Raw genomic sequence first — 72,089 nt, 5'->3', positions numbered from 1 at the left:
GAAGAATAGCCCAAGAAAAAGCTGAAACAGAAAACTGCACAACCTACAATTTAGCATATGCTGTCAGGCATGAATGTCACGACATTCAGCTTGACATCAAGGTCCATATGCTGAGTCTGTTTTTCCAGAAAACAGACTGTACAATTTTGCTGACCTGTACAGGATCAAAATGACCATACTACAGTAACAGCTTACATTAATAAATGTCAAAGTGTCCAACTTAACATTTACACATTTGGCCTTAAGTTAGTTCTGTTATTCTCTTGAAGAACAAACTAAGTTACATGCTGAAGTATAGCAGAACACCACTCTGCCTAATCTTCAGTAGCTGCTGTCAATGATGAATGTCACAACATCCAGTTTGACATTCAGTCAGTAGGCCTTATGCCAGGTCTGGTTCTTCCTTGATAACCAGACTGCAAATGCATACTAAGTTCTAACAGAACTTCTGTTCCTTAGTATCTGTTGACAGGTATGAATGTCACAGCATTCAATAATCCTGTGTTAGCTAGTCCTGCAGTAACTACAATGTAGTCACATATACATGTCATGACATCAGTCAAGACATTAGTGTTTTACCATATAATGCAGCCAATTAAACACCTACAAACTCCCCCTTTGGCAAATTTTTGGCTAAAACACTTTGATCCCCATAACAGAGTTCATGGCAGCGGAATACTACTAGCTAATACACTCAGAGTGGCAGCACACTCACACACATGGAAGTTAAATAAAAACTTCGCATAGCAGCACACACATGTTAGAAGTTGCACCTAAACTTCAACATCAGCTGCAGGGGGGAATCTTCAGATCTGTCATGAGAGTCTGTTGTAGAGACCCACTCTGTTTGTCAGGGGTATTGGTGGTTATTACTCCCCCTTTTTGTCAAAAATGTTGCCAAAGCCAGCAACATAGCCAGAGCACACTGACAGAGTTCCAGACTTGGTTTTACTTCACAGTTTCAACCAAGTTCACATCCACTTGATCTTGCTTCACAGCTTCGATCAAGTAATCACCCACTTTTGCTTTACAGTAGGTACAGCCATATCAGATTCCAAGACTTTGAGTCTGACATCTTGATCCACTCCTGCATGAACACTTTCTTGAACTCCAGCAGGCACATAAGATATCTTATGTTAAGACATCTTGTGAATACTCTGTCCTTTTTGTTAACAAGGCAAACTATCAGCAGTTTAAACCACATAATAGTAGTTTAGTCAGCAGCAGGAGCAAAAACAATTACTAGTTATGGCTACTAGTAATACACACATGCACAAGGGTACTTCTTCTCCCCCTAAATCTGTGCATTCATCAAATAACAGCTGCTGTAACTCCAGCACCTGTACCAGCCAGAATGTCCTACTGGCATATGCTTCCATATTGTCATGACATCCGGTCAGACATTCTTCTGCTCACTCAGCCTTGACACATACCAACTTTATCCCACTATCTAACAGGTTTCCAAACCTTGTTATCTGAGAACACATAGACCACAAGCTTGATGATTACTTGCAGTGCAAGGACAGAACTCCCCCTGTCATGAACAACCCATTCTCCTCTTGAAGCTTGGAGATCACACATGGGCATATCCAACATCCCAAAGTTGGACCTTCACATACTTCCTGATTCAAAGAGACTCCAGACCACTTGATGAATGGAAAACATAAGACGCATCTTCATGTCTTCAAGAGCACACCCTCTGTTCAACCCTCTTAGCTGAACACATTCACACTCTGTGTCAATCTCTCTTCTAACCAGAACAGAAGACCACTTCACAAGATGTTCTAACATCAGCTGGGACATCCTTCATAACAGGACAAGGCACACCATCTGATAGTCTTCAGATATCACTGAGTCACCGGGTTGATCAAGAAGAACCCAGACATACATTGGGACATATACATTTTCATCCCATTACAAGAGATAATCTTCCATAGATAGCTCAGAACTCCTACCACAAGCTCCAAGGGATGAATAGAAAACACCTCCTTTAGTCTTCAACTTACTACTTTTCTGCTCAAAAGTAATTTGTCTCAGACTTTCCTCAAGAATAATCAGCTGCCATATGGATTATCTTGATTCTTCGAACTCACTCCTAAGATAGACCAAATGCCACTGGTTGATTACCTCCTTCATGAATCCTCATATGACAAGGTCAAATGCTGCTTTTTGACCTCCCCAAGTTTATCAGACTTCTCCCAAAGATATTCTGACCTTCCAAGTGAGACTTGAACTTCAAGCTTTTTGAAGTATCCAATCTACAACCCTGTAGACCTTTCTATCTCAAGTTGATGTGCCACTTCACCAACTAAGAATCTGATGTTGAACCAAATGTCACAACATTGTGTTTTGACATCCAGCTGTTGAATTCAGCTCCTTCTTCTGCCACTTGAAAGAACTTCCTCCCTTCACAGAACAAGAGTTCAATGTTCTCATAGACTTGATTGTGGAACCAAGTTTGAGTAAACAACCTCCATCCTGCAGGTTTGCAGTTAAGTCATCCAAGCTCACACCTTGATGAATCCCTGCTTCTTCTCCAAAGACATCAGACACTCTGATGTATGAGTCTTCAGAAGGACCAGTTAGAAACTAACCCTTCAGCTCTACCAAGGATTCCACATCCTAAGGCAAGGCTGTTTCCATGATGTCAAGACTACTGCCACTTGTTCTTGACTTCACAGTGTGCATAAGCTAATGCACTTCCTTACCTAGATCAGAAATAAACTGATCCAAGTAACCACCATCAAGACTATGATGTCTTCTTCTTCTTGTACATACCAAGGCTGAACATGTTTCTTGCCAGGAAACCTTTTCAGAGATCATATGCTTTTGCTGCCACCAAAGAGATAGATCATAAGCCAATGTACTATCCTTCCTGTGATTCTGCACAGGGTCTTGAAGAAGTGATGTTCCAACATCTTTAAGAACATCAGTTATCTTGAGCTCCAAGGATAATCAATTAAACACTTGCACTTGGCACAAGTAGACATTGATCTTAAATCCTTTCCCAATCATCCCTTCAGATACTTCCACCATAAGAATACTTTGAAAATACTCTTCTTGTGTCAACATCTTCTGCTTGCAAGCACCTAGACAATTTTGAAAGTCTTCCCAGATTAAATTCACCCTTAGGAATGAGAGAGATGAATTCTTCCTTGCAAATGTGTCACACAACCACCAGAACCCATGTGACACAGGTCAACAGCCAACCAGACCCTAGGCTGACCAGACTTGAGGAGGTTAACCAAAACTCCCCCTCAACTTAACAATCATGGATACTCCACACCAATATCCATGCATTGTACACATATGTCTCAACATGACATACACTATCCCTACCAGTGGCAACTAACTCCTCCAATCAGACTCCAGCTGACCATAAGTACTAGTGAGACACACAATACCAGTCGATAGTAGTTATGCATTGCCAGGGCATACTACTTCAACCAACCTCTGAATCTTCATATTCTTACTCCTTGACAGAACTGCCACTTCTGCACGTGGTGTTTGAATAACATGATTCATGGTTCCAATCCTCGTAGATGATACAACACTCAGGTTACCCCATTATTGACTGCTAACATCCAGGGGACTTGTCTTCCAACACAGCATAGTACTTCAGGGAACACCTATCCAACCCTGCTCAATCTACAGGAATATGCCAAACAGCAGGAGATTGCACACTGCCACATCTCAACCAGCTCAACTTTTAGAGATCAGACTTCTAAAGGTGACCTTCTTGAGCACACATACAGTTGACCCTTCCCTTGTCAACTTAGCACACACAGATGTCTCCTCTTCCAGGTCAGGAGTAGGTTCCAAACAGAAGTATCCCTTTGTTTGATACCTAAAAACATCTGCTCTTCAACCAGTAGCTGCATACTTGTTGAACATCATGTTCTAACATCGCATAGAACATCAGTTCCACCTCCTTGGAACAAACCTTCCTTGAAGGTCTTCAAGGTCTTCATACACCCTACTCAAGAGAGTAAAAGAATCAGTGATTAAGTGATTCTTACCATCCTGAAGTGAGAACGTCATGATGAGTGGACTTGAGGGGACTCAAGTATCTTTGACATCTTCAGTAGATTATGATGAGATCTTGAATACAGCAGCCTTACATCCACATGAGGGGAAACAACATCAGAGTTTGAGTTTTGCCAGGTATTATGCAGCGGAAATCATAATACAACTCAACCTATGAACACACACTTCACCAGATCAGCCTCCAAGACCATACCACGTTTGAATGTGATTCAATACTGGCACAGCTGTCCCACACACAGGCCAATTGCCACCCTCCAGAGATAGGTACACACCATTCCTGTCATGAACAGTCCATCCACCTACTTCAAGGGACCATTCAGGGAAAGTACAGAACCTTTCACAGGTTCCAACATTAGTACTACCATAACTTCTTGCAAGATACCAGAAAGTATCACCCATGGATCTCATCCAGAGACAGAACAGGATGCCTGCTCTGATACCAATTGAAATTCTGGTGTAGTCAGAATTCAGATGTTATCCACCACGACATGACATCTGATCTAACATTGTAACTAATACAGCAAGATAGTTATTAACCACTGTACTAATATGCACAGGTTCACAGATGTCACGCCATCTCATTCTATGTCGCCCTAGAATGTATGAACCCCTGGTTCTGTGCTTCAGGAAGAAAGACTCAACAGAAGTCAAACCTAGCACTCACTTCAGTTGTTTTCTTCCATAGTTATCAGCATGATGTCTTACTGTTGATTTGAACATCATCTGTTACAGCATTACAGGTTTACCTTATTTTATAACTGGCACAATTATAACATGCAAAAGGTAAAAACACAAGTAATTGTTAACCCAGTTCAGTCCAACATGACCTACATCTGGGGGCTACCAAGCCAGGAAGAAGATCCACTATTAGTAGTATCAATTCAGAGTTAAACTCCCCCGTTTACAACTCATCACTTAATCCCTACCCAATGCAATCTATACCTAGGAACTCCTAGATAGAAACCTCCAGTTTCCATTCCTATCACTACAAATACAATGTAATGTGCAAACACCTTGAACTTGCTTCACAGCTTCATTCAAGAACATAATCACTCTTGCCTACAGGCTTTGAGTGACAAACACTCTCAGGTTTACCACTGAGAGACACATGGTAACCTTCCCACAGATTGGGAGGTTTACCTTACACACACCCCTAAAAATTCATTCTAAGAGGCTTACAAAGACTAGATTACAATCAGCTATTTATAACCTAATCACCCAAGTGGATTTGGGCCTTCAGAAATCGCAGCAAACTTCTCCTTTGCTGTTACAACATCAGCAGAAACTTTCCGCTACAAACAAGGTCTTCAATCTTTTAGTTCCTAAAATATCTCCAAATTTAGTTCCTAAAATATCTCCATATTTAGTTCCTAAAATATCTCCACATTTAGTTCCTAAAATATCTCAAGACCTCCACAAATAATGCCACATAGGATTCTAACTAATTTCCACATATTAGTGTATTAACAAATAGGCTATTTGTTAGGTTCCTTAATTGTAGCTTGGTTGTTGGTTTCCTGGATTTTCTCTAAGCTGTTGACTTCCTGAAGAATAGCCCAAGAAAAAGCTGAAACAGAAAACTGCACAACCTACAATTTAGCATATGCTGTCAGGCATGAATGTCACGACATTCAGCTTGACATCAAGGTCCATATGCTGAGTCTGTTTTTCCAGAAAACAGACTGTACAATTTTGCTGACCTGTACAGGATCAAAATGACCATACTACAGTAACAACTTACATTAATAAATGTCAAAGTGTCCAACTTAACATTTACACATTTGGCCTTAAGTTAGTTCTGTTATTCTCTTGAAGAACAAACTAAGTTACATGCTGAAGTATAGCAGAACACCACTCTGCCTAATCTTCAGTAGCTGCTGTCAATGATGAATGTCACAACATCCAGTTTGACATTCAGTCAGTAGGCCTTATGCCAGGTCTGGTTCTTCCTTGATAACCAGACTGCAAATGCATACTAAGTTCTAACAGAACTTCTGTTCCTTAGTATCTGTTGACAGGTATGAATGTCACAGCATTCAATAATCCTGTGTTAGCTAGTCCTGCAGTAACTACAATGTAGTCACATATACATGTCATGACATCAGTCAAGACATTAGTGTTTTACCATATAATGCAGCCAATTAAACACCTACAGGTTTCATCGTCAGTCAACGAGGAATTGAGGTAGATCCAGACAAGGTTAGGGCAATACAAGAAATGCCTGCTCCACGTACAGAGAAAGAAGTTAGAGGATTCCTGGGACGTTTGAACTACATCTCTAGGTTTATATCTCATATGACTGCTACGTGTGAACCTATATTCAAGTTGCTCAGAAAAGATCAAGCAGTTGAATGGAATTCTGACTGCCAAATGGCTTTTGAGAAAATCGGACAATACCTGCAAGAGCCCCCTATTCTAATTCCACCTGTCCAGGGGAAACCACTCTTTATGTACTTAACTGTGCTTGAAAAATCAATGGGATGTGTGCTGGGACAACATGACGAAACCGGTCGAAAGGAACATGCCATCTATTATCTGAGTAAGAGATTTACCGATTGTGAATCCCTATATTCACTCTTGGAGAAAACTTGTTGTGCTTTAGCATGGGCCGCTCGTCGTCTAAGACAATACATGATTTGCCACACTACTTTGTTGATATCAAAAATGGATCCAATAAAGTACATCTTTGAAAAGCCTGCTTTAACTGGAAGACTCGCCCGTTGGAAGATGTTACTATCCGATTATGACATCCAATATGTATCTCAGAAAGCCATTAAAGGAAGTGTGTTGTCTGATTACCTGGCAAGCCAGCCCGTTGAAGATTACCAGTCGTTGAAGTTTGACTTCCCTGATGAAGACATTATGGTAGTAAAGGATTGTGAAATCCCAGGACTTGATGAAGGACCTGAACCCTGATCTCGGTGGAAGCTCATGTTCGATGGTTCCTCCAATTACATGGGGCATGGCGTAGGAGCTGTCCTGTTGAATCCAAATGGTGGATACACTCCTTTCACAGCAAGGTTGTGTTTTGATTGCACAAATAATATAGCAGAATATGAGGCGTGCATCCTAGGCATCGAAGCAGCAATTGATCTCCGAATCAAAATACTTGAAGTATGTGGAGACTCAGCCTTGGTGATATACCAAGTCAAGGGCGAATGGGAAACTCGTGATACCAAGTTGATCCCATATCGTGCCTATGTCATTGAATTAATAAAATACTTTGACGAAATCACTTTCCGTCATATCCCGAGAACTAAGAATCAAATTGCTGATGCTTTGTCTATGTTGGCTTCAATGTACCAAGTCAGATTCCATAATGAAGCACCTCTCATTCAGATTGAGCGGAAAGTTGAGCCTGCCTACTGCCAGTCGATTGAAGACGAAGACGATGGTAAACCCTAGTTTCATGACATCAAATGCTTTTTGCAAAATCAAGAATATCCAACAGATGCAACAACCCTTGATAAGAAAACATTGAGGAAATTAGCATCCAAATTCTTCTTAAGCAATGGTGTGTTGTACAAGAGAAATCGCGACATGATTCTGCTCAGATGCGTGGATGGACGTGAAATGGACCTGTTGATCAAGGAGATTCATGAAGGATCCTTTGGAACTCATGCCAATGGGCATGCCATGGCCAAGAAGATTTTGAGAGCTGGTTATTATTGGTTGACCATGGAATCCGACTGCTTCAATTATGCTAGAAAATGTCATAAATGCTAAATCTATGCTGACAAGGTACATGTGCCTCCGACCCTACTAAACATTTTGACGTCACCTTGGCCTTTCTCAATGTGGGGCATCGACATGATTGGCGCCATCGAGCCTAAAGCTTCCAATGGTCACCGCTTCATTCTGGTTGCCATTGATTACTTTACCAAATGGGTAGAAGCCGCCTCTTACGCTAATGTGACAAAACAAGTGGTTGCACGATTCCTCAAGAAAGAGATCATTTGCCGTTATGGAATTCCAAGCCGGATCATCACATATAATGGGACGAATCTGAACAATAAGACCATGAAAGAATTATGTGAAAGCTTCAAGATTGAACACCATAACTCTTCACCATATCGTCCAAAGATGAATGGCGCTATTGAAGCCGTTAATAAAAACATCAAGAAAATCCTGCAAAAAATGGTGAAAACCTATAAGGATTGGCACGAAATGCTACCTTTCGCACTGCATGGATACCGGACTTCCGTCCGCACTTCAACAGGGGAAACACCGTTCTCTTTGGTATATGGGATGGAAGCAGTTCTCCCAATTGAGGTGGAGATACGTTCAATGAGAATCTTGATGGAGACCAAGCTAGAAGAGGCTGAGTGGATTCAAAATAGATTTGATCAGTTAAACCTCATAGACGAGAAGCGAATGACTTCTTTGTGCCATGGACAATTATACCAAAAACGACTTAAAAGGGCTTTTGACAAGAAAGTACGTGTTCGGGAATTCAGAGAAGGAGACCTCGTGCTTAAGAAGATCTTGCCAATACACAAGGACTCACGTGGGAAGTGGACTCCCAATTACGAAGGCCCATATGTTGTGAAGAAAGCTTTCTCCGGAGGCGCCTTGATTCTTACAACTATGGATGATGAAGAGCTCTCGCACCCCGTGAACTCTGATGCAGTTAAAAAAATACTATGCCTAATAAAGACCCGCTAAATCGAAAACTTGAAAGGGCGATTTAGGCAAAAAAGGAGCGTCCCGGTGGATTGAAAACCCGAAAGGACGATCCAGGCAAAAGTTAGGGGCAAAAAGGCATAAACTGCATCAGTTGTTACTGATTAACACCGAAGAATTTGAGGCGGAAGATCAATCCAAGTTACTCCCCTTAGAAGCAAGGTTTTAGGAAATCATATCTAGTAGGGATGTTAGTGGTCACTGAATTCAACATAGACCGTTCCTTATTGCCATTTTCAAAAAAAATTGTAACACTCTATGGAGCTACGCCATTTGTGCGCTACCATTCTTGAATAAAATACAAGTTTTCCCAATCGTCGTTAGTTGTGTTCATCTATGCTTTTCTTTGTTATGCAAAATGTCATTTATTTGTTAATAATGAAATTTTGAAACTTGAAAAAGAATTTGAAATTTACCAAAAATAAATAAATTACTTTGACATATGTGAAAATCAAAGGAAAATCATTTGTTTCCCCGAAAGCCTCAAGGTTGCATAAATATTCCTGGATCACCAACAAAAGTCCCCATGGAATATAACTTATTAATCCTCTAGAAGGATGGACCTTTGGTTATTTATAATTGTCAATCATGATAGATTCTCCTCTGGATGCGCTTGTTAATCGCACGGGTATGAGTTATTGGTGTTGAGGAATCAGAATCTCTGTAAACAGTCCCTACAAACTCCCAGTCTGCCAAGTGTCAGCATTCTCATATCATGATCATTCATATATCATGCAAAAAATTCAAATCATGCATAGTCATGTACTTCGTGCTCATTTTGCATTGACCCAGGTCTTGTTGATTGACCCTATGTCCATTGACCTCTAATTCCAGTTTGTCCTTGGTGCCCTTGAACCAACATCCGGTTTTCGCAGTCATTTTCAAGTCCTCTTGTTGATTGGCACCAATCTGTTAAAAGCTGGTGTAGTCCATTGCTTACGGTCAGAGTCCAATTGTTGTTATTCCATTATCAGGTCATATATGAACCTGTTGTTCAAGTGCTATTCAGGTCATATATGAACCTGTTGTTGAACTTTATTCCATTATCAGGTCATATATGAACCTGTTGTTCAATACTATTCAGGTCATATATGAACCTGTTGTTGAGCTTTTATCCATTGTCAGGTCATATATGAACCTGTTGTTCAAGTGCTATTCAGGTCATATATGAACCTGTTATTGAACTTTAATCCATTGATAGGTCATATATGAACCTGTGGTTCAAGTGCTATTCAGGTCATATATGAACCTGTTATTGAACTTTAATCCATTTGTTAGGTCATATATGAACCTGTTGTTCAAGTGCTATTCAGGTCATATATGAACCTGTTATTGAACTTTAATCCATTTGTCAGGTCATATATGAACCTGTTGTTGAGCTTTATTCCAGTGTCAGGTCATATATGAACCTGTTCTGAAGAGTCTTTCTCTATGATTGTTTCAGTGTTGTCAGGTCATATATGAACCTGCTGTTGAACTTTCATTCCAGTATTGTCAGGTCATATATGAACCTGTTGATACACTCTTCTTGATTTTTTCTGAGTTTGTTAGGTCATATCTGAACCTGCTGTCAGAACTTCTTGATATTCCCCCAGCATTGTCAGATCATATATGAACCTGTTTGTTGTGTTTTATTCCAGTATTGCCAGGTCATATCTGAACCTGTTGTGACATTTTCTTTCTTATTCGGGTCTAGTAAGTCATATGTGAACTTACTACCGAAATCTCTTGTACTCTGAATGTTGTTTATCAACTTTCACTTCGATTACTCCCCAGTGTGTGTCTGATTCTCCAGCAGGATTTGTCTTCCCCAGCAAATTTGTTTTTTTACCATTTGTATGTCTCCCTGTGGGTCATCAGCATTCCCCACAGATTTGGTCCGCCTAGTAACATCTCCTGTTAAGGGTCCATCATATCCCTAGCAGATAAAAATTACAAAAAAGAATCATGCATCCATGCATATCATATCATGTCATATCATATCATATCATGTCATAAGGATTCAGGATCAAAATCCGGGTCTTCTTAGTATTTAACCATCTCCCACTATGATCATATGAAGAGTGTCCTGTTTCATGTTCTCTAGTGCAGACGCTTAAATAGGGGCAATTGTCATACCCCGATTTTGGTCCTGAATTTTTTTCATTTTTTCATTTTTTATTTGGCACATGGCCTAAAGTTCATTTGCATGCATTCATGACCAAAGGCAACCATCCAGCCCAAGCTCAATCAAATTTTATATTTGGAGCACCAATTCCAATTGGAGCCGGCCCTTTCCAATTTAGGGGTCAACAAAATATTGCTCCACAGAATCCATCTCCATTTCAGGCTTCTAGTAGTCTAGAATTTAATGCGGGAGGGAGTTTCTCATTGGGCACTAGTGGTATTGATAAGTCTGGTAGAAAGCATATTAAGATTGAACACAGGCAGCGTAAGAAGTAAGACTGTTTATGGAAACAGTTATTAATGGCACCGCACTGCTATAGTCTGCCCGAGTAGTGCAACAAATAAATAAGCTCTAAAAGTGGGTGATTCCCCAATTTTGTTGTTAAGGTTGCACTCTGGACGAGTGCTATTGAAAGCAAATCAACTCGGAATTATACAATGTATTTATCTGTAGAAATGGATACATTTTCGATCATTGCAACGTTACCAGTTATTCATTCATATCAATATTATGGCCATTACAAGTCACAAAACTACAGAGTTACAAAAAATTTAAGTTGTGAGCCACAACATCAACCGGTGCATCCTTCGCCAATAAGGTCTTTCATTCGCAACGAAAAATGATCTTCCTACGAATTCTATGTCATAAACCAAGTTCTTGTACAACAGCAAACACAATGAGTTCCACGGAGTTCACCACCAAACGAACCGGATAGATCACTTCTGTAGTTTTGTTTTGAATACGTGAAGACATCGCGTTCTAGTTGACGTTACGGGGTTACACGATGCTATCATACTTGGGTTGACAGCACGATGGAGCTGTAGGATTGAGAAAAGAAGAATTCGTCATGTTTATACTGAGGGGATTACACCGACAAATTAATGGCTTAAATGTTTCTTACAAAAGGGATACGGAGGAAACATACCTGTCATTAGAAATGGTGTTCAATTTCGCTTTTAGCGAACATTGTGATGCAGCATATACACAAGAGTTGAAATTCTGTCAGCAGCATCCCATTGCCAAACCTACAACCCAGTTTCAGTTTTCGAAAGCAGTAGCTATTCCTCAGTTGAGAACTCCAACTTTGAGTTACCTTGATCCCGACAAGGCATCCTCGCAATAAACGCCAGAAGCCTCTCACTGCTACTTGTTTACAGAAATAGTTGACCATGTCAGACCATCAAAACGGAAGTGCACAAGCTTCCAATGGAAAATCTAATGCAGCTGGTTCGGCCCATGCTATTGATCTGACTACGTTTCAAACCAGACTGAAGTCATTCTATAATCATTGGACTGAAGCCATAGCCTTTTTAACTGGCCAAATCCTGCACGGTATCAAAGACAACAATTCCAGCGTAAATTAATCAATTATATGACACACATGAAAAGCATGAACAAACACCTACTCTTTGTTGTTAAGTCGTCACATCCTGTACGAACATCCATCCAGCTTTGGAACAAATAATTTCACAGTTGCACTCACACTGTTTGAAATTGGGCCTTGTTCATGATTAATTTCATTGTTACCAAGCTCAATTGTCGCCTGTTATGCTTCTTGCTGCAAGGGCTTTCAGGATTGAAAACCAGGATGCCAAAATATCCGCCTCTCCGACCACAACTTAAAGTATCAACAACTGAAATTGTTGAATTTTCATGAATATTATGATGTCATAAGTAGATTAAATAAGAAGTTATTAATCTAAACTTGTGAAGAAAATTACCTCAGCATCCGCATAGGTCGATTGCCTTCTGATACCGCATCGAGGATACTTAACAACTGACTTGGAACAATACCGCTTAAGCTTCAATTGTTTCAATGATATTAGTAAGATTCATAAGAGCAGTGTAAATACAACAAGTTAAGAAGCATATATGAATTGGGGAAGGAAGATACCTCAACTCTATCAAACATGTCATCAACAATCAAAGGCTCTCCCCTGTAATATGCATCTCTTGCCTATTACCAAAGAGCACCATGTTCACAAATGAGAAGCAGTGTTACAGAAAAAAGTGAAGACCGAAATTACCTGAGGAATCAAAAGAAGGAAATGCGGAGACAACCAAGTGTCAGAAAGAAATCACACAGGAAAGAAAATGGAGATTTCTGGAAAATCCATCAACAACATCGTGAGTAAAAGTAGTAGCATGCTTTTGAATCCATGGATACTTCACTATCAGAAACTCGCTCTCGAACTCAAATGCCCTCTCTGCCTGAGCTGGTTCAAGCAACCTATTTTGTCTCCTTGCAACCACTTGGTCTGCAGTTCCTGTATGTCAGATGGTTTGACGATCAGTTCTGAGTATGCTCTCGGTAACACCAAATACGCTCAAATAGATTTAAGGCATGTGATAAATTCAAAGCTTTATGGTGCAAATATAGACTTGATTGAAGTTGCGGTTATCCTGCCAAAACAACAACAAGCAATGTCAAATTGTTACAAAATCATACACAATATAGCATTGGAGGTTGGCATTTCGCCAAATACATTAACTGCAAATATCAATTTGCAGGAAGGTTATATGGCCCCTGATGTGCAACACGAAATAGTCAGTTGGCTAAAAGCCCATGCGTATACTGGGGCATTTCACAAAGGTTACAAGAATTTTCACTGCAGTAAAAAATACAGGTAATTAGCAAGGCTGTAGAAAATTCAGAAAAATACCCAAAATGGAATGGAGACAAAATTCAAAGAAAAAGCACAGGTTCAGATTACCGTTCCAGGAACAAGCATCAAATAGGACAATCCGAATTCTAAACCCCAAAAGGACTTTGCAGAGATGTTTGTTTTAATCTACCATACAACAACAAAACCCTAATCTGCAAGATATAAAAAGAGAGGTGAGGAGAATTAAGAAGGAGGAGGAAAAAATTGAGAGGCGGACAAAACTCCACCAAGAACCCTAATCCCCAAATCAAAAAGAAACTGGTATTTGGAGAGGCGAAGGAAGAGGATTTAAGCATCACCTGAGCCGTTGTCACCGTCGAAGGTGAGATTTTCACTCGACTCTCTTTTGAAACCGTAGATTCGTGTATTTCTTGGGTAGTATCATGTGCGATTGAGAGCGGTGAGCGATTGTGAGAGACGGATGAACGTTTGAGTGAGCGTAAGAGCGATTGAGGGACAGGTTGAGAGCGAGATTGAGGGAGCGCTTGAGAGAAACAGAAGTTGTTGAGAGAGGGAGTGACAAAATCTGTTACTGTTGCTCCCGTTTTTGTTTTTCTTTTATTTATTTTAAGCAAAACAAACCTTTAAGATATTAGAAAACCATTTAAGAATCTAATACGTTTAGTATTCCTCTACTTTATTATTATTATTATTAAATTGTGTATAGTATTTAATTGCTTTTTGATTCCCAATCCATTAGCCTCTAGAACCCAACAGCCAAGCGGCTGGGTTTAATTTCTTGTTTTTTCTTGGTAGTCCAACAGACTATTTTTTATCTTAGTTTTTATTTTTAATTCTAATTTTTAATCTATTTTGATTTACTTATCCGAATTAGCATTAAAATAATAACTAATCATAAATGGCCTAGTAGAGAGAGGGTAGTTTCATGGTCTTTAGTGGAGCGGGTTCGATACTTGGGGATAGCTAATTTTTTGTGTTTATATTTGTTATGTCTATTATTTTATTTAATTTCTTTTTCTATATAGTACCTTGCAATTTATTTTAACTTTAGGTTATTAATACCCATTTCCATACCCTTGTAAGTCGATTGCTTTTTAAGCATCACCATCAACCTCACATAGCTTACTCTTGGGCTTTCTTACAATGAGTCGGTTCTCTTGCACTTACACTCATATATTGCATTATTTTCTGTTTGAGCCCGATTTAATTATTTCATGATTTTGAATCCCCATTTGACAAAATGTACCTCACTCCCCCGATGTGTAATAATTTTGTACTGTTTTATTTCTTTATTTGTTTGACTGTTTAGTTAGATACTAACACAAGAATAAAATCAACCATTTCCAAAAGATCAAAAATAATGACTCGATCCAACGTCGAGTATTTTCTCAATAAACAAATCAATTCATTTCTCCCTCCTATTCTATTCCATTTCTTTCAAACTTTCATCAAACGATTGATTCAACGTCAAGCCAGTTTTCTTAATAAAAACTCAAAAAAATATTAATTCATAGTTAAGACCTTTTCAATAAGATGGAAGTGGAACATGGTGTATACCGCGCACTCCTGAGATTAGGATTCGAGATGTATATCTCGCCAATCCTAGCTCTCGCCATCATCCAAATTTATCCACTTTGTTTTCTCTCAAACACTCATTCAAATTTCTCTTAAACGTCCATCAATACTTGATCTAGTGTCAAGTCATTTTTCACAACAAAACTCAAAATACCTAATTCTTATTTAACACTTTTTCAATAAAGGTGGAAATGGAACATGGTGTATACCGTGCACTCCTGAGATTAAGATTCGAGACGCATGCCTCGTCTATCTTAGCTCTCGCCATCGTCTAAAATTGTCAATACAATTTTTTCAAACCCTTTCTCAATCAAACCTAAAATACCTAATCTTTATTAAACACTTTTGCTAATAAAGATGGAAATGGAACGTGGTGTATACCGCGCACTCCTGAGACTAGGATTCGAGATGTATATCTCGCTCATCCAAGTTCTCGCCATCACTCAAAATACATCCAACCAATCAAATTCTTTTCTCGCCGCCGTGCGATTAATAAAAAAAAACCTTTCTCATAAACGAAAGATATATTGTCTTAAGGTGATGCAAAACAATGTTTCGGCCACGATTGTTGAGTAGGGATAAGTGACGCTTTTCCGAATGTAGATTTATAAATCCGTTCGATGTGTGGTATGCGTCCACTCCTCATATGTTTTGGGTAAAACAATGTTTTTGTCGATTACTACAATATAGCTTTCGCTAAAATCGACCAACAAACAAACATTTTTCTACCCAGAACTACGTAAGCCTTGATTTCTCTTTTGAGATACGTAGGAGCAGGATTCGTATATCTTGTCAGGCCCATTAATAAAAAACTTAGGTTTAGTCTTTCGTCAAAAATCCAAAAACATCCTCCTCTCATCCTTTCTTTCTTTCCCACCTAATAATTTGAAAAACCTAATATTTCAACTAACACTAACGCACACAACTAACCTAATGGTTCCCGTTGAGTACAACGGACGTGAGGGGTGCTAATACCTTCCCCTTGCATAATCGACTCCCGAACCCTGATATTGGTTGCGATGACCATATCTTATCCTTTCTTTTAGGGGTTTTATCGATATTTTCCCTTTCCCATTTTGGGAATAAATAAAGTTCGGTGGCGACTCTGTTCAGTCCATCATTGCGAGCGTGCGATCGCGCTTCGCTTTGAAGTCGTATCCCCATTTTTCGAGGTGTGACACATGTAATCGACAAAATATTATGTAATAAAAGGTACGATGTTAAATATTCTGAGTCACAAAATATACAAATAATACAACTGCAAAATCAAATAATTAAATAGGTCCCCCACGGGCTATGTGTGTTTCCCGCGATAATCCGATAAAAACCTCACCATTTGGGCTTACCAAATCCATGAGGTTATCCATAATAATTGTGATCATCTGAGACGTTTCTAGTCATCGGCATTAGGTGGAGGTGGCGGCAGCGACACGTCATTGGTAGGTACCCTAGCATCGGAAGGAACAACGTCATCCATAGGCTTAACAAGTGGGATGATGCGAGCGTGTGATATAGTGAGGTACCAATCTAGGTAACCATCCTCACACTGTGAGTCATGTTGAACCCTCACTGCGCTATCTATAATGGCACAGGCAGGGCCGATGATGTTAAACCACCGGTCAATGCTCGAAGCTGGTACATCCGAAAATGGTCGTGGGATGCCATTGACATAACCATATTGCCGCAAACACATCTCAAGCAAGTGTCTATCGACTAATGTCTACCACCGCATATAACCAAAAAATAAAGAAGACTCATCAAACTCACGGTAGACTCTATGAGTTGTGTATGGCGTCCAGATAACATCATTTACTATTAGTGCATCAAGCCTCCTCATGTACTCCGCAACACCACCTGGATGTGCTTATCTGGCCTTCCATTTCCTCGTCTATGGGGCGCCCGCAGGAGTCTGCTACACTCTCCTATCATAGATGGTAAAGAAATGCTCGTATATCCAACACTGATATAAGAACACAGACACAACAAATAATAATTAAGAAATTTTATTCGTAACAATTAAATAAGAACTAAACTACAAATAATACTTTCTAATATACCTAAAATAGACTCAAATAACCAGCAAGTTGGTTGGTCTCAAAGACAGTCACAACTCAAAGTGTTGCATATATGATGGTCAATGCAGCGTCATCACATGTCCAACTGATATCGTCAAGGCCACTGAATAGACACATGTGCCAAGCATTAATATAAACATGAGATTTATCCATAAAGAAAGTACATGCTACTAGACGTAGCATGTACACCCTAGCAGCAACCTCATACATTCGTGCCTCCACAAGCTCGTGGTACTTGTTCCGAAACTAAGACATCCGAAGGTGAGCTCCCCTGTAAAAATCAAACTCCTTTAGCACTTCTGCCTTAGTAACTCCCAAATACAGTGTAGCCATGATACATGCAATCTTCTAGTTAATAACATGGGTGGTGGATAATCTATCGACAAGGGGGAGATGGAACAAGGAGGAGACATCATCCAAAGTGATAGTCATCTCCCCAAATAAAATATGAAAGGAATATGTCTCCTTGTGCCATCGTTCAACTAAAGCAGTCATAAGTGAAGTGTTAAGAATGGTGAGTTAGTAGTGGACAAATGATAGGAGACCAAAGTCAATAACAATTCGCCTAACCTGCTCAGACATCAAACTCATATGAAAGGTCTTCATCTTTGACCCGTGGGATGTTACCTTCAGCTTAGGACAATTCTATAACAAACAAAGTTAAAAAAAATTATAAGTTAACTTTCAACACATCATGGAACAATAATAAATAAATTAAAGTTAAACATAAAATGTATATACCTCTCCCTGCCATAATCGATATGCCACATGGTCAACATACTCAGTAAGCATCGATCGGTCATTGGATCCTCCCAAAAACTTTCCATCAGCGTGCACAAATGACTCCGTCGAAGCAAGAGTCGTAACTTTTGTATCATGAGTAACAATAGCCTCATCAGTAATGGGGACCAGATTTATGGCAACCACCTCAATAGCAACAAGGGTATCTGTCTCGACCACGTCATTAACCACCTCATCAAAAACCAATAAAACCGAACTTAATGTTGGGTGAAATTGAGTCCAATTTTTTTCAACCGTGGGTTATAAAATTATTTGAGTTTTTAAAAGGTTATAAAAGTAAATTCATATGGGTGATATGTAAAATTATATTAAATAAAAAAAGTAAATCACTATTAAACTCTAAAGGTTCTATGTTTTCAAAAATGCAAAACAATTCTTAAAAATAAAAAGCTTTTTAAAACCATGATCGCAAGTTCAATTTACAAATTTAACATTCAATTTTAAAGGTTCTATGTTTTCCTTTGCAACAAATGGAGTGGTCAATAAAGCTGTGTTAGAAAAAACAATTAGGAAGGAGTGGCATATTATTAAATTCCTTTGAGCATGTGCAATCTGCCAATATAATTGAAATGCATATAAAAAAAGTGATCTATTAGACACCTAACATGGCGCTCCATTCTATACACTGTAGATTGTTGACCTTTCGAGACCACACATATTTTGACATCAACGACTAAAAATGGCAAAGTTTAGTTCATGTAATGGGAAGGATTTTCTATTTGTTCTTCTTTTATCATCGTATTTGTCCTTTCAAGTTGCAACATGTGGCTCCATAGTCAAGTTTCTTCCTGGATTCAGTGGACCTCTTCCTTTTCTGCTTGAAACCGGGTCAGTTTTATTTACTTAGCTATATAGTTCATTCTATCTAAGTTTTTTTATTAATCTATGGTATTAAAATAATTATTTCATATTGATATATTGTTGATAAGGTATGTGGGAGTTGGTGAAAAAGAGGATGTGCAAGTGTTTTATTACTTCATTGAATCAGAAAACAATCCAAAGGAAGATCCTCTCATGCTTTGGCTCACTGGTGGACCTGGTTGCTCTGCTTTGTCTGGCCTTGTCTTTGAAATTGGTAATTGCAGCTTTGCTTTAGATACTCTTGCAGTAAGTATTTGAAGTTTATGTTAAAGATAAATTGAGTGAAATATAATCAATTGGGTTAGTGAAATGGTGGTCGGTAGAGAGAATGAGAAAAAGAAGAAAAAAGAACAAAACATTCCTTAAATAGTTTATATAAAATATAATAGATGGTGCTAGTGAGATGATTTGAAAGATTTAAGAAAAAACTCAAAAATCATTCCTTAATTGTTTGTATAGGAGGAAAAAATATTATGAAACATTACGGGTGGTAAAATGGGTCTGACTCGTGAGCATGTATGTGTTGTTCGCACTATTTTGTGGGATGAGATTAGGGGTATTTGCAGTGCGGTTTGGTTGATTTTGAAGTCAAAAATCATCCGAATTGTAAAAGAAAAAAATATGTGGTTTAATTTGTTTCGATTGACTTTTAAAAGTAAAATCGAACCAAATCAAATTAATGCAGTTTAGTTTGGTTCGATTGATTCGATTTTTAAAAAAAATTTATTGAGCCAGACATCAACTTAAAATTTTGTAATTTTTAACTTTAATAATACTCTATCCGCGAATAGAGAATAGATTAAAGTTATAGGCTTGCACTATGTCCTCCTATTTTTTTTTAGAGTTTTCGTGGCACAGACTTAGCGGACTCCCTTTCCCAAATGTTTTTCTATCAAATGCTTATCTATCGATAGTTAAATTAATTAGGAAAAATAACATAATTAAGCAAAATAATTAAAATTTGAGATGTTGCATTGTAGGTCCACTTGAATTTAAAAAGGAGGAGTATAATGGGAGTTTGCCTAATCTGATACTGAAACCACATTCATGGACAAAGGTTGGGGTTTAATTCTTTTGTGTAGCCTAATTTTAATATTTTTGGCTTTATTGTATCTATTTCATCTAATCATTTTATTTAAACATTTAGATATTTGTCTTTTAAAAATAAATTATTTTTATGTATAGGTGAGTAGCATTATATTTGTAGATTTGCCTGTTAACACAGGATTCACATATGCCACAACAAATTCTGGTTCACAACGAAGCGATTCGATACTAGTTCATCAAACTCATCAATTTTTCAGAAAGGTATTCAAACAATTTCCATTGTTTTCATTACACAATAATAATTTTTTCTTTATTTTTTAAAACTTATTTATTATAATCAGTAAAAAAAGAGCGAAAGTCATGTTATAAATATTTGCAGTGGTTAGTTGATCATCCAAAATTTCAATCAAATAAAATTTACATTGGCGGTGATTCATACTCTGGCATCCCTCTTCCAGTAATTGCTCAAGAAATTATACAAGGTGCAAAACTCGTTGCTTATTGTAATACTATTATGTTGTTATTCATTTGTTGTATATTGAAAATTTTAATGAAATTATTCACAAATTTCCTTGTTTGCAGCAAATGAAAAAGGTGTCCAGCCTTGGATTAATCTTCAGGTTAATTTTTTTAATTGGTGCATCCTAAATTATGCATTATGTGGAACAAATAATATATCATCGAATGGCTTCTTCAGGGATATTTGTTGGGGAATGCTATGACAACTAGGAAGGAAAACAATTATGCAATCCCTTTTGCTCATGGAATGGGACTCATATCAGATGAATTATATAAAGTAATTTCAAAATTGAATTTTAATTCCTTAATACACATTCAAAACTAACTAATCTGTAATATTTTGTAGTCACTCCAAATAAATTGTAAAGGCGATTATATAAATGAAGAAAGCAGAAGTATCTTATGTTCTAAAGATATCAGATTATTTGAAGAGGCTATATCAGGACTTAATACAGCTCATATTTTAGACCCACGATGTGAATGGCTTGATGATACTCAAAAAATTCAGAGGAGATCTCTAATTAAATATCCCTCCAACTTCCTCACTTCAAATCTCAGATTGCCTTCGTCGAGTTGTCGAGTAATTCTTCTTTTTTATATATATATATTTATGGAATGCAATTTGCAATGATAATCTTAATATATAAATTTCAAAATACTTTGTTTAAGTTGATGTTTGTTTCCTTTCTTTCTACCCTTAGAGTTATCCATATTTTCTTTGCGGTATTTGGGCCAATGATGACAATGTTCGTAAAGCATTGCACATACGTAAGGTATAGAGTTGTTGTCTCCTTTATAATATGTTACAGAATTTCACACTATTGCAGAACATTCTTTACTAGTTATGTTGGTTGCATGTGTTGCAGGGTAGTATGGGAAAATGGTCTCGTTGTACCTTTAATATACCTCATGAGAAAGATATATTTAACAGTTATGATTATCATGTAAATCTCAGTAAAAAGGGCATTCGCTCACTAATTTACAGGTCAGTAGTATTTCTCTATGCTCATATATTTCATAAGATGAACTTTGTAGTATTGATTTCTTGTGGTAATAAATTTTGTATATTTATTATAATAGTGGAGATCATGACCTGTTAGTTCCATTCTTGGGGACACAAGCTTGGATAAGATCTTTAAATTATTCCATTGTTGATGATTGGAGACAGTGGTATGCAAATGACCAAGTTGCAGGGTATTATTCACATAATTCTAATTATGTTTTAAATAATAATTAATCATACATAGTTTATTAATAAGTTGGTTAACATTTTTTTTTTAATTTTCTATGTGTAGATATACACGGACGTACTCTAATCAGATGACATTTGCAACTGTGAAGGTAAGACTATTGTTTCTAAATTTCTATAACTACAATTACATACCCATATTTTCACTTGCGTACACATATTTCACTTGATTAGTCTATGAATATCTTGTGAAATATAATGATATCAATCACCCAAAGAACATTAATGTGTGGAGAAAAGTACAATTACAATCAAAATAAATAGTCATAAGAAATATCAATGTGCACACAAAAGAATGCTAGAAAATCCACGGGAACAAAAATAAGATAAAAGACAAAAGAACATGTAAAATTTGTTTATCTGGTTTGATTAAACTTATATATTCGGGGAAAAGAGCATTTCCTTAATTCATTATATTTTATGAATTATTATAAGAGATTGCCATATGAGTTATAAGAAAATTGTGTTTCAAGTTCTCAAGAACAAATTTTATTTTCTATCCAAATGTTTTCAAATATCTCCAACTCTCAATAGATGAATCACTCAAACCAATGTGTTTAGAAGTGTTTCTCAATCCATTTAGATATCCCAAAAGGTCTATCAAATTCGTAGAACAATGAATCCTATTAATTCTTATTCATGCTTCTCTCTAAATTTTTATAACCTAGATTACCACCTATTTCCTATTTCTTTCATACTAACAAAAGTGACATAGAACCCATATTTATAACTATTGGACCCTCTATATCTAATCCGGGCCCAAAACATGACCCTTTATCGAAACCAAACTGGCATGTCCCACAACTATTGACTAAGTGACTCCAAACACTAGAGGGATGGGTGAATTGTGGTATTTAAAATTCGTGATTAATTAAAAAAATGGTTAACTTAAAATACCAAATTATGTTAGTATTGAAATAGCATAGAGAAAAGCAGCTTAATGAAACAAAATAATAAAGTAAAGAGATAGGGTTAGAGAGATGACACCGATATTGATACAGGTTCGGCCGAATGTTGGTCTACTCTTGTTCCCAAGAGATTTTCTTGAGAGTTTTAATAATAATCTTGAGGTTTTACATATTATGCCCACGAACCTTATTACAAACAAATCGAGAGACTTTGCACATGCTTATCCTCCAAACCAAACAAGAGCTTTTGCATGGGCTGAGCTTACAAACCAAGTAGTCATTTTTTCCGACTAATCTTAATAACTAAACAAAACTTTTACCGGATTGAGTTCTATAAACAAGAGAAGATTTTCATTGGTTTATCTCTAGAAGCAAAATAGGAATTTTCAAGAGAATCACACTCTTGAAATAAAAAATAAAACTACATTAGTACAACACTTTCCTCACAAGTAGTTTTCACTCACAAGACACTAAGACAACTTTGGTGAAAGAAAATATCAATGAGAAAGGAGGAGAGTACTAAAATAGTAAGAAATAGGAAAACTCTAAATTCATGTGTGATTTCAAACGAGGAGAGACCTCCTTCATATATGAGAAAATGAGTCTAAAAAATGAAACAATCCATGGGAAGAATTAATTGAATAATCGGTTAGGCCAGATGATTTTTATCCTTAAATAATTGATTGTTCAAGCCACAAATTGTAAGGTTTTGATATTTAGTCGTTATCAATCATTAAGATATTGTCCCAATCATTAAGATATTGTCTCAATCAATTTTATACTCAACAAGATAAAAATTATTAATTAGATGATTAGGTTTAATTGATCATTTAATTGTAAAAAGTCCTCTAATTGATAAGACAACCCCTTAATCAGTTAGCTAGGACTTCAAAATGTTTTCGGTTGTTTTTAGAAAATAAAGAAAGGTCATAAATATAGAATATACAGAAAGTGTATATTTGTTATATCATTTACGTGAATCATGAATGGAATAAATAGGAGATACAACTTATGGAAATTAATTTGTTGCCAATAATAGTATAACAAATCAGCTAAAACTAAGGCAACAAATCAACACATATAATGGCTAATTTGAATATATAATAACTATACAATATTTCTAAATTAATAGTTGCTGCTATAATTAAGGAAGGTGAGGCAAGGATCAAGGAGCAGTTACATGTGTTGGAGAATTGCCATCCAAGGCACAGCGGAATTTAAAAATTTCTCCATTTAGTGATCCTTACGAATGGGCATGATCAGTGATAGAATCGTTACCTCTTGTGGCGATTCAAACCTTTGGTGCAGATCTCTGATAATGATCAAAACCTTTGATACAGATCCACCGGGCGATCACGAACGTTGAACGATGACAACGTCTCTACTCAGTCCACACGAACGGATTCCTTCAATCGCAGTGCTAGCTGTTATGAATGAAGGCTTTGAGTGAGAGAAAGAGGGAAACAAAATTCCAAGTCTCTACTTGAATTTCTGTCTGAGTGGATTGGAGTGACAATGCTTCTACCCAAGGGGTTCTATTTATAGAACCACTTGTGTGGGCTTCAAGCCAAAAAGCCCACTTAAGTGCATTTTGGCCCATATCTTATAATATGCCCAAAATCACTTAAGTATTTGGTACCTTACCATATTTCGTCTCCCACTTAAGTGCACCGTACCTTACGGTGTTCCTTAGTTATTTTATCTCTCATTAATCCGTCCTTTGTGTGTGACCCTATAGGTTTTCGCGGCGTTGGCAATTATATTAAATCACGCATTTAACATAAACAGTGAGCGGTATCTAGCAACACATCACTGCTACCCAAGTCACGAAAATGTCATGTGATCTGACAAAACCTCCTGTGATAATAATTATGTGTATAATTACCCCTTTGCCCTTATGTCTATATTGAACACAAGGTATAGACCGTGTCACCCTTGTCCAGTTCAATATTGGGCCCATAGACATTTATCTTGTTACGCAGGATTGGCAAATTCCATCTAGGACACTCATGTCCCTCAGCATGCTTCGTGGAGTACCCATCAACTGTCTTTATGGTTATCCAGTTACGGACAATGTTGGATCAGCAATAAAGCACTCGACTCTACATCTAGGATCCATAGTGGTTTCAGGTCGAAGAGTGGTATACACTATTATCACCATGAGAATAACTTATGACACTTTGCATAACTTTCTATATAGTATTCTTATAGCGGGTCAATCCGGTATAAATATTACTCCTAATATTCATACCTATGTTTAAGACTTGATAACTCTTTATCCATGATCCATGAGATGTGATAATCAGTCTACAAACATAATAGTCTTAATGCTTTAATGTTATCCCACTTCATATTAAAGCTCGACTACGGATACTTTAAGAATAGTGTCCTTATGTTTAATGTGTTCTCATGATTAAGTCACACTTAATACATTAAACGGACTATCTATTCCAGGGACTTTATTAATCAACCATAATAAAGAAAATGCCTTTAAATAATTCGATACAAGTACCATAAGTATTGGCCTCTAGGGCTTACACCAACAATCTCCCACTAGCACTAGAGCCAATCAGGCATACCCCGTATGCCCATTGATCTAGTATGGCCATCATGCTTCTGCTGCGCAAGAGGCTTTGTCAGTGGGCCAACTATATTGTCAAGTGTAGGTACTTTAAATATTTTCGCACAACGCCTAAGTATGTGTTTGGATCGTTGGTGAGATCTAGGCTCCTTAGCTTGTGCGATAACACCATTGTTATCATAATAGAGACCAATGGGATCCACAATGCTAGGGACTATACCAAGTTTATTGATCCAAACAGCTTCCATTGTTGCACTTAAGGCAACAATATACTCGGCCTCAGTTGTAGAATCAACAACTGCATCTTGCGTTGAACTTTTCAAGCTCACAGTGCCACCATTTAAGCAAAACACATAACCAGATTGAAATCATTCATATTAAAGCGTCTCAGCACTTTGTCTATGTATGTACTCTGACTTAGGCCAAGCAGTTTTGTGATCTATCTCTATAGATTCTGATTCCTAATATATAGGCTGCTTCACCTAGGTCCTTCATAGAAAAGCATTTCCCCAACCAAGACTTTACTTGTTGCAGGGTAGGGATATCGATTCCAATGAGTAATATGTCATCTATATATAATACCAGGAATACGATCATGCTCCCACTAACCTTCTTGTAGACACAAGACTCATCTTCGTTCTTGATGAATCCATACAGTTTTACTGTTTCATCAAAGCGAAGATTCCATGAGTAGGTCACAAGCTCATCTTGATCCATGAGTAATACATCACCTAGATCAGATATCCATATATCTCAGGTAGGTGACGTATCCTGCATGACCTACGCTGGTCTTTTTCTACTTGAGCAGGTTGCTCTTACACAACTACTTGTGCTTCCTGCTCTAATTCCTCTATAGGTGTATCGATACTTTGTGATTCTTGAATTTCTTCAAGTTCTACTTTCCTCCCACTGATTCCTTTGGAAATAAAATCCCTTTCTAGGAAAACTCAAGTTCGAGCGACAAACATTTTTCCCTCAGAAGGATTGTAGAAATAATATCCTCTTGTTTCTTTAGGATACCCCACAAATAAGCATTGATCAGATTTGGGCTTAAGCTTAGTTGAAATTTGTCGTTTCACATAAACTTCGCAACCCCAAATCTTCATGTAAGACATATGTGGTCTCTTACCACTCCATATCTCATATGGTGTCTTTTTCAACCTTTTGGATGGAACACGGTTAAGTGTGTAAGCTGATGTCAATGGTGTATGTCCTCAAAAGGAGTTTGGAAGATTGGTGTGACTCATCATGGATCGGACCATGTCCAACAGGGTTCGATTTCTTCTCTCAGATACACCCTTCCATTGGGATGTTCCAGGAGGAGTAAGTTGGGATAGGATCCCACACTCTTTCAGATGGTCATCAAACTCTAGGATTAAATACTCATCACTTCGATCTGATCGAAGAGTTTTAATATTCTTACCTAGTTGGTTTTAACTTGTTAGGTTTCACCCTTTTGTATTAATGTTATTAATAGGCATTTCAAGATCAAGGACATATAGTCCATTGTTCATTTGTGCAGTAGCATAGAATATATCATTCAAATAAATTTAGCAACAATTGTTCTTTATTATAAATGAAAAACGAAACTTGTCCAAACAAGCAATGGAAATAATATTCCTGCTAATTGCAGGTACATAATAACAGTTCTCTAACTGAATTATTAAACCACTAGGTAAAGTCAATACAAAAGTTCCTACGGCTAAAGCAGCAACCTTTGCTCCATAGCCAACTCGTAGGTGGACTTCACCTTTTGCCAAATCTCTACTCCTTTTTAGTTCCTGCACATTTGTACAAATGTGAGAACCACATCCAGTATCTAATACCCATGATGCAGAAGTAGATAAATTAATAACAAAAATACCTGAAGTTGAAGTCTCTACTCCATTCTTCTTATCTTCCAGGTACTTTGGGCAGTTCCTCTTCCAGTGTCCGGTCTTACCGCAATGGAAGCAGGTGCCTTCTTTTGCTATGCCTCCACTAGGCTTCAAAGCAGCAGTGGATCTAGGATTGGCAACTTCCTTCCCCTTCCCCTTATCACTCTGCTTAGTCTTTCCATTTCCGATCATCAGAATGGACTTCCCTTTTGACTTCAGATTCTGCTCGGCAGTTCTTAACATGGCGAGCAGTTCAGGAAGAGATTTGTCCATATCAATCATATTGAAATTTAGGACAAATTGACTGAAACTATCTGGCAACGATTGCAAGATCAAATCAGTTACAAGTTCCTTTTCGAGGGGAAAACCCAATCTCTCAAGGTTTTCCACATACCCAATCATCTTGAGTACATGGGGACCTACAGGGGCTCCCTCAGCTAACTTGCTTTGAAAAAGGGCTTTTGAAACTTCAAACCTCTCATGCCTTGCTTGCTCTTGATAGAGCAACTTCAGGTGTTCGATCATATCGAACGCTGGCATGTTCTCATGTTGCTTTTGCAATTCTGAGTTCATGGTAGCTAGCATGAGACAAGCAGTTTCATTGGCATCATCGACATGCTTCTTATAAGCATCTCTTTCTGCCTTAGGTGCAGAACTAGGAGGTTCCTATTCAGGAACAGGTGTCTCCAAGACATACAGCTTTTTATCATGTTTGAGGACAATCCTCAGGTTTCGGTGCCAATCCAGGAAATTTGTCCCAGACAATTTTTCCTTATCAAGGATTGACCGCAGGATGTTGTTAGAGGTGTTTGCTGTCATGGTAATCTACATAAGGATTAATGAAAATATAAGTATCATTGACATATTCAATTAGGCCTTTAATTAAATATGCTCCCACTATTTTACTCAAAACAAATGACCCTCATCATTTGATTCGGAAAATCCCGTTGGAAGATTTTCTAGTGGGTCGAGATCCATATTTCACTTCGTTCTAAGTCCGCGTAGGCGGATTACACAAAACTAGGTTATTTAGGTAGGAACTCCTTCCAATTGTATCTCATACAACTCTCGAAAATTTCAGTTGGGTGAATAACTCCTTATTCCAATCCATCATATGGATCATTCCCAACTCTTGCTTCTAAACATATATATAATCTTATTATAATTTGTTTAGTTAAGTTTGACCCATTGTTTTAACAGTTGGATATTACAATTATCCCATCGCACCTTACTAATATAGAACATGCACCTCGCGTAGGCGAAACCTACATTATTCGATACTAGTCTTGATGAGTGTTAAAACTTGGAAAGCTTAAAACTTAATATTTATTTTGAGGGAATTGCAATTTTTCTGATCTCACCGGCTTGTTTATCATATAAACCGTCTCTCACATGCATCAACATACATTCACATGCATCAACATACATACAAACAAAATGAAACAGTTATGGCCCCTAGCGTAATTGTTCTCCCAAGCCAATGAGAGAACCTAAGCTAACCTACAACGATCTAAGCTTCTCCAAGCAAGATCTTCAAGGTTGTCCTCCTTTGGCACTGACTTCTTTGCTTTCTTCATATCATTACATTACAAAAGAAACTCGTTTTACATACGAGGGAGTGAGATGAGAAAAGAAGTTACATTTGGGAGATTAAGAGAGAGGCACGACACGCAGGTCGTATTTTAAAAACCCAAAACAAAACAAAGGAAAACTAAGGCCATAACCGATTACCACAAGACAATAATAAACACTTTATTATTATTATTATTAATTCCTTTAATTAATTAAAATCAAATTAAATTTCGACGACCGATCACACTACGCAGAGTTAGCCGGGGGTCCGCTGCCTCTAATGAACAATGCATTTAATGAACAATTCATTTAAAATTGACGTCGTTTTTCGTACCAACACTTGATACTTTAAAGCACTTTTTCTAGCCGAACGGGTGAATTTTTTCTTGCGTTAACCGGTTAACCATATGCGTTAACCGGTTAACACTGTTTGAAAACTTTTAGAAAATTCTTTTCTGCCTTGCGTTAACCGGTTAACCATATGCGTTAACCGGTTAACATTGTTGAAAAATTTCTTGGAAAACTGTTTTCCGCCTTGCGTTAACCGGTTAACCAAATACGTTAACCGGTTAACACTGTTTGAAAATTAAAAAAAAAAATTATTTCGCATTGCGTTAACCGGTTAACACTGTTCCAAAAATGTTTAGAAGGTTGTATTCAGTTTCTCGTTAACCGGTTAACAATACGCGTTAACCGGTTAACACTGTTCGGAAAAGTGTTTAGAACGCACAACTCTTGTGCAGTCAAACCCCAATCGCATAACTCTCTGACAACACAACCCTTGTGCCGTCACTAACCCTGATGCACCAATTTCAGACCGTCAAACACATCTCGATTGTTAATTCAGTATGATTGATCAACACGTCATTGCTTCACCATACTAATGTCGGATCAAGAAGCAAACGACCATTGATCGCTCAAAGGAAAACAATCATCGAGGGTTTGAATGAACGAAACGAGAACACTATATCATATATAATGTATTTTGCATCAGAATTACATATATCACATATATGTATCTTGATCGATCTCAATTTAACCTTTGATTCATTCTGTCTTTAATCATATTATTACAGAACAAAAACAAATATCAGATTCGTGGTTTCGTAAGTGGCTCTGATACCACTGTTGGAGAATTGCCATCCAAGGCGCAGCGGAATTTAAAAATTTCTCCATTTAGTGATCCTTACGAATGGGCATGATCAGTGATAGAATCGTTACCTCTTGTGGCGATTCAAACCTTTGGTGCAGATCTCTGATAATGATCAAAACCTTTGATACAGATCCACGGGGCGATCACGAACGTTGAACGATGACAACGTCTCTACTCAGTCCACACGAACGGATTCCTTCAATCGCAGTGCTAGCTGTTATGAATGAAGGCTTTGAGTGAGAGAAAGAGGGAAACAAAATTCCAAGTCTCTACTTGAATTTCTGTCTGAGTGGATTGGAGTGACAATGCTTCTACCCAAGGGGTTCTATTTATAGAACCACTTGTGTGGGCTTCAAGCCAAAAAGCCCACTTAAGTGCATTTTGGCCCATATCTTATAATATGCCCAAAATCACTTAAGTATTTGGTACCTTACCATATTTCGTCTCCCACTTAAGTGCACCGTACCTTACGGTGTTCCTTAGTTATTCTATCTCTCATCAATCCGTCCTTTGTGTGTGACCCTATAGGTTTTCGCGGCGTTGACAATTATATTAAATCACGCATTTAACATAATAAACAGTGAGCGGTATCTAGCAACACATCACTGCTACCCAAGTCACGAAAATGTCATGTGATCTGACAAAACCTCCTGTGATAATAATTATGTGTATAATTACCCCTTTGCCCTTATGTCTATATTGAACACAAGGTATAGACTGTGTCACCCTTGTCCAGTTCAATATTGGGCCCATAGACATTTATCCTGTTACGCAGGATTGGCAAATTCCATCTAGGACACTCATGTCCCTCAGCATGCTTCGTGGAGTACCCATCAACTGTCTTTATGGTTATCCAGTTACGGACAACGTTGGATCAGCAATAAAGCACTCGACTCTACATCTAGGATCCATAGTAGTTTCAGGTCGAAGAGTGGTATACACTATTATCACCATGAGAATAACTTATGACACTTTGCATAACTTTCTATATAGTATTCTCATAGCGGGTCAATCCGGTATAAATATTACTCCTAATATTCATACCTATGTTTAAGACTTGATAACTCTTTATCCATGATCCATGAGATGTGATCATCAGTCTACAAACATAATAGTCTTAATGCTTTAATGTTATCCCACTTCATATTAAAGCTCGACTACGGATACTTTAAGAATAGTGTCCTTATGTTTAATGTGTTCTCATGATTAAGTCACACTTAATACATTAAACGGACTATCTATTCCAGGGACTTTATTAATCAACCATAATAAAGAAAATGCCTTTAAATCATTCGATACAAGTACCATAAGTATTGGCCTCTAGGGCTTACACCAACAACATGACTGTGCTAATACGCCTCCGCAAGATGGAGGAGTGGTCAACGACACCAATCTTGGAGAGAAGAAACTCATGACGAGGCCAAGAGAGTGGTTTCGTTAGTAAATCTGCAAGTTGGTGACTAGAAGGTACATGAGATACTTTGAGTTCACCTTTTATAATGATGTCACGGACGAAGTGATAGTCGATAGCTAAGTGCTTCATTCGTGAGTGGAATACTGGATTTGCACAAAGATATGTTGCACCAATATTATCTGAAAATATGTTCGGCGGATGAGTAATTTTGATCCCAAGTTCCAATAGAAGTTGTTGTAACCACAAAAGTTCAGATGTAGTAGTTCCGATTGTGCGATATTCAGCCTCTGTGGAGGATCTCGCAACTGTCGGTTGTTTCTTGCAGGACCAAGAAATGACATTTGGTCCGAGATAAATTATATAGGCACCCGTAGACTTTCGATCAACAGTGTCACCGCCCCAATCTGCATCACAAAATGCAGTGAGTTCAAGATTCTTTGTTGCTACTAGATGGAGACCATATGAGATAGTGTGCTTGAGATATCGGAGAATGCGTTTGAGGGCTTGCATATGAGTTGCCGAGGGTGCTTGCATGAACTGTGACAACTTATTGACAGCAAATGCCACATTTGGTCTAGTGATAGATAAATAATGCAAAGATCCAATAATGCTGCGAAAAGAAGTAGCGTCACATGGAGGTGTATCATCATGAGTGCCAAGGGAGCAAGTAGTAGACATTGGAGTTCCTACTGGCTTAACATCAGTCATATTTCCTTTTTGCAGCATGTCTCGAATATAATGATGTTGAGACATGAAAATTCCAGTGCTTGTGGGAATGAGTTCGACACTAAGGAAATGACTTGGTCCTCCAAGATATTTTAGAGAGAATTTTGTAGCAAGACCAGCCTTGAATTTATTTAAGAAGTTGATATTGTTTCCCGTAAGAAGTAGATCATCAACATATACTAGGAAATAGGCAGTGATATTACCGTGATTGTAGATGAAGAGAGATGGATCTGATTTGCTATTAAGAAATCCATAAGCAACCACAAAGGACTTTAATTCATTGTACCAAGCTCGGGGAGCTTGTTTTAGACCATATAATTCTTTGTGGAGCTTGCATACATGATCAGATAGTTTAGGATGAACAAAACCATATGGTTGACACATGTAGACATCTTCAGATATGGTACCGTGCAAAAAGGCATTGTTAACATCCATTTGGATTAAATTCCAGCCTTTTGAAAGTGCAATACACAATACCATTTTGATCGTTTGCGGCTTAATAACAGGACTAAAGGTGTCTTTATAATCAATACCTGGTCGTTGATGAAAACCTTTTGCAACAAGTCGCGCTTTGTAGCGAGCAACGGATCCATCTGGATTTCTTTTCAGGCGAAACACCCATTTGTTTCCAATGACATTAAACTGGGGCTGTGGAGGAACTAAAGACCATGTACCATTGGTCATGAGAGCTATAAATTCTTCAGACATTGCTTGTTTCCACTCGTGGCATTGCAGTGCTTTGGATACACATGTTGGTTCTGCAGTTGGTGGTAGTGGATGTTTAGACACAGAAAAAAGTTTCTTTGGTTTGAATATTCCCACTTTTCCACGAGTGATCATGGAGTGATTTGGCATTACCGAAGTTGAAGCTTGAGAAGGAGAACCTGCTGCAAGTGATTGAGATGAAGATGAAACATGTACAGGTGGTGATTGAGGTAGGGAATGTATTATGGTTTGAGGAGGGGAAGGAGAGTTGATGGGTTGGTTGGATGGTGAGGTATCACTTTGGTTTAAGGAATTTGTTGGTGATCTAGATGAGGTTGGGGTGGCTGAGCGAGAGATTTGAGTAAGGTTAGTGGGAGTAGATTTTGAGATTGGTATTATAGAGGTTAAAGGTTGATCTCCATAATCTATATATGTGGAAGATTGTTTAGAGTCTGGATCAAGGTCAGATATATGTGATGGTTTATTTTTGTTTGGTGAGTATGGGAAAATGTCTTCTAGAAATTGAACATGTCTAGAATGATGGATTTTGTTGTTTTTGAAATTGAAGCAAATGTATGCACTTTGTGTGAAGCTATATCCAAGGAACAAACATGGTTCAGATCTTGGTTCTAACTTATTATTTGTGTACGGTTTAAGCCAAGGAAAGCATAAACACCCAAATGTTTTTAGTTTTTTGTAGTTTGGAGATGTTTTAAATAGTACATGGTGTGGTGAGCTCATGTTAAGGCCATGAGTGGGTAACCGATTAATTAGATAGGCTGCTGTTTGAAATGCATAAGACCAGAAATTTAAAGGTAGGGAGGCGTGGTTTAGGAGGCAGCGAGCAGTTTCAGTGAGGTGACGGTGCTTTCGTTCCGCGAGACCATTGTGTTCAGGGGTATGGGGTGGGGTGTTTAGTGAGAGATACCATTGGCTTGTAAGAATGGTCGAATTTTTATAAATTCTCCACCATTGTCAGAGTAAAGGGTTTTAATTCTAGAGTTAAATTGTCTTTCTACCAAGTTTTTAAAAATTGGAAATATTGTTGAAACATCAGATTTGAGTTTTAAAGGGTAGAGCCAAACATACTTGAAAAAATGGTCCATAAAAATTACATAATAACGAAAACCATCAATTGAATTTACTGGAGCCGGTCCCCATAAATCTGAGTACAAAATTTCCAAGGGGCTAGAGCTAGAAATAGAAGACCTTGAAAATGGTAGTTTATGATTCTTATTAGAAAGACAATCTAGACATTTATTAAAAGAACCGGAGTAGGAAATGTTGTTTGACTTGAGGGCGTGAAGAAGAGTAGGAGGTGCAGGATGGCCGAGTCTGTGGTGCCATAGTTTGAGTGAGGGGTTGGAGATTGCATAGGAAATTTGTGGGGCTGGTGCATTTGGTTGAAACCTGTACACATTATCTTCATTCAATCCTCGTAGAAGAATCTCCTTCGTATGCAAGTCCTTTACCTCAAAATGCCAAGGGAAAAATTCAATAGAAACTTTGTTAGTTTGGCACAATTGAGAGACAGATATCAAATTTTGAGTAACATTTGGAACATAGAGAATATCTGACAACTTTAAGGGAGAATTATTTGTGGAACCAATATGAGTAATGGGAAGTTTATTACCATTTGCAACTTGGAGAGATTGTCAGTTCCATGATAGTCTTCTTTGATGGATAAATTTCTCATGTCATTGGTAATGTGGTGGGATGCGCCAGAATCAAAGAGCCATGAAGGTGGAGACGAGTGAGAGGACACTGTTTGTGCAACATGCGCAGTAGGATGGCGAGGCTTGTTTGGGTAGCCATGAATCTTGTAGCACTGCTTTGCTGAGTGGCCAGATTTTTCACAGTATTGACATATGACAACATTGTTGGATGTTGGCTGCTTAGTGTTGGGAAAAGTTTGGTCATGACCATTATAGTTATTGCGCCTTTGTGAATCATGGTTATGGTGATGATTATTGCGGCCACGTCCTCGATTGTAGCTATTGTAATGACGTTGTGCAAGGTTGGCAGTGATGGGAGCCGGTGTCGAGATCTGTTCTTCTCGCTGCAAAAACATCTCGAAATCCACCAATTTTTCATAGAGTTCGTTGAAGGCGATTGATGAGTCACGAGTGCGAATGGCAGTAGTAAAGTCCCTGAAGGTCGGACCGAGACCATTCAAGGCATGGATAACCATTTCAAGATTGTCGATAGGATGACTAATGAGGGCCAATTCATCAGCAATATTGCGGATTGAATGCAAATAGGTTGAGACAGAGGAATTCCCTTTGGTGATTGAATTGAGACGTTCTCAGAGTGACATAATTATGGACTGAGATCGATTTGAGAAGGCACGAGCAAGAGCAGTCCAGGCGTCATAATACGTATCTGAAACCGCCATGACAGATCGTGCTTCCGAATCACACGAGCCAAGAGCAAGATAAATTAGTTTATCTTGTCTGATCCATAAGGAATGATCAGGATTTGGTGATGTAGTTTCACCGGTAACAATGGTAGCAGGAGGACACTTCTTTGTGCCTGTAACATAACCTTCAAGGTCACGAGCAATGAGAAGGGCGCTGCACTGTTTGTACCAGGCAGGATAATTGGTTCCATTTAACTTAATTGGAAGATGAGAATTTGTGTTGAATTCCATAAGTTCTTTAAGGTTAGAGTTGTTGTTTGGAGCTGCCATGATAAGGATCGGAAAAAAGAAGAAGCTGTGAAGCAATGGCTATTCTGATACCATATAGAATATACAGAAAGTGTATATTTGTTATATCATTTACGTGAATCATGAATGGAATAAATAGGAGATACAACTTATGGAAATTAATTTGTTGCCAATAATAGTATAACAAATAAGCTAAAACTAAGGCAACAAATCAACACATATAATGGCTAATTTGAATATATAATAACTATACAATATTTCTAAATTAATAGTTGCTGCTATAATTAAGGAAGGTGGGGCAAGGATCAAGGAGCAGTTACGTGATTGTGCTAATAATAAAATGGTTTTTTTAAGCGTGTTTGTGTCTGTATGTGAGTTTTCTTAAGATCTTAGGAGTTACTTTCCTACTTTCACAAGACTCTGGTAACTCAAACAGACACGACCAAGTAAGCTTTCACACTTCCTCTATTTCACAACTTTGAAGTCTCGAATTCCTTTTCCATATACTCCGATCAGATAAGCACTTTACTTGAACTTTAAATATTTTACTTAATGAGGCTTGAGATACTTCAAGTTAATTACCATCATCCGAGAGTTGGAAAGATATCACCCCCAACTTCAACAAGCATTATTATTGTTGTTATCAAAACATCAAGGTTATCAACAATACCAGGATCATTAGCTCCATACATGTAAACACAAGGACTTGTGACATGACCGACATCACCTAGAGTGTTGACCATAAGTATCCTCATGCCGAATTCTAGCAGTATCGCTGATCCATGACTCCACTGCAATTGCCCACTCGTGAGAAAAATCTGACATAACCAAAAATGCTTTTTCTCTTCATCACTAGGGATATTGAAACATACTTTTAATTTCTCCACCTTGACTCAACATATGGTGATGTAAATTTAATTATCAATCACCTTGTTGTCATCTCTAAAGCTCGAATCATTATTCAACAAACTTGATCAAATGCAAGGAATGCTTAAACCTTGATCTAGGCACTTTCATCCACTTCTATCAAACAAATTTTTATTTTTAAGGTATTCTCATAAGTCCACAATCATGGTTCTTGAATTAATGAATCATTCATCTCCTTCAACCATATTTAAGTCTCTTTTATTTTAAATGTTTCCCTTAAGGCATTTGATTATGAGCTTTACAACCCTTAACTCACGTTCAAAGCATAACAATTAAAGCCGACATAACCATATCCATGAGATGGTAAACTTTCCCTCCTTATCCTATCATGAGTCAAATTATAATCAAAAGCCACTATATATTTCTCATTTATAGAACTAGAAGCAAAGCCTTGCATATTCCTCATCTCTAGTCTTCATAGAAAAAGATTCATTGTATGTTGAGTCTTTTCCACCATAGTTTTTTAGTCTCTCAATTTCAGGTTTACATTTCATCCCTTAATGGGTCTAATTGAAGTTACAATCTTGATTATGATGAATCTTAATCCTCCAAGTTCCACCTTCCAAAAATGGTAGTTATTCTTTCCTTTTGGATAACCAATTAAGACACACTTTAGAGTTTTACCATTAAACTATTCTATCTTGATTTGTACAAATGAAACAACTTTTAAGACCTTCAAATTAGAGTAATTTTCAAGTTCCTACTCCAAACCTCCATAGTTGTCATGAAGTCTACTTATGTGAATAAACATCTTACAATTAGGTTAGATGCTTTGGCACCAGCCTTATATGAGAAACTTTTTTGAACCCTGACTCCTAGCATTCCAGCAACAAATATATCCTTCTTTATACCTTGTTTCATTTAAAACCCATTTAAAATTTCTAAAATAACATCCACGCATTTGTTAGTTCTTCTTTCTTTAAAATTCCTTGATCTCAAATATCATATCTTGTTCTTTTCGTGAAAGTCTTAACTAAGTAATGATGCATGACCAAATATAATGGAACCTTCTAAAATATATAACCCATATATTTTAGAGCGTTTATCCACGATCAATCCACTATGAAAATTTTCCAGCGCCCTATGTTCAACTTTATTTCAATAGGTTAGATAATTAAACATGCTTATAATTATACCTCATTTTTTTGTAGAAGGAACTTATGATCTTTTGACATTTTAAGTTTGATCATACAAAAAACTATGAGCCTTGTAAGACTTATCGTCAGCGAATCGAAAGACTCCACCTTCTTCCAGCTTCAAAGTCTTAAATAATGTTTTCCTTGGGCACGTGTGATAAGAGAATATTGAGTCCATGGCCCAAGTCTTTTTATTCTCCAAATTTTACATCACTAGTGCACAAACACTCTTATATCCATCCATAACTGAGACAACTGCAACCTGTACAAAATCTTCATTGTCCTTTTTCTCGAGGTAATCCTTTTTAAAGTGATTGGTTTTATGAAAATAAAAAATTTTACCCTTGACCTATCAAAACCCTTGAACTTTATTATACTACCACTCCCACCACTTGAGACACTCAAACATTATTTTAAAAATCGGACACGTCATCAAACGGATGAGAGTACTGAGTCACTGGTTCATTGGTCGAACCAATGGGTCACTGGTCTAACGACATGGCTAAATAGGATCAAACCAGATAATTTGATTGAATAATCCGATCTCTATAACAAAACTATATAGTTATTAAATTGATCAAACCAGATGACTCGATCTTTAGAAAAGTCATAAGACTTACAAAAGTTCAAAATTTCAAAAGTTGTTTCTTTAAATTCAAAAGTTGTTTCTCTAAATTTCAATTTTTCAAAAGTTGATTATTTAAATTTAAATTTTAAACATATCACATAACAAAATACAAATCCAAATAAATTTTGAACAAATTCTAATTGCAACATAAACCAAAGAACAAAATAATTGGCAATGTCTAATAAATTTATAAGGAGGAAAATGTGTTCCAAATAAATTTTTAACAAAGTCTACTTATATTTTAATTTAAATTTAAATTTTTTTTATCAAAAAAAACGTCGTTATGTTTGAGAAAAAAATCAAGCATTTTAACACGCTGGTTTTCCAAAACAGCCGCTTCACCTGTTTTTATCTGTTTTGGCCGGTTCTGACCTGTTCTCACTAGTTCAATAGCTTACTCCAGTTCTTAGTTCAACTGGTTCAGCCGACTTATTTGATCCGATTTTTAAAACATTGCACTCAAGCATTGACTAATATCATAAACCTTCAAAACTTTTATCTTTAAAGATTCATTGAACGTCACAGCCATTTGGACTTCATCCAAGGTGATATTACATTCTTTATTACAAAGAAGGACATCCTTAAAATTCTCAAAAGATATGTATAATAATCTTAACAATTAGGGATGTACGCAGGTTGGGTTGGACCGGGTTTGACCTAACTCGTTACCCAATCCGTTTAAAATTCAATGGGTTGGATTCGTCGTTCAGCCCGCGATTTCATTGTCAAAACCGACACGAACCGACTCGTTCATTAATGGGTTGAGTTGGGTTGGATTCGCGGGTTGTGTTTCAAATAAAAAATATATTTGTTATGATTCCTTTTTTTCGGTTTTAAAAAAATGTAACACAACTCAATGCAATCATACGTATTTATAACACTCAAATTCAATGAAACACATCATATAATATCTAATAAAATCCATCAATTCGACATAACACTTTATAATAGTATAAAATTCAACAAGGCACATTATTGCAATAAAATACATAAGTTGGAAATGATACAAAAGAAAATAAGAAACAATATTTAATCTTAGAATTACGTAAACTCATTGGTCTAGTAGTAGTATTGGTGGAGAATACATTTTTTTAGAAAAATTATGGTTATTAGTAAGATATTAATTTTATATTTTTATTTAAAATAATAAAAAATTACTAAAGTCATATCAATAGGTTGGGTCAACAGGTCGGCGGGTTGCAAAACTCAAACCCGATACCCGAATCAAAACTATACGGGTTGTTATGGGTTGAGTTGAGTATACCCATAAATGAATGAGTTCGAATAATCTATGGATTGTGTTAGTTTGGGTCAACGGATTTGTGAGTCGATCCGCACCCATGAACACTCTTATTAACAATAGTAGATTCATGTCCTCATCATCAATATTCACCTTAATATTTTTCATATCATCAATGATCTTTTAAAATTTTATCATTTGCTTCATTTTATTTTCTACCATTCAAAATAAATATAATTTTTTTCCAAATATAATCTGTAGAGTTCAGTCACGTTGCTTAAAAATTTAACATTAAGCACCCGTTGATTGTTCTTACTTTATTTTTGTTTACAAGTGTTTGTACTATAGGCGCTAAATTAACATGTTTACCCATTCAATTTCTTTATCATGCACTAAGAATCATCTAGTTTCATTGCACAATTATTGATTGAAGAAATTTTCAGGGTGGAGGACACACAGCTCCGGAGTATCGGCCTAAAGAATGTCTTGACATGTTTAGTAGGTGGATATCTAACATAACTTTATAGAAATAAATAAAAATAAACTTGCAAATAAATATGTATCGCTTGAATTTGCATATTATATAGCAACTGTATCCATGTCTTTTACTATTCTAAAGATAACAACAATGGGATCTTTATTTCAAGTTGCACTTTTAATTAATCAATGGAATTACACATTTTTTTGAAGATTCAATTAAGAGAAATTGTACTTTTTTTTTATTTTTTTAATTGTTGTATTTAAGTATTATTTTATTTATATTGAGTTTGATCCATTCTTATCAAATAAGGAGAGTCACTCTTTACAATCTCATTTTATTTTATTTTAGTGGGAATTGAATATTAATAATCTTTTATACACTACCATGAAAAACACATATGACAATGATTAATAAAAATATATAATAAAAGTTGAACTTCTATTGTTAGGTAGTATGTGGTTGTAAGTGTGATACAACCACGGTCTATCATCTGTTGTAATAAACTGAAAAGCGCGCTACTATAACCACGGTTCTATTGAACAACCATAGTGAAATATTTATAGGTTTTAGGTTTGATATCCAGCAACGCCAAATTAGCTAAACGTATAGAAAATGGTTGGCGTATGGGCATCGATTATAGAAAACTTAATAAAGTAACTAGGAAAGATTATTTCCTTCTTCCATTTATTGACCAAATGCTTGAACGTCTAGCTAGACATTCTTACTTTTTTTATTTAGATGGATACTCTGGATTTTTCCAAATTCCTATTCACCCCGATGATCAAGAGAAAACAACTTTTACACGCCCTTATGGAACATTTGCCTATAGACGAATGTCATTCGAACTTTGCAATGCCTTGGCTACCCTTCAACATTGTATGATGTCGATCTTCGCAGATTTCCTTGACGAGATCATGGAAGTATTCATGGACGATTTTGCGGTATGCGGGTCCAATTATAAAAAATGCCTAGCTAACCTTGAAAGAATTCTAGAACAATGCGTGGAAGTGAACCTCGTTCTAAACTGGGAGAAATGTCATTTTATGATCACCGAAGGTATAATGTTAGGACACATAGTATCTGAAAGAGGCATTGAGGTTGACAAAGCCAAGATAGAGGTTATAGAAAATCTCCAACCACCTAAGACAGTTAGGGAAGTCCGGAGTTTTCTTGGACATGTCGGTTTCTACCGATGCTTTATCAAGGACTTCTCTAAGATAACCAACCCTTTAACTGGCCTTCTAATGAAAGACGTTGAATTTATTTTCGACGATAAATGTCCTGAATCATTCAAACACTTAAAACAGGCACTAATCTCCGCACCTATTATGCAACCTTCCGATTGGAACTAACCTTTCGAAATTATGTGCGATGCAAGCGATTACGATGTTAGTGCTATTTTAGGGCAACGAAAGGACAAGATATTACATGTAGTTTATTATGCTAGTAGAACCTTAGACACCGCCCAGCTTAATTATGCCACAACCGAAAAGGAACTCCTCACCGTTGTTTTCGCTATTGATAAATTCCGATCTTATTTAGTCGGAGCCAAAATTATAGTTTACACAGATTACGCAGCCATTCGATATCTGTTAAGCAAAAAGGACGTTAAGCCTAGATTACTTCATTGGGTCCTTTTGCTATAAGAATTCGACTTGGAGATCTGTAATAAGAAAGACGCCGAAAATGTGGTTGTTGACCACCTTTCGAGGCTAGAATATTTAAAACCAGACCTAGTACCCATAAACGATGACTTTACCTATGATAGACTTATAGCAGCAGTCAGAACTAATCACATTGATGACCCTAACCTTTATTTAGAATTAAACATTGAAAATGCTCTAGCGGTAACTAACGTACCTTAGTACGCCGATTTTGTAAATTACCTAGTTGTCGATATCATACCCCCTGACCTTAACTATCAACAAAAGAAGAAGTTCTTTCACGATGTGAAACACTTTTATTGGGACGAACCCCTTTTATTCAAGAGAGGTGCAGACGACATATTTCATCGTTGTGTGCCTAAAGAGGAGGTAGAAGATATAATGAAACATTGTCACTTTGCACCGTATGATGGACATGCAGGCACATCTAAGACTCGCGCTAAAATACTTCAAGCAGGCCTTTTCTGGACAACATTGTGGCACAATGTCCATACCTACATTGTTAGATGTCATCGGTGTCAACGCATTAGGAATGTCTCGAGACGTGATGAAATGCCCTTGAGAAATATCCAAGAAATGGAACTCTTCGATGTCTGGGGAATAGATTTCATGGGACAGTTTCTATCGTCAATGGGAAACAAATACATATTAGTAGTTGTTGACTACGTGTCTAAGTGGATTGAGGTTGTAGCCTCACCTACCAACGAAACTCGTGTGGTCATAAAATTATTCAAAAATAACATATTTCCTAGATTTCGAGTACCTCGCCTCGTTATAAGCAACGGCGGATTGTACTTCATATCAAGAATCTTTGATAACCTTCTAAATAAGTATGGAGTTAAACACAGAGTAGCAACACCCTACCATCCGCAAACTAGTGGACAAGTAGAGGTGTCGAATAGGGAGATTAAGCAAATTTTAGAAAAAATTGTTTCAATATCCATAAAAGATTGGTCCCTGATTCTACAAGAAGCATAGTGGTCTTATAGGACCGCTTACAAAACCCCTATAGGAACAACTCCATACAAGTTGGTTTACGTAAAATCTTGTCACTTACCCTTTGAGTTGGAACATAAAGCATATTGGGCCATCAAATCCCTTAATATGGATTACTTAGCAGCCAGTGATAAGCGCATTCTCGACATCCATAGGTTAGAAGAATTACGTTGTGATGCTTATGAAAATGCCATTATTTATAAAGACAGAATTAAAGCATGGCATGAAAAGAGAATTGTTAAAAAAAGAATTTAACATGGGCGACCATGTACTTCTCTTTAATTCTAGATTGCGGCTTTTCCCTAGTAAGTTACGCTCAAGATGGACTGGCCCTTATGAGGTCACTAAAGTCCTAAAGTCTGGGGCAGTAGAAATATGAAACCATTCATGTAGTCCTTTCATAGTAAACAAACAAAGGTTGAAACACTATAACAGAGGTGACATCCCTACCTATTACTCTGGACATACTCGGATCGAACCACCAATTGCTACTTTTACAATGTGAGTTCTATAATCGTCGAGCTAACAACGTTCAACAAGTGTTGCGTGGGAGGCAACCCACGACCATTTTATTATTTATTACTTTATTATTTTTGTCATATTTTCCATTATTTTAAAAAGGTGAATCATTTAATTTATTATTTGCTTAACATGACTGACTTGTGTTGAGGAGATCTTTATGCTCATTTGTACCACCCAGTCATGTCCTGTAGCCTCCGGAAATTTCCTAATTGATAACCTTAACTTTACTGCCAGATCCCCGAGGGACCTATACATGTAGGAGGAACAATGACCCATATAGCATATGCCTTAGGTCTCATTAGCAAACTAAATCACCTGACTGCTTATTGTGGTTGTACCCTAATTGACTTGAACCATTGCTTGGACTGTGGCCTAGTGAGGAGAGTCTTTTTCAGTCACGTCCATTATAAGCTCCTGATAGACAATGAAATTATCCACTATTTTGGTTTACCACGGCCAACAAGAACAAATGTCCATAACAAATAAAATTTATCATATGCCTTAGAAGCCCAGGATAAGACACCTAATAGACCCAAGACCCCTCATGTTCCTGAATACTACCCTACACCTCTCCCTGAAAGGACCACAGCTTATTCCTCTAATGTTAATTTGCAGCGGCGCGATGTTGACTCTGAGATCAACACTATGTGCAAAGATATGGTTTCCCTACTAGAATATCTTACTGAACTGACTTTACAGATGAAGGTCTCAGATGCTACACATGCCACAGAGACATATTGCCTTTATCAGGAAATCTATAGTCTCGGACGCCAGCTAGCAGAGGCACAAGGTGCCCTACGCATATCACTTTAGAGGAGTTACTGGAAGCATTGAGGACACTGCTCACATTACGTGTGGGGGAGATTTACCGGTTTATTACTATTATATGATTCACCATTATTAAACATATTTCCATTATTATGATTAGATTTATTTCCGCAAATTATATTTATTTCCGCAAATTAGATTTAATTTCCCGTATTCAGTCTTAGATACACCTATTCATGCAGTTATCTCGGTACTTTGCATGTAACACACTTATTATGCAATTATATCAGTATTATGCATTTATCGGTGAAAATTCAAAAAAAAAAGCGTCATTATTTATATCATTTTTATTATGTCAAAATGTCATTGATGTTTCATGCATGTACCAATACAAAGAAAAACTTCAGAAGATGCTACATACACCCCCAGATAAGAAACCAAACCAAGCCAAAGACCAAAATCCGTAAGAAAAATATGGCCCAATAGCCATTTTGTAAAGATGGCGTACGCCATCTACCCCTTGGCGAACGCCATGGGGTCTGGAGCCTAAAGTCGTGGCAGATTTGAAAAACATCATTTTTGCCCCAATTCCTTTCATCTTCAACCTCTCCAAACCCCATTTCCTCCATCATTGACCAACTTCAAAACCCATTCAACCTCATTAACACTCATTTACTCACTAACCCATTACCATTTCCACTACCCCACTCACTTTCCATCCATAAAAACCTCACATTTCACCCAAAATCCATAAAAGCCTCATTTCACCATCTCTCACTAAAACTTCCATTTTTCTTCAACAAACATCAACAATGACAGAAATGGGAGACAAAGAAGTTATTTTTTGCAAGGGAAAAGCTGGGAATAGACAGAGGCGACAGTTTGAAGATTTGCAAACACGCAAAATTTTCGCTACGAGGTATATCGATGAAAATTGTATGTATAGCTTAGGTATTTACCATAGTGTCTTATACATTCTTGATAACTTAGGATTGCATGATATTTTTGAGCGTAAAGAACCTACCTATGAGAGGCTGACCCGAGAATTCTTGAGTTCCCTGATTTATAATATTAGTCCTAACATTGTTAGTACTGTCGGTACGGTGAAATTTAGAATGTTTAATATGGAATATGAGTACACTACCGACTACCTTACAGGTTTGTTAGGATTCCCTCATGAGAAAAATGTTGTTTGTGAGGCACCCATAGATTCCAATTGGTCAACTGAGGCATTCCAACTGTGGGGAAACCTGACAGGTCAAAACATGGTTTCCTTCGAAGGAAACTTGGCCTCAGATATCCACAACCCGACCATATGTGTTTTTCGACTTTTGTTGGCATGCACTATTTTCGGCCGGGAGAATTCAAATAAATTAAATTCCAAAGAATTTATCTTTTTACAGGCTGGCCTTACACAGAGAAGGTTGAATTCAGACCCTTTTATGATAGCACACATGTGTGGTGTTGTCAAAAAGAATAGGACCATATCATTTGGAGGATTGATTACCTTCATTGCACGAGCTTTAGAGCTAGACACTGAGCTAGCTACATTAGAACCATTACCGCACCGCATAATTAATTTAAAATTTCTAAGAGACATATGATTATGCAAGGTAAAGAAAGAGGGAGGCTATCATCTCATGGTTCATAATATGGCTATCTCGAGTGTTGTTTTACCCTGTTCTCGTTGCACCAATGTGCGACTTGAAAGAAACTGGACTTATGACCTACAGGCTCCACCCTTTGTCGGTCCGTTACCATCAAACGTCCCGAAGGACGAAGGTGATGGAACCGATGATGAATATAAGTAGAGAAACCAGTCTCCCGTTCATAATGTACCTCCACCTCATGCATCAACTGCATACACACCACCTTCTACTCACCCTTTTGCAGGTACATCCATTGGTTACTACTTTACTGAAGAAATACTGAGAGAGCAAAGAGCTCATGAAGAAGAATGCAATGGTATGTTGTATGTCATTGTCATACCCTAATTTTGTCTGGGCATTTTAAAACTTTCATAAATTCGATTTTATTTTCAGTTTGCATCAGATGTATATCATGACATGCATTTCATCATAAATAATACCTAAAATGTTGGCCAGAATAAGTTCTCAAACATACAGATAGACCGGTTGAATCATTTCTCAAATACATGTAAAATCAGCGGGTAAAAAGTTTTAAAATCAAGCTTGCAAACATCAGTATTATTAATCTACGGTTCGCGTAGTTTAAACTAGTGCGCTTGTTATATTTTTCAACTACTTTTTCATTCGCGTTTTGATTAGCATATGCATGTTTAACTGATCAAAAGTTATTTCAAAATTAAATCAAACATTGTATTTTTCTGAAAGTTTTATTTCGCGCAAATCATTTTAGTGCATTTGATTTATATTTTCGAGCAAATTTAGGGGTGATGCTATCATCGCATAATTATCTGCAAACGTTGAAGTGTGGCTTTGTAAACTTGCCATCATGGCAATTGGCACACAATATGGGTAATTTGTAGTACCTAGAGGTTATGTAAAACTTGGGACATAAGGGGGCGTAGGGTCCCCTACAATAGCCAGAGTAGCTCTGGGAGAATTTGAGATATTCGCTACTGGTGGTAACGAGACTACCACTCCCGGTAATGATGTCGAAGTTATTATTGGGCTCAGGATTGGGCATGTTACTCTAACAGGGTTTGATGTCTATGCAGTACCATCCATACATTGAAAATATTTTCATGTAAAAATGAAAAATAACAAAGTAATGTAACACTTTCTTGTAAAATACAATTTTTTACACAATTGTCCCACCAGGTGTGCCAATTTGTTGTGTTTTTAGCAAACAACCACGAGTTTAGTTCACTTGCGAGATTAACTCGAAAACTCTCTGAAGCAATATGTACAAAACAAGTATACAAGGAAAAATGTTTGTGAATTGAATGTGAATGTATGTACGAAGACAAAATGTACACAAATTTTAACAGTGAAAAAGCTTGGATCAAGATAATAAATGAAAAGTGCAATAAATGACATTAAATAGAAAATGCAATAAATAACAATTAGATTAAAATGTTTCAATTAAGGAAACATAAAAACAATGAAAGAAATGGACGATGACTCATACATGTTCCTCACAAATTATTTCACTCTTAGACTCAGGTACTCTAGTTCTATAGAGAAATATATGAATTTTGTGACCTTGATTACAATGCATGAGCCAGCTACTTATACTAATCTAAAAATAATCGTATCTGAGAGTTTGTCCTAGAAAGTGGACACATATCAAGAACATGCACTTCAGTCTTTTGAAGCACCTCCACGTTGTTAGAACTTGCAAACTGCTAAAAACCATTATCCCACGTTCGTAACTGCTCCAAGCATATAAATGCCTTCTTGTCGAAGGTAGTTTGTGAAAAACTCTGGTGCTTTAGACAACTTCTTTCAAGTTTTTTGATTCCGAAATATCCTAAGTCCTTGACGCTTGTCGAACGCCTCGACTTCGAAATTGTGTCAAAAGATCAACTAAACTTATTCTTGAGATTCTTCCAAACTATGCCCATCACACTAGTCAAAATTCTCCAGTCGACGTCTCTGTTCCTGTTCAAGTTTGTCAATAAATACAAACACTTAGTATTTCCTCAACGTAGCATCCTTTGTTGACTTTTCTCCAACAAGAAATTCTAGGCTAACACCAGCTTAGTGTATTAGAGTCATCCATTCAGAGCGAGGAATCGCAACCATGGGGTGGGGGTGAGGGGTCTCCCTTGCTATTTACAAGCTACTTAGGTAACATTCTTGGGCGACTATCTGGTATTTATTGGCGGTGCCCACATTTTTGTTATGCAATGGGTATTAGATCTAGCTCATACGATTAAGTGAGAAGCTCTGTATGGGTAATTTTTTGTGTGTTAGAGATTGAATCCCTTAGTATCGTGGTACTGATGTATTTATAACTCCCTGGGGGCCTTGAATTGAGTGAACCAAGTATCCATAGAATATAAAAGTCTTTATGGGAGTGGGTGGTTAATACCCAGAAATTCAGAAGATATAGTTAGACCCCACAATTTCCTAGGTACTGATTGTTCACCCAATACACGCTTCACATACGTTATAGACGGGGAAATGGGAAGTTGGACGATCTAACCAGATGAAAGGTGGTTAAACCAGATAAAAGGCACTCAAACTATTATAAAGGCGACTCGGAAATGACATCACATATGCCTCCCACCTTCGCCCCAAGGTCTTCCTCAATTATTTCACTACAATTATAAACTTTTTATTTAATATTTTAAATTAAAAGTCTTACTAATGAAATTTTTATTCACTACTACTTTTTAAATTTTAATGTTTAAAATTTATTCTATTTTAAAGTTTTGTTAATTTTATTTTTATAAATGAATATAAAATAAAAACATTTTGACTTTTAAAAAGAAAAAAATAAATATTAACTCTTTTGAATTGTAAATTTTTTCTAATTTAGTGATTTTTTTTATTTAATTGATTCATGTCAATTTCTATCGATTAGATAATATGACTAGTCCAAAAACTAGTTTAGACTAGTAAGTCTCTCAGTAACTTATTTACTAATTCGGTCCATCCGAGCCAATTTTTAAAACACAGATTTAGGCATACGGAGATATGTTATGTTATACCTTTGCCTTGTCATAAGTTAAAAACTAGTTTAAGATCGAATTCCTTAAACTCTTTTGGTAAAAATAGCGGTTGATTGATAAGCTACCTTATAATTTATGAATGATGGATGATGATTGATGATTTACAGATGATGATTGATGATTGATAAACTAATTGAAATATTTAGTAAAATTAACAGTTTAACTAACATATAAATATAAAATTACATAAAAGAATTTAATATCTTTTATTTTATTTAAAATTAAATTTAATTATAAAGAATAAAAGAAACTTTTTATTAAAATAATAAAGACTAAAAAAAATGATATGCTATAACTAATATAAACTAAAATACTATTTAAAATAACATTTAAAAAATAAACTATAAACTCTATATAAAAAAATCATTATCAAAGAGATTTAAATTATCATATCAACTTATAAATAATAAGTTAAAAAACATTGTCTTACTTTGGAAAACTAAAACTCTTGATTATTGTTTGTGTAGGTAGGTGCAATGCAACTATATTTCTTTGTAGGTGACCATTATTGATCCACTTGTTGCTTTATCATTAATGACATTTGAATAATATAAACGTGGCCGTTTCTTAACCAATAATCACATATTCCTTATTCATTGTGTTGTGTCCTTAGAAAAGAGAAGGCATGTTTCTTGTTATTAATGAGTAATGGATACCTCCCTTTGTATCCATTCTTATGGTTTTGGTCTATAAATGTGTAACTAATGTCACTATGTTTATATACTCTTTTATTTTTTTATAAGTAAATTTTAATTTTTTAATTTTTAAAAATAAATAATATTTTTAAGAATTTTTTTAGTTTGACTACTAAATCGAAGTAAAAGACGTTTTCGAAAATCTTTTTATTATGCCCGGTGTATTATTCATGAATAATTAATATTTTTGTAATCAAACAGAAAAATTGAAAACAAAGGAATAAAGCTAAAAAAGACAATGTTATTTTATTGAGAAATTTGACCCGTAAATGAGTGATAGTACATGAAGAAATAATTTTCATAAGGGAAGATTACAAAAAAGCTGGAAGAATGTAAAAATGGCAATGAACACAAATTACTTTATATTCCTACAGAATTCAACACATGTTATTATCCCTATGTCTTCGAGGTCACGACACATTGCTTCTGAGGACGGCGATTGAATTGATTGATCTCATCTGAATTCATGTTGTAGTATGGCTCAAGTATTGCAGTCGTATGCCTTTTGGATATCCATAACTTTTGCTTGGACTTCTCTTTCGAGTCTTAGTCAACCGGGATGATATACCATTTTTTTTGCCTAAGCCCCATTTTGGGGTTTTCGACTTATCGGGTTTTATTTTTATAAAAGTCCCTAATTTTTGCCTGGATTAAGTTTTTAATCCACTGAGACACCCTAATTTTTGCCTAAGTTATTCTTTCGGGTTTTCAACTTAGCGGATTTTTATCCTCTTTTTCTAGGCATAATATTTCTTGACTGCATCGGAGTTCACAGGTCGTAGTAGCTCCGCTCCCCGCATGGTTGTGAGAATTAAGGCTCCGCCAGAGAAGGCCTTTTTCATGACGTATGGGCATTCGTAGTTTGAGGTCCATTTGCCGTGAGGGTTTTTGTAGATGGGTAATATTTTCCTAAGCACTATGTCGCCTTCTTCGAATAGACGAGGGCGATCTTTCTTGTTGAATGCTTTCTTCATCCTCCACTGATATAACTGTTTGTGACATATCACATCCACGTGCTTCTCTTCTATGAGGTTTAATTTATCGAATCTTATTTGTTCCCATTTCGCATCTTCCAATTTAGTCTTCATCAAGACTCTTAGGGAAGGGATCTCGACTTTAATAGGAAGTACCATTTTGGTGCCATATACCAGAGAGAAAGGTGTGGCTCCTGTCAAAGTGCGAACTGACGTTCTATAGTCATATAGTGTGAAAGGTAGCATTTCGTGGCAATCTTTGTAGGTTTTTACCATCTTCTGGATAATCTTTTTGATATTTTTGTTAGTTGTTTCTATCGTGTTGTGCATCTTAGGCCTGTAGGGTGACGAGTTATGGTGTTTGATTTTAAAAATGTCGCATAACTCGTCCATTACCTTGTTGTCCAGATTCAACCCATTATCCGTGATGATTTTGTTAGGAACTCCATAGAGACAAATGATTTCCTTTTTGATGAATCGTGCAATCACTTGCCTTGTCACATTGGTGCAGGAAGTAACTTCTACCCACTCGGTAAAATAATCGATGACAACCAAGATGAATCGGTGCCATTCGCATCTTTTAGTTCGATCATCCCGATTATGTTAATACCTTACATGGAGAAAGGTCATGGAGTGGTCAGGACATTCAAGGGAGTAGGTATCACGTGCACTTACTCGAATAGATCTGGCGTTTGGGACATTTCTTGACGTATTTGAAGCAGTCAGACTACATAGTCAACTAGTAGAACCCTGCTCTGAAAATTTTCTTGGCCATGGTGTGTCCATTGACGTGAGTGCCAAAGGATCTGTTGTGAATCTCTTTGATAAACATGTCCATTTTGTATCCGTCTAGGCATCGGAGTAAGACCATGTTGTGGTTCTGTTTGTAGAGCATGTCACCGTTGAGGAAGAATTAAGATGCCAATCTTCTAAGTGTTTTCTTATCTTGGCTTGAAGTGTTTGCATGATACTCTTGTTTCAATATGAATATTTTAATGTCGTAATACCAAGGTTTATTATCCACTTTCGCTTCCACTGCTACGCAATATGTCGGCTCATCCAAACGTTGAATCCTTATAGAAGGTGCTTCATTGTACCATTTGACTTTGAACATGGATGATAAAGTATCTAAGGCGTATTCTAGCCGGTTCTCTTCTCGAGGGATGTAGTGGAAAGTAATCTTATCAAAGCAGGTGATTATCTTTCGGACGTGGTCCCAATATTTGATTAGCTTAGTGTTATGTGTTCCCCATTATCCCTTGATTTGATTGATAATGAGAGCAGAATCTCTATAAAATTCTAAGATCTTGATCCTTAAGTCGATAGCTTTGTCGAGTCCTAGGATGCATGCCTTATACTCTGCCATGTTGTTAGTGTAGGTGAAACATAACCTAGTTGTAAATGGAATGTGATAACCCGTTGGAGAAGTTATGATAGCCCCGATCTTATGTCCTTCTGCATTTGAGGCACCGTCAAATATGAGTTTCCATCTAGATCCAGGTTCAGGTCCTTCGTCGGGGCCTGGAGTCTCACAATCCCTTATTACCATAACGTCTTCATCGAGGAAGTCAAATCGTATAGGTTGATAATCTTCCATCGGCTGGTGAGAAATATAATATGCTAACATACTTCCCTTGATGGCCTTTTGTATGACGTATTAGATGTCATACTCGGTCAATAACATCTGCCACCATGCTATTTGTCATACGGTGAACTGACTTTAGGTGTTTTTGCTTTATAAAGCAAATGTCGCGGTTAGCAAGAGTCGCCACCGACTTTTCTTTTATCCCATAAGGAAAGGTGGAAAAGAACAGGAAAGACCTTAATTTAGATTCTTAGGTTCGGGAGGTACATTATACAAAGGGAAGGTGTTAGCACCCTTTGTATCCATGGTTATCCATGGGCTCTTAATTGCTTAATCATTTATGTTTTTCTAGTTTGAAAAAGTGTTTGAGAAATGTGTAGGAAATGTTTTAAAAAGGAGAATTTAACTTTGTAATGATTCTTGTATGAATGTATACAAAGTGGTTATCTCGTTTAGTTTTGAAAATAGTTTAGAAAAATATAACTCGGCAATGATTCTAGTACGAATGTATGCCAAGTGGTGATTTTCTAAAAGAGGTTTTGAAAGGTGTGAAGCATTGAAAGTATTTTAGGTTATGAATAAGCAATTAAGAGTTATACCTATCCAAGGTCTTTACGGGCATTTCCTATCCTTATGAGGGTAAAACTGTCCTTACTATTGAGAAGTAAGTAGTTTTATCCTTTGGATGTAAAAGGGTCATCGATTGGTCATTGAAGGCAACAGTTGTGAGGATACCTTAGCATTCGAAGGGACGATCATCATTTAACCGTAGGCTACACCGAAGGGTCATCGAGGGACAAAGGCAACATTCGAAGGACTATGATGATTTAACCGAAGGGTCTTGGCTAAGTGCATCCCCACATTCGCGGGACGTGACCATAATACCGTAATCGTAGGGTAACAAAGAGAGGTCCAAGATCACTTATTTAAAGGCAAAGTTTTACAATTAATTAGATAGCCGTAATCAATTAGATAATTAGGTCCACGTTAAAATTGATGAAATCAATACATTAAAATCAGCTAGGTAATTTAGGATGAATCTCCACATTAAAATTAAGTAATTCGGAATCCATCTCCATAAGGATATCCCACACATAAAGTGGAATACCTAGCCTGCCATTTCCTCGGGAATATGTAAACCTTTACACAATTCAGCACACGGGTTAGAGCATCGAGGTAAAGTACAATTGAAAATTGCACTACAACACAACAGTCATAAAGTCAGGCCAAATAATGCAGAATTATAATGAATCTTGATTAGATAAGCATAAGGCAGAACAGAAAAGAAACAAAACAGCCACTGTCTCGTTCGCCCCTGCTTCGCCTAGCGAAGGCTTAGCGAGTACTCGCTCCAGGCTCGCTTAGCGATGTGCTAGCGAGCGGCGACGGGTTTTGAGTTTGACAGCAGCGTGATCTCCGGAACCCTGAACTTCATGGCATTTAATTACAGGAATATCATGGACAAACATTCAGGATATTCAGGCATACTCAAATTCATATGTGAAATCAAATTACATATCCGAAAATTTAATCATGATGTCTTATGCATGTAGAGATTACCGATTAAAAGCATAAAACAGTAGTGACGCGCAAACCTGTTTGCCACTGAGCTGCGATGTTGAAAGGACTGACCACTCCTGGTATCGGATGGAGTTGGGCGGCGGTAGCTTCGGAGCGGATGAGCGGCCTTCAGGGTTTCTTTACTCAGAATACTCTAAGTTGATCTCCAGGGTTTCTATGCCAGGGTTTCCGTCCGTCTTCGTCTGTTCCTTTTCGTGACTGAAGTGTCGGTATTTATAGTGATTGTGGTGACCTAATGGGCTCAGAATGAAGCCCGAAAATTCTGATATATCGCAAGCTTCGCTAGGCGAAGGAGTTGCTCGCCTAGCGAGCAAGCTAGTTTGGGCCTTTTTCTGGATTGGGTGCTTCGCTAGGCGAGCAGCATAACGAAGGGTTCGCTAGGCGAAGGGATTGCTCGCCTAGCGAGCAAGCTAGTTTGGGCCTTTTTCTGGATTGGGTCTGTTGTGAGCTGGGCTTTTGTTCCTTTAAGGTCAGTGCCTTGCAGAATAAGTCGGAGTGCTTCGAGAAATGTTTTGCAAGATTAATGGGCAAATTTTGGGGTATGACAGCTGTCCCTGTTCAATATTCTTGAACCGAGAGAGTTAGGATGGCAAGTATGCCGTTCGTGGTCTGGAGGTGGAAGATTATTGAACACTAGAATGCCCCAACAATTTGCACTTGTCAATCGAGAGGTGGGCTAAAAGATGCCATCCAGGAAGTTTGATGATGAGAGCTTCAGAGTGCGTCGTACATTAGACGATATCTGAAGGCAGGGGTGTCATATTGGGTCCTACGCTAGACCGTATAGTGAGTCCTTCATTATGCTGTCGACTTCGCTGGAGAGTCAGGGTGTGTTATACGCTGCTGGGGATAAGGGATCAGAATGGATCATACGCTAGACCGTATCTGAATACCAGAGTGAGTTGTTCATTAGGCGAAAGACTTCGCTGGGGATGAAAGATCAGAATGGATCGTACGCTAGATCGTCTCTGAGTTGCAGAATGAGCCGTCCATTAGGCCGTATCTGATGAAATAAAGGTCAGACCGGATCGTACGCTAGATCGTATCTGAGTAGAAGAATGAGCCGTCCGTTAGGCTGAATCTGATTGTGAAGGGGGTAGTCGTACGCTAGACTACACGTCAGAATGTACCATACGCTAGGTGGCATCTGAGCAGCAGAATGAGCCGTCCATTAAGCCGCATCTGATGAAATAAAGGTCAGACTGGATCGTACGCTAGATCGTATCTGAGTAGAAGAATGAGCCGTCCGTTAGGCTGAATCTGATTGTGAAGGGGGTAGTCGTACGCTAGACTACACGTCAGAATGTACCATACCCTAGGTAGCATCTGAGGAGATGAACATCCGAATGGGTCGTACGCTAGACCGTCTCTGAGTTGCATATGTTGGGGCTAGGTAGTATCAGAGGATTTGAAGGTCAGAATGGACCGTACGTTAGATCGCATCTGAGTGGAAGGAGTCACATGTTGAGCTGAATCAGAATGAACCGTACGTTAGGCTGTATCCGATAATATTTGTTGTGTTTGCAGTAAATGTCTTGAATGTAATCAATAGGAGTATCTGTTTGACTGGATCTTTACTTTGACTGTATCAGGAGGATGATTAACCTGAAAAATAAAGTTAGCTTCATGCTATGTCATGATGCATGAGATGTTTTATGTTTCTGAAACTAAATGCGAACAATGTATGCAGGCGTATGCTGTGAAATGATGTAATGAATGAATTATGCGTCTGAAAAGAAATGCGAACATTGCATGCATGTGTATGATATGGAATGATGTAATGAATGCACTATGCGTCTGAAACGTTCTTCCAGGGGACTCTACTGGGGAAATAAATCTCGGTCTTCTAGTCGGAGATATTTGTATTGATGACCCTTTCTTAGCTGAGGATACTTGATTTCTGTCTGATGGTGGAAACACTCAACAAAGCCCGGCTGGGGATGGAAGAGATGACCAGTCTGTCTGGCGATGCCAACCTCTTCTGGGAAATAGTTGGTTCTTGTTGGGGAATAGAATTAGCGACGGATTCATTGAAAAGCATGGTTAGACCTTCTCCTCGATCCTGAAGTCTTGTAGTAATTGCTATTTCTATTTTATGCACGTATTTTGATAAACATCAATCATGTTCAAATGCATATATTAATTCGAATTAAATCAATGGACCTTTACGCAAACAAAACAGAGGAAGTAAAACAACAGCATTTTTTTCGAAATAAAATTGTATTGATTTTGAAAGAGGGCCTATAAACAGGCAATTTGAGTACAAGGAGACAGAAATCCTAGTAAGAGGAGATTGTCAGGAAAACAAAGAGAAAGCTATGCAGAAAAAGTCCTATCGATTCTAATTCCACTACTGTCATTATGTCTTCAAGCATCTCATCCCGTGCTGTTGGATGGAAGTGATTAGCTTGTTCAGTCCCTTGGAACATGGGTGAAACTAACTGAGAACGGGACATAGTCATACGCTTTAATCCCTAATTTTTGCCTGGACCGCCTTTTCAGGTTTTCAGTCCACCAGGATACCCTTTTTTGCCCAAGCCGCCTTTTCAGGTTTTCGACTTGCCGGGTATACGTTTTTATACGTTTATCCCTAATTTTTGCCCGAACCCTTTTGGGTTCGCCGGGATGCCCTTACTTTTGCCTAGGTACGTCGACCTAGCGGGTCTTTTTTTTTTATGCGTAGTATTTTTTAACTATGTCTGCGTTCACGGGATGTGGGAAATCCTCGCCATCCATTGTAGCAAGTATCATGGCTCCACCAGAGAATACCTTCTTAACCACAAATGGCCCTTCATATGTGGGAGTCCATTTGCCTCTGGGATCACCTTGTGGTAGAATGACACGGTTTATTACCAAGTCACCCATTTGATACACCCGTCTTTTGACTCTTTTATTAAATGCCTGAGTCATGCACTTCTGATATATCTGCCCATGACAAACAGCCGCAAGTCTCTTCTCATCAATCAAATTTATCTGATCGAGTCGGGTCCGAATCCATTCATCTTCGTCTAAGCCCGCCTCTTTTATGATTCTTAGAGAGGGAATCTGAACTTCCACTGGTGAAACGACTTCCATTCCGCAGACTAAAGAGAACGGAGTTGCCCCTGTCGAAGTGCGTACTAAAGTGCGATAACCATGGAGAGCAAACGGTAACATCTCATGCTAGTCTTTGTATGTTACTGTCATCTTTTGTATGATCTTCTTAATGTTCTTATTAGCAGCTTCTACGGCGCCATTCATCTTTGGTCGGTACGGAGAAGAGTTATGGTGTTTCATTTTGAACTGCGTGCAAAGTTCAGTAATCATCTTGTTATTCAAATTAGTGCCATTGTCAGTGATAACTCTTTCAGGGACGCCATATCGGCAAATAAGACTATTCTTGATGAACCGTGCCACCACATTCTTGGTAACAGAAGCAAATGAGGCTGCCTCTACCCACTTTGTAAAGTAATCAATAGCAACGAGGATGAAACGATGTCCATTAGAAGCAGTAGGTTTAATCTCCCCAATCATATCAATGCCCCACATTGCAAAGGGCCAAGGGGCTGTCAGCACGTTTAAAGGAGCAGGAGGCACATGTACTTTGTCCGCATAGATCTGGCACTTGTGACAAGTTCTGGAGTGATGGTGGCAATCAGCTTCCATGGTAGACCAATAATACCCTGATCTCAGAATCTTCTTGGCCATCGTATGTCCACTAGAATGAGTCCCAAAAATACCGTCATGCATGTCTTCCATAATCTTTTCTGCTTCCTTTTTATCCACACAGCGAAGCAGAGTCGAATCATGATTACGTTTGTATAATACTCCATTACTCAAAAAGAATTTAGCGGAGAACCTCCTCAGGAATTTTCTGTCATTGATGGATGCCCCTTCAGGGTATTCCTGAGCTTCTAAATATCTTTTTACTTCGTGGAACCAAGGTTTCTCCTGTACTCCCGCAGTATTAAGTTCATAACAATATGCTGGTTCGTCTAATCGTTCAATAGTGATCCTGGGAGCTTCACTGTCCCATCTGACTCTGAACATAGATGACATGGTAGCCAGTGCGTCCGCCAACTGATTCTCTTCCCGTGGAATATGTTCAAATGTAATCTCTTCAAAGTATGGGATTAACGTCATCACCCGCTCTCGATAAGGGATGAGATTTGGATGTTTAGTATCCCATTCTCCTTTGATCTGACTGATTACTAATGCTGAGTCTCCGTACACACTCAAAAACTTGATTCGCAGGTCTATAGCAGCCTTGAGTCCCATTATACATGCTTCATACTCAGCCATATTATTGGTACAATGAAAACATAGTCTAGCAGTGAAAGGTGTATGGTAACCCCTGGGAGAAATAATTACAACACCAACACCATTGCCCAATGCATTAGAAGATCCATCAAAAACCATGGTCCATCGGGATTCCAGTTCGGGTCTTTCATCCAGTCCAGGTTTTTCATAATCAGTAACAAGCATGACATCCTCATCTGGGAACTCAAGATTCATAGATTGGTAATCGTCCACCGCTTGATGAGCCAAATGATCAGCTAGCACGCTTCCTTTGATCGCTTTCTGGGTAGTATACTGGATATCATACTCTGTTAAAATCATCTGCCATCTCGCTATTCTTCCGGAGAGGGCCGGTTTCTCGAATATGTATTTGATGGGATCCATCTTAGAAATCAACAAAGTGGTATGATTCAACATATACTGTCTTAGTCGGCGAGCAGCCCAGGCCAAAGCACAACAAGTTTTCTCGAGCAGTGAGTATCTTGTTTCACAGTCGGTAAACTTTTTGCTAAGGTAGTATATGGCATGCTCTTTTCGACCAGACTCGTCATGTTGCCCCAACACACACCCCATTGAATTTTCTAACACGGTCAAATACATGATTAGAGGTCTTCCTTCAACTAGTGGTATCAGGATCGGAGGTTCCTGGAGATACTTCTTGATTTTATCAAAAGCTTCTTGGCATTCATCATTCCATATCATCTCTTGATTTTTCCTCAGTAGTTTGAAGATGGGTTTGCAGGTAGTGGTCAAATGGGAGATAAATCGGGCAATGTAATTCAAACGTCCCAAGAAACCTCTGACTTCCTTATCTGTACGAGGAACCGGCATTTCTTGAATAGCTCTCACCTTAGCCGGGTCAACCTCAATTCCTCTGCCACTGACAATAAAGCCCAAGAGTTTACCGGATCTTACCCCAAAGGTGCATTTGTTCGGGTTCAATCTCAGCTTGTATTTCTTCAACCTCTCAAACAATTTGTATAAATGATCGAGATGTTCTTCTTCAGTATGAGATCTGGCTATCATGTCATCCACATATACCTCTATTTCATGATGGATCACGTCATGGAACAAGACTACCATAGCACGCTGGTATGTTGCCCCTGCATTCTTCAAACCGAATGGCATTACCTTGTAACAGAAAGTGCCCCATTGCGTCACAAACGTAGTTTTCTCCATGTCCTCAGGTGCCATTTTAATCTGGTTATAACCCGAGAATCCATCCATGAAGGAGAATACTTTTTGTTGAGCGGTGTTATCTACCAGAACATCGATGTGCGGGAGTGGAAAGTCATCTTTGGGACTCGCTTTATTCAAATCCCTGTAATCTACGCACATTCGCACCTTACCATCCTTCTTCGGCACTGGTACCACATTAGCAACCCATTGAGGATAAGAAGTAACGGCTAGGAAACCGGCGTTAAATTGTTTCATAACTTCGGCTTTGATTTTCTCAGACATTTCCGGGCGCATGCGACGAACCTTCTGCTTAACAGGACGACAATCTTCCTTCATTGGCAAACGATGCACTACTATATCAGTATCCAATCCGGGCATGTCTTCATAAGACCAAGCGAAAATCTCTACATAGTCATGTAACATCTGAATGAATCTTTCTTTGACACTGTTTTCCAAGCTTGCTCCTATTTTGACTTCTTTCTTGTCTACTTCAGTACCCAGATTTACAATTTTGATTGTCTCCTCATGCGGCTGTATCGTCCTTTCTTCTTGCAGTAACAGTCTGGCAAGTTCTCCAGGTACTTCACAATCTTCCTCACTTCCATCCTCGGCTTGGTAGATCGGATCTTCAAAGTCATAGTGAACAGTAGCGGAACTATTATCAACAGGATCCAGAGTGGGTACGGATCTGCAATTTATTACGTGAGTGTGTGTAAGAGAGCATAGCTTGTTTAAAAGATGACAGGAAATATAAAGAGCGCAATATTTGAATGCAAAAAGGTCCATTGATTTATTGAATGTGAATATGCTTATGAAATGACAAACCCTTAACAAACTAGCTATTGTGCCCCGGGCCTAGACACAATGCTTTAAGAAGTTCAATTGTAAACAAAAAAAATTGCAACACTAAAATAGACAATAACAATTACTCCTGACTAAAGGAAATCGGGATAGTGTCTTCAGCCTTCCAATTATTGAGTCCGTCACCAATTGTTGGGTAGATCCAGCTATCCAGGTCGCAATCGCTATCAGCATTTTCTACAGCATTAATCTGGTCTTTGACTATCTTTTCAGAGTTAAATCCCATGCCAAATTTATCAGACTTGTACGGTACATCGATCAGTTGACCCCAGCCAGTACGACCACCATCTTCAACCACGGCTTGAGCATCTTTCAGAGAAATCATAGCAGGAGGAGCACGAACAAACTTGGGCACCCGGGGAGTTGGCTTAAGGACAGGACTGGGCGGAGGAACTACTTCAAATGACTGAGACGGAGTCTCAAAGAATTCACCATCCATCTCGACGTATCTGAAGGTATGCACACTACTGACCATATACTCTTCTTCCCCACACACAGTAACGATCTTACCCTCTATTGGATATCTCAGCTTTTGATGGAGAGACGAAGCTACAACACTTGCCCCATGAATCCAAGGGCGTCCCAGCAAGCAGGAATAGGCGGGACGAATGTTCATTAAATGAAAGGTAGTGTTGAAGACTTGAGGTCCTATCTTGATAGGGAGAACCACTTCACCGTGGACAACACTCTTCGCACCATCGTAAGCACGCACCACAATGTCACTAGGCTTCAGTTCAATGCTCTTGCAGTCAAGTTTATCGAGCACGGCTTTCGGTAGCACATTCAAAGAAGAGCCATTATCGATCAACACATGAGACAAGGTGATCCCCTTACACTCAATGGAGATATGCAGAGCTTTATTGTGATTCTTCCCTGCTGGTGTCAGGTCAGCATTGGAAAAACCCAGGCCATTGTCAACAGTCAGGTTAGCAACATAGTTTTCGAACTGATCGACGGAGGTCTCCTGAGGTACGTGAGCAGTCTTCAAGAATTTTATCAAGGCATTGGCATGAGATTCAGAAGATAACAACAAGGATAACATCGAGATCTTAGACGGGGTATGCCCCAACTGTTCTACCACATCAAAATCACTCTTGCGGATGATTTTCAGCACTTCTTCCATTTCCTGTTTGGCAACATCTTCAGTAGCAACTTCGACCGATGTCTCCGACTGAGAAGGGTTGACTGCTGGTTCCTTTCCTCGAGTTTCAGGGGCGGGAAGTGAGATTTCTGGAGAGAAGATCCTTCCGCTTCGAGTAACTTTACTAGTCCCAACAATGTCATTAGGATTAGCAGAATTACTAACTTGCTTTACGCCATGGATGTAAACATCACCTCCATAATTCCACGGAATGGCTTTGCTTGAGGAATAGGGTACTGGGCCAGGCGCAGTAATGATTAGGGGAGCGACCTTGGGCTCAGCAGTAATCTTCACAGGTACCCTGGGAGCAGTAATCTTCACTGGAACCTTGGACCTTGCAATCACAGATATTTCTTCAACAGTGTTTTCCACCTTAGGAATCCTTTCAAAGAGGATTGTACGATCATCTATCAGCCGTTGAATACCATTCCTCAATTTCAGGCAATCATCGGGTCGGAATATGCAGAGATCGCAATTTTCAGCACAACCTGGAAATAAACCAGCTTGCAACAACTTCTTCTTGATGGCCAGGAGAGTAGATGTTAAGTCAGCTACCTTAGAAATATGAGAGCAGTCATCCACAGCATTAACAGCCTTGTCATGATTAGGCATAGGTGCAGTGATGACATTAGGAGTCTCCGGAGGCTCAAATTCAATTTCCCCAGCGTCGATCATATCCTGAATTTTATTCTTCAATGACCAACAATCGTTTGTATCGTGCCCGGGGCTATCAGAGTGATACGCACACCTGGCATTGGGATTATAACGAGGAGAAGTAGTGTTGGGATTCATAGGAGGATCTTTGAGGGTAATCAAATTTGCTTTTAGCATACCCTGCAGTGCCTGTGCTAAAGTCATATTGATCTTAGTAAACTGCCTTCTTGGCCTGTCTTGTCGGTGCTGGAAGTTTTGAGATGGCGGTGCTGCAATCGTAACTGCTCCAATGGTATGGTCACGATTTTTCTTGTTACGACCCTTTTGACCGTACACAGCATTTGATTCGTTCCTCCCCTGATAGGACCTTTTGGTGCTTGCAGAGGTAGTCGCCTGTATCTTTCCACTTCGAATGCCGCTCTCCACACGTTCACCTGTCAATATAAGTTCAGTGAAACCCGATGAAGAACTTCCCAGTAGATGGCTGTAGAATGGGCCAGTCAGTGTACCCATGAACATGTCTACTAATTCCCGATCAGTCATAGGGGGTTTGACTCTGCCAGCCAAATCTCTCCATTTTTGAGCATACTCTTTGAAGCTTTCTTTAGATCCCATAGTCATATTCTGCAACTGTAGCCGAGTAGGCGCTAGTTCAGAATTATACTGGTACTGCTTGTAGAAAGCTGTTGCTAAATCAGTCCAGGTGCGAATGTTAGAGCTTTCGAGCTGATAGTACCACTCTAACTGTGTGCCACACAGACTCTCCTGGAAGAAATGGATCCAAAGCTTCCTATCAGTGGTATACGGCTGAATCTTTCTCACATAAGCTCTCAGATGCATCTGAGGACAAGACGCACCATCGTACTTAGTGAAAGTAGGGATCTTGAATTTGCGGGGAATGACCACATCAGAGACCAGTCCCAAGCTTTCAAAATCCAGACCGGGCGCCTTTTGACCCTCCATAGCTAGCATGCGTTCTTCCAGCAACTTATACTTATCCTCTTTTGGAGAGTACTGTTCATCTTCATAATCTTCCTCATCGTCCTCCGGGTTGAGAGGATCAGCATCCTCGTCTTCCGAATCATTTTCTGTCTCCTCTTCTTGATCCTTCGGAAGTCTAATCTTGACTCCCGCAGCCTGTCCTTTACGCCTTCTTCCCGGGTTAATGTAACTCACAGGTTTCTGGTCTTTCTTCTTCTCGAGCAAGAGAGCCTTCAGTTCTTCCTGCCCCTTGGATAAGCTCAGCATCATCTCCTGGAATTGAGCATTCTGAGCCTGGAGATCTTTGACAGTTTGTTTGAGAGCCATTTTTCTGTTTGTAATGAAGATCGTGAGAATATTGATCTTTTAGGATACCTGTTATGCAACGTTATGTCATGTTATGCAATGTATGAAATGTTTTCAAGGACTACTGGAATTTAGCTTTGCATAAACCCCCAAAAGAGAAGAGGGAAACTTTTATTAATAATTTCTTTAATCAATGTTTATTACGAAAGGATAATACAATGAAAGCTCAAGTCTCCCAGGGACGGCTTCTTTTTGGACGAAGATATGTATTGAGTCTTCGTTCTTCATTAAGCTGGTTGGTGAGCTCTAATACTTTCTTCCTTTCTGCAACGAACTGGGTCTCAAAAGTATCCCTTTCCTATCTCAACTGGATCCAGGATCTCTTTAACTCTTCAACATCGGTAGGCATATCTGGATAAGGAATGATTTGAGGAGTACCTCCGTCAACTTCTGGTTCAACAATCAGCGGTCCGATGGCAAGGTATGGCATGACAAGTTCACGAGCTCTGGCGCGTACCCATCTGAGATAAGGTTCCATAGGAATAGAGTTTTTCTGTCCTAAAGTGCTTCTTTTCACCATGCCCCAAGCTCGTACAAACTTTTGACGGAGACCTTGAGGGTCATTGTCATAGTCAAACACCGTACCTTGAATAATCATTTCATGTGGACCATCTCTTCGAGCACAACCAAACTGACGTAGGGCTAAAGCAGGATTATAAGTAATACCTCCTCTTATCCCCATGAGTGGTACATTAGGGAATTCTCCACAACGATCGATGAGGATAACATTTTCTCTGAGATTAGGACACCACCGGATGTCTGAATGGGAGAGTGACATTATCCTTTGAGGCCACTTCAGATTTTGATCATTCTTCAAGACTGATTGAGGAAGGTGCGAAATAAACCACCTAGACAACAAAGGTACGCAGCACATGAGAGTCCCTTGCCTTTTCATAGTACGAGTGTGAAGGGAATGCAGAATATCTCTGAGCAAGGTAGGCACAGGATTATGAGCGAGAAATATCTTAATAGCATTCATGTCTATGAATTGGTCTGGATTAGGGAATAACACCAAACCATAGATTAGTAATGCTAGGACATCCTCGAAAGCATGGACATCCATAACTTTTAAGGATTCTCGGGCCTTATTTATCAGAAATTTGGCAAGTAAACCCTTAACTCCACTTCTTGTTACCCAATTAGTTTCAATGTCAGACTTTGTCATGTGTAAAGCTGCGGCAACTTCTTCAGACTTTGGAATCTTTTCTAAACCACTGAAAGGTGTCTGATCAAGAATAGGTATCCCAAGCAACTTGGAGAATTCTTCTAATGTGGGTACCAACTGATAATCTGGGAAAGTGAAGCAATGATGTTTAGGATCGAAGAACTGGAATAGAACTCTCATCATATCTTCTTTGAAACCAGTGGTAACCAAATTAAGGATAGAACCATGTTTCTTGATGAACTGAGCATGATCGGGAAGTTCTAACACTAAATCCTTCAGCTGAGGAGAGATTGCTACAAAATTGATCCGGATGGTCTTTCTGGAAGCCATAACCTGTTTAACAGGGCAAAGCTAAATTCCTAAGTCCTTGAAATGGTTAGTATAATGTCGTGATGTTATGATGTTATGATGTTATGATGTTATGATGTTATGATGTTAAATAAATAACAAGCACAAACAAGTCACACAACAATCGTCCCTAAGTTTTAAGGCTTGCATGAGTTCCATAGGTAAGTACCCTCCCCACTGAAGTTTGGTTGGTTTAACCTGTCCTAGAATAGTAACCGGGTTCTAGAAGGATCTCAAATCATTGACCTTCCTTTAAGTCCACTTCAGTGCAACACCCAGTGGTTGACCAAAGCTTCCCTAAAGTCCAATCTCAAAGAGTGTAGTATCGAGTATCAACCAACCCCAGTCGGAACCGAAGTCAGTTATCTCACTACTTTCTAATGGCTAGGATGAGTCAATTAGGGTTCTAAAGGTCTGGTTAATGCTTTGATGACACCACGCGAATGCCAAATTTTTCCTCAAGTAAACATGAGGAACATCAGGACATCCAAAGTGTCACATTAACCGTAGCCATCATTTTAACCATTCCAGTATACGCCGGATAGTCGCGATGATCTATTGCTACTTATCTAAGGTACACTAGATCCGGGTGTAGGATCTTTCACTCAACAATACCCTTAAAAGAAGGAACAATTTAAAACATAAATGATTTTTTAAGGTGACCTCTCTTTGTGTCCCCAGCAGAGTTGCCAGTTCTGTCATACGTGTAACACCTCAAAATTTGCCCTCCTCTCTTGGGACTAGCTTAACATATTGCATATCATTTTAGGTCATTAGACATTGCATTGCATATCATGTGGTTACATTGTGCAAGTCATCTTCCAAGTCTTGATCAGAAGATAAAGAGGTGGATATATGCAAGCTGATGGTTTCATTGATTGAATGGACTGATCATTAATCATCTGAGGGTTGGTGATCCAAATTAGGGTTTCATGATTCTCAAGGATATTGGTCTTCATCTTGGTTGAAATAGTACATCATCATCATCATGGTCTTGATATTATCCAAGAGGTTCAAGAGATTGATCAGATACCTTGGGATTAGGGTTTTGACCACTAGTCAACCCTAATCATCTGCATTGGGCCAATCAGGGCATGGCAAGGAGATGGGGTCTATAATGGATATGAGGATCATTTCATGATTATATTGAGCTTATGGAAGCTAGGGTTTCATCCTTGAGCCATTTCATCAGGAGTTTGGGGCTCAAGTTGATCAGTGCATAGCCAAATTCATCTATCAGTCAAAAAAGTCAACTGTGGTCAACTGTGCTTAATTTTATGGATTTGGAGGTGGGAGAGAGTTGGATACACTTCATTCATGTTGAAACAAGTTTCATTTGACATTTCAAACATCAAGAATGAAGAAAATAAAATCAGGAGAAAACTTTCCAAAAATAGAAAGTGACTTGTAATGGAAGTTTCCAAAAATGGAAAGTTTTTCACCACAAAATTACATGTCCAAAAAAGCTTCAAATGAAAATTTTTTCAACATGAAAGTTGTAGATCTTGCTCTCACCTTTCCAAAAAGTCCAAGAACTTGAATTTCCCATGTATGGTTGACAAGTTATGGTCCATTCATTTTCCAAAAATGCCTAAAATCAAAGTGGCATAACTTTCACATGGAATGTCCAATTTGGGTGATCTTTCTTTGAGCAAACCCCATTTCACATGTACTTTCATGGTGCATAATCAAAATTCATCAAAATTGGTCAAGGCAAAAATTCAAATTTCAAGTGGATTCTTTTGAATTTTTGGTGTGAACATGTGATTTTGAGAAATACTTGGATTTTTCACACAAGACCAATTCCAACACTCTCCAAATGGCCAATGTGACTTGTTCCAACTGTTATTTTACTGTTGCATTGAATATTTGGAAAGGTCATTTTTGGACTTTCACTAAAAATGCAATTGTGCTAATCAAGCCAATTTGCTAATTTGGATTAACAAAGTGGATTAAGGAGTGAGTATAAGTTGCTAATCATAACAGAATCATAATCACATTTTCATTTTCCAAGAATTGTAACTGAATTTCCCTCCAAAACTTCACAATTCTCTCAAACTTCATCACACATTTTTGATCATTTCTCATCCAAATCTTCACCAAATCTGCATCAATCTTGATGATTCTTGATGGATTCATGCTCCATAAACCTTGAGGACAAACTGTTTTGATGAATTCGTGGCTAAAGCTTCAAGAAAGTGGACTGTTCAAAGCTTGCACAACAATGGAGTTTTACTAGTTCTTGCATCTGGAGCTGTTTTGGATCGAGGTAAGCATTACAATCACCTTCCATAGCCTCAAGCTTCATCTGTTTTTGGTTTTTACACTTGGAAACACAAGAATTCGCGTCTGCCATCTCCAAGAGGTAAACCTTCGAATTCCTCAATTGCTTCAACTATTACATGGCTTTTGTAGAGCTTTCAACATAGATTAACATGATGCTCATAGTTTTTGATTTGGTTGAGAATTGAGAGAGTAATCGTGATTTGAAGTTTGATGATCATTTCTTAAATCGTTTGATCCCGTCGCTACAGTTAGAGTTAGGGCAAATCGTTTACATATCCTTAATCTAGGTTGAAGGACGGTTACGATGGTATATGGATTGTTGCATTTGGTGAGAAAAAGTTCTTGCCAATTTTCTGGAATTTTCTGGCTGTTCTTGATGAAGAACGTATTCATGAGCGCGTAGATCTTCAAAACCTTGGCCTGGCGTTCAAATTGTGTTTACCGCCAAGCCTTGTCCAATGAGCGCGTGCCAACACATTAAATGGAGCGACGTCATTTTGCCCTGGCTTCTCAGAATTACAGTTTTGCCATTATCAGAATTTATTTCATTATTTCTCATTTCATTTTCTTTTCAATTTCATTTTTGATTACATGAACTTAAAAAATTCATAGAGGATTCATTTTTTATCCAAACTGAGTGAGGTTTTTTTCATGATGATCCTTATAATGTGTAGAATTTAATCATGATTTTTGTGATTTTTGTGCACGTGTAAAAAATCAAAATTCCTAGGGTTTGCTTGGTAGTGTCACATATGTGTATGCTTTGCCATATCATTCATAAAATGCTGATGCTTTCAAAGAAATGGATGAAATTTTTTGTGCATATTCTGGACACTTTGATGGTGATTTCTATGTAGAGTTTGTAATTTTTGGATACTTGGTTGAGGAGATATGAATTTTTGAATTGAGGTGTGACAATTTGTGTCACACCAAGCTTGATGAATTTCATGATTTTATTTGATGTGCTTAGGGATGTTAGATTGAGCCAAAATTTTGCATGAATGAACATATGTATGTTGAGATCACATGTGATTGTTTATGGAATTTTTTATGGCATTTTCTAATTGATTGTGATTTTCTCTTCTGTATGCTCATTTGGTGACATTTTGTGATACATGATTGTATTTTGCTTGTGAAATTCTCATGGTGTATTGGATGGATGTGAAATTTGACATGTGTATTGGATTGATGTGGATTTGATGTTGATCATTCTGTTTGGTCATTTGAGGTTGCAAATTGCATGTGTGGTGCCTTTTTGTGCATGAAATGATAATGGTGATTGATATGAGCATGGGACCAATTGCATTTGCTTCTAATTTGTTTGAATGTGATTTTGGATAATTTTCACTTGCTGTTTTGGATTTTTCATCTCTTTTGGACCCTAGGCTTGGCCTAGTGGTCTTGTTTCTCACCTTTGGAATTGTGTTTCAGGTTTGAGCTGCAAATGCCTTAAGGAGAACAATGCAAGTTGTAAATTGAGTTTGTTTGATGTTGTAAACTAACATTGACTTTGTGTTGTAGGATTTGATGCTTGAGTTTGAGCTCATGGCTTGCACTTGTGTGCATTAACTTGTGTTTGACTGTACAGATTAACATTTGCTGTTTACTGTTGGTTTGTCTGAGTACTGATGATACTTGATTGATTTCAGGTACATTTAGTTGCTTACAGTTCCTTGAGAACTTGCTTGCTGTTGCTTGGTTATATAAACCAATTGAGGTAGAATTTCTATTCTCCATGTAGTCTGGAAGACCTGGCCTGTTACTTGGCCAGGCAACTGTCTGAAGTCCTCCTTAAAAGGCGATGTTTGTGATTGTTTAACTTTGTCCCCAAGCAGGTAAAGACCTTGATTAAGGCAATTGGTGGATCATAGAGATATGCAGTCTATCTCCCACTATTCTGTTGAGTCTTCCCTCTGCTCACACCACTGTGTTGATGCATTGGGACACAAACCCAAGATCTTGTACATTGTACAGTTGTGTCAGTGTCTTGAGTGTAGAAGGGTTCCCTCTTTCTGGACCCACACTCCTTTGTCTGAAGCTCTCCCTGGCCAGGGATAAGAGCTGTGAAGTCTAATCTTCACTCACCTTTCATCAGCTTCACCCTGACTCTCAATGTCAGGGTTAAGAGCTAACACTACCCTTGTACAGATGACTTGCCTTGGCAGTCTGACCCATTGTTTGAGCCTCACTTGACTGGATATAGTGTGTGCTATCTGAAATGTGAATGCTTTGCTTTGTTTATGCTCGCATGCTTGCTTTCTTCCTGGATAGGATTAGCTTGCTGTGGTGCAAGTAGATAGAAACCATAACATAGGGCAATGATGCATGATAACGCTAGGCTCGAGTACAGCTCCCTGGTAGTGTGTCTTCCCTTTGTGTCTGGCTAGTCTTTCTCCCCCGTTGGGGGGAACTACGTTGCCCTGATCCTCATACCAGATGAGGTACGTAGGCAGGAGACCGTGCGAGGTCTCTCCGGGCACTTTTTTCCTTTTTTTGTGTGCGTTTGCTTGTTAAGTTTGTGTATCAGGATATGGATGTAAGCCCATCGATTGGCTGTCCGTATCTTGATTGTGTTTGGTTCGGAAGCCGATGTAAGCCCAGCGATTGGCATTCCGGTTCCAAGTTTGCCTGAGTTTGTGTGTGTCTTGTTTGGCGTGCGTGAGCCGAACTACGGCAGCTCTGATTCTCGTTCTAGACGAGATACGTAGGCATAGGACGCGATGTCCTAGCGAGCCCTCTTTCCTCTTTTCCCCCACCTGTGTTGTTTTCGGTGTGTGTGTGTGATGTGTTTGTTTTAGCAACCTTTTTCTATTTTTGAGCGTGGATCCCGTCGAGTACGACGGACGTGAGGGGTGCTAATACCTTCCCCTCGCGTAACCGACTCCCGTACCCTTTCTCTTTGGTCGCGAGACCATGCTTTTCCCAGGTTTACTCTGAGCGTTTCCTTTCCCTCTTTTGGGATAAATAACGCACGGTGGCGGCTCTGTGTTGTTTTTTGTTTTAGCCCGCCGGTTGTTTTTCGCGGATGCGACAGCTGGCGACTCTGCTGGGGAACTACAAGATGTTGACCTGTGCTGGTCCATCTTCCCTAAGCGGGTCTCTCCTAGCGTTCTAGGATAGTTTAGGTTGCTTGTTTTGCTTTATTTATTGCATTTATTATTCTGACCATGTATATTTGCATGCATCATACTGTCATGTTGCCGTCCTCTGTGCAGGTGGTTCCTTTTTTTTGGGATGGGTGTTTTGAGTGGGGCTAAAACCCAGGCCCGAGTATACACCTAGGATTAGTGTGGTCTCATGTTGCCTCCTTCATGTTAGGTCAACATGTGCCTGGCAACGTGATGTACCACAAGCCGGACGAGGTTCATTTGATAGTGCTTTCCTCTGTGGGGTACTCCACTTTGGTTGAGTTACTTCATTTGAGCTGTTGACTCTGGTGACCGATCATTTCCCGGATCTTTGGTTTAGACGATCTTAAGAGAGCTACAATGGCACACCCGAAAGGGCAAACCCATTGAGTATTTTTGCCCGATTGTCAAGACTATTATCCGCCTTAGGATGACCTGATTAGAATTTACCTGTGAGGGGAGGGTGATTCTTTCAGATGTTCTGTTAGTGACTCAGATGGTGACTTTTGGTTCCGTTGATCAGAGTCCTGTTTATGAGTCGGATTTATGGTCATTTATTGCCGAGACGCCGGAGTGTTGTCCGTGTTATTTATTAGTGGGGATCCGTTTATTTCAGGATTCCCCAAGCCGATTCAAAGATTATTGGGTATCTGCTCAGAGATTGTTTGGTGGTGATGATGATGGTGTATCTGTCTTCCGTTTATTTCGGAACCTTTGAGTTGGATTTGTGGTTGCATATTCCTTCAGATGGTTGTGATCGGTTCAGAAATCAGGGCTGTAACTCAGAGTGCAGATGATCAGACGGTTTGGAGGATGGCAATGCATTGCATTCATTCATCAGCATCATTACATCTTGCATTTACCTGCATCTAACACATGTTTATCCATATGCAGGGACATTTTTGATCAAGATCCTGGTTGAGAGACTTTCTGTTCAGATATGAGGACCGGTTTGAAGCATGATGTTGCCTACAGTTTCTTCGACCCAGAGATTGGTGTGCTGAAGGAGATGATAACATTGATTACACCCGACCATGTGGGGATGTTCAGGGAGGCATACGGTAGTATTCTGAAGATGGTTTTCAGACTCACTGATAGTGACAGGAGCGCCATTCATACACTTCTCCAGTTCTATGACCCGGGGCTGAGATGTTTCGTGTTTCCATATTATTTGTTGGGACCTCTGATGGAGGATTATGCTAGCATTCTGGGTATGCAGATCCGTGATCAGATTCCTTTCCATGCTACTAGGGTGGAGCCCGATGTCCTTGGGATTTCCCGTGCTCTTTATTTGAGTCCGGAAATGGTCAAGGAGGGTTTGAAAGAGAAAGGAAAATTACCTGGATTTCATTTGAGTTTCTTGGAAGTTAATGCCAAGGAACATGCTGCAGTGGGTAATTGGAAGACGGTTTGTGCTTTGGTTGCTGTGAGCATTTATGGGATTATTTTGTTTCCTAATCAGAAGAGCTTTGTGGACCATAATGCTATCAGATTGTTCATGCAGAGAAACCCTATTCCTACTCTGATCGGAGATGTTTACTACTCGGTTCATAACAGGAACGAGAAGAGACGTGGTGGTTTGATCAGATGTTGTGCTCAGTTGCTATTCAGGTGGTTTATGGGCTATTTGCCTTCCCGAGGTGCTTTTGCTCATCTTGATCCTACTGTCAGGTGGTCATTCAGGTTGATGGGTTTGCGGGCTGCTGACATCGCTTGGACTCATAATGGTATGACTGGACGGGATTTTATATACAGTTGTGGGAGTCTTCCCAATGTGCCTCTTGTGGGAGTTCAGGGTTGCATCAATTATAACCCGGTGCTTCTCAGGAGACAGATGGGGTTTGCTGTAGAGGGTCCTCCTCTCGGGCGGGAGATCCAGGAGTCTTTTTACTTCCCGATTGATGGCAATCAAGCCAAGCTAAGGCAAGTATTGGATGAGTGGCGTGATATCCAGAGAAAGGGTAAAGTCCCTTATGGCAAGGTCAACAGTCGGTATTTTCCTCTATTCGATGATTGGTTGCGGAAGAGAATTGAGATTACACATCTACCATTCCCGGGAGGTGATCCTTGGTGTCCTATGATTGAGGGTCCGACTTCCACTGTTAGTATGGAAGAGTTCCTTGAGATGAAGAGAGCCAGAGATCAGTTGCTTACAGAGAAAGCGGAATTGGAGATGAGTGTTGCTCGGATTCAGATGGCTAACCAGGAGATCAGAGTGAAGATGGAGGATCAGGACAAGCGACATGCCCTGGAAGAAAAGCGCTTTGAGATGGATACTGCCTACTATGGGAAGATCAGCCAAGCTTTGGCATCTTCAACAAAGGAGCACGACATCACGAAGGAAAGGCTAGCCAGAGCTACAAGGGTTATTGAAGATGAAAAGAGGAGGCAAATCCTCGTGCGAGATCAGAGAGACGCCAGAGCCAGGGGCCTTGCTGCAGAGTGGGAAGCAGAGAAAGCGAAGATCATCGCCGAAAGGGATCACTACATTGCTGAGAGAGATCAGTACTTCAGGCAGATGAAGATTCACCAGAAAGAGGTGGGGAGATTACAGCAGGAGAACATCGAGCTCAGGTTCGCCGCAGAG

At 38.5% G+C, this 72,089-nt stretch overlaps 1 protein-coding gene across 1 annotated transcript; it reads left to right on the top strand.

Annotated features, from left to right (window-relative positions):
• Positions 1-18,431: 18,431 nt before the first annotated feature.
• On the top strand, positions 18,432-39,878 carry LOC127080062 (serine carboxypeptidase-like 12). Its single transcript, XM_051020395.1, has 13 exons — positions 18,432-18,803; positions 18,905-19,050; positions 19,817-19,893; positions 20,022-20,144; positions 20,263-20,365; positions 20,466-20,503; positions 20,581-20,679; positions 20,749-20,982; positions 21,104-21,175; positions 21,269-21,387; positions 21,483-21,596; positions 21,698-21,743; positions 39,630-39,878. The coding sequence occupies exons 1-13, from the start codon at positions 18,655-18,657 to the stop codon at positions 39,711-39,713; spliced, it is 1,404 nt and encodes a 467-aa protein (XP_050876352.1). The 5' UTR covers positions 18,432-18,654; the 3' UTR covers positions 39,714-39,878.
• The last annotated feature ends 32,211 nt before the right edge of the window (positions 39,879-72,089 follow it).

Source organism: Lathyrus oleraceus, chromosome 1 (genome assembly GCF_024323335.1).
Source record: "Lathyrus oleraceus cultivar Zhongwan6 chromosome 1, CAAS_Psat_ZW6_1.0, whole genome shotgun sequence".
Taxonomy (NCBI): domain Eukaryota; kingdom Viridiplantae; phylum Streptophyta; class Magnoliopsida; order Fabales; family Fabaceae; genus Lathyrus; species Lathyrus oleraceus.
This window is presented reverse-complemented; position numbering and strand designations above follow the sequence as displayed.

Excerpts from the sequence above, each read along its gene's own strand:
- LOC127080062 (XM_051020395.1), top strand. The coding sequence starts at position 18,655 with ATGGCAAAGTTTAGTTCATGTAATGGGAAGGATTTTCTATTTGTTCTT. Across the intron at positions 18,804-18,904 it reads CCTTTTCTGCTTGAAACCGG|GTATGTGGGAGTTGGTGAAA; the intron begins GTCAGTTTTATT and ends ATTGTTGATAAG. Across the intron at positions 20,504-20,580 it reads AGCCTTGGATTAATCTTCAG|GGATATTTGTTGGGGAATGC; the intron begins GTTAATTTTTTT and ends TGGCTTCTTCAG.